The sequence below is a fragment of the Lolium perenne genome, chromosome 7, assembly GCF_019359855.2.
Source record: "Lolium perenne isolate Kyuss_39 chromosome 7, Kyuss_2.0, whole genome shotgun sequence".
Classification (NCBI taxonomy): domain Eukaryota; kingdom Viridiplantae; phylum Streptophyta; class Magnoliopsida; order Poales; family Poaceae; genus Lolium; species Lolium perenne.
In genome coordinates, this window is record NC_067250.2 from 326,841,248 (window position 1) to 326,913,336 (window position 72,089).

At 44.5% G+C, this 72,089-nt stretch overlaps 3 protein-coding genes, 1 long non-coding RNA gene and 1 pseudogene across 5 annotated transcripts; 4 read left to right on the top strand and 1 right to left on the bottom strand.

Annotated features, from left to right (window-relative positions):
- Window positions 1–25,018: 25,018 nt before the first annotated feature.
- On the bottom strand, window positions 25,019–28,342 carry LOC139834068 (uncharacterized; annotated as a pseudogene).
- A 1,136-nt stretch (window positions 28,343–29,478) lies between these two features.
- On the top strand, window positions 29,479–34,517 carry LOC127319189 (protein FD). 2 transcript variants are annotated; one of them, XM_051349417.2, is made up of 3 exons: window positions 29,518–30,036; window positions 34,096–34,173; window positions 34,290–34,517. In XM_051349417.2, the coding sequence occupies exons 1-3, from the start codon at window positions 29,722–29,724 to the stop codon at window positions 34,362–34,364; spliced, it is 468 nt and encodes a 155-aa protein (XP_051205377.1). In that variant the 5' UTR covers window positions 29,518–29,721; the 3' UTR covers window positions 34,365–34,517. The 2 variants fall into 2 exon arrangements, with proteins under 2 accessions (XP_051205378.1, XP_051205377.1); XM_051349418.2 differs by lacking the exons at window positions 34,096–34,173; window positions 34,290–34,517 and adding an exon at window positions 32,849–34,089 and having other exon boundaries at window positions 29,479–30,036.
- Window positions 34,518–34,671: 154 nt separating this feature from the next.
- On the top strand, window positions 34,672–41,354 carry LOC127319208 (uncharacterized). Its single transcript, XR_007862452.1, has 2 exons — window positions 34,672–35,049; window positions 40,933–41,354. It is a non-coding gene; the product is annotated as an uncharacterized lncRNA (long non-coding RNA).
- Window positions 41,355–50,854: 9,500 nt separating this feature from the next.
- On the top strand, window positions 50,855–51,471 carry LOC127319207 (alpha-amylase/trypsin inhibitor-like). Its single transcript, XM_071824583.1, has one exon. It carries the CDS (start codon window positions 50,871–50,873, stop codon window positions 51,285–51,287), a length of 417 nt encoding a protein of 138 aa, XP_071680684.1. The 5' UTR covers window positions 50,855–50,870; the 3' UTR covers window positions 51,288–51,471.
- Window positions 51,472–53,569: 2,098 nt separating this feature from the next.
- On the top strand, window positions 53,570–55,069 carry LOC127319217 (putative UPF0496 protein 2). Its single transcript, XM_051349449.2, has one exon. The coding sequence runs from the start codon at window positions 53,703–53,705 to the stop codon at window positions 54,945–54,947; it is 1,245 nt and encodes a 414-aa protein (XP_051205409.1). The 5' UTR covers window positions 53,570–53,702; the 3' UTR covers window positions 54,948–55,069.
- The last annotated feature ends 17,020 nt before the right edge of the window (window positions 55,070–72,089 follow it).

The following is a 72,089-nucleotide window of genomic DNA, read 5'->3' on the forward strand; positions in this document are numbered from 1 at the left end:
TTGATTCAAAGAGCAATGGTTTCAATTAGTACCTAAAGTCATCTTGTCTCCGTGAAACTTGAAGTTCAAATCCGTTTGAAAAGTAAGGAGCTGGAAATTTTGTTTTCAGAAATAAGCAAGGTATGAGATATATGTGATGTCTAAGACCTTATTGCAAGATGGTAGAATATAATCTAGTGAGACTACATAAACTCATAAGTTTTATGGGAATGTACGAAGGTTGAAGACGCCAGGCGTCCCAATCCTCCAACTAAGTTGGGCACTAACGATATTCGCATATCCATGAAGTGATCGTCCTTAGTATGCACCGTTGCTAAGACTCGTCGTTTCGAAGCATCGCGTGATGATCGGGTGTGATAGATTCTACGTGTGCATACAACGGGTGCAAGTCAGGTTTGCACATGCGAATACTGAGGTTAAACTTTACGAGCCTAGCATGTACAGACATGGTCTCGGAAAGTCGTCATGATTTGATGGATAAAATTATGAGTGAAATTGTTCATCACATTACAAAGTTACTAATAATGAAATCTGAAACACTTGTCATATGATGATCAACTTCAAATTAAGAACCTCAAGGTCATTGGTATTTGACCAATGGATCTAGAAGTTATTGAAAGGTGAAGTGTTTTCTGAGAATGAGGAAAACTAAAAGAGAAACTACAAAAGATTATGGCAGAAAGAAAGAAAAGACTAGAAAGTCTAGCTCAGGTGTATATAGATGATATACATGTTATGAATGTATTCCTTGATTGGTCACACAATGAAGTTCTTGGGTATTTGTACCAGATTGGTTGGTATGAGATGTCATACAACGCAATACAAGAATACGATGGCCTAAGTGACTGATAAGGAATATGGTAATAATGCACGTCTGGAACATAATAAAGTGTTATTATGTTTGTCGTTGGCATTCTACCTAGCCCTTAGGATTTATAATAAAGAACTTAATAATTGTTATTTTGCTCTGGTCAAATGAAAACAATGAGTTGTTCAAATTATGACCTTACTCCATGTACGATGGGATAAGTTATTATAAATCTTAATGGTGAAACACACATTCATAACACTGACGCTAAAATGCCGTAAGGCAAATGATTTGAATTCCACTTATTAGTGGAGCCGCCATTTAGGTCATGTTAGAAAGGAACGCATGAAGGAACTCCATGCAAATGGATTTTTGGAGTCATTTGATTTTTGAATCGTTTGGCGCTTGCAAATCTCTTCTAAAGAGAATGACTGAAATACCGTTCATAGGCCAAGAGTTGAACGGGCAACTAACTAGGTGGAAACATACATGATGATGTATATGGTTCACTAGGCATAGTTGTGTGCGGGAGATTCTTCTACTTCATGAAAACTTCCAACAATGAATTGAGTATATGTGGATATATTCGATAAGGAAGAAGTTTGAAACATTTGAATGGATTCAAATAAATTTCAGCATGAAGTGGAAATCATCGTAATAGAAAAGTCAAATATCTATGATTGGATCATGGTGGAAATATTTGAATTACGAGTTTTAGCGAACATCTAAGAGAGTTATGAAATTGTTCTACAACTCACGTTTCTTGGAGTATCATAGTGATGATGGAGTATCCGAGAGATGTATCCAAACCTTGTTGGATTAATGATGAGATAAAATAAGATGACACCATTATATTTTTGTGGATTATGCTTTAGAGACTACCGCTTTTACACTAAATAGAGCGTCATCATAAATCCGTTGAAATGACACCATACGAGTTATGGCATGGGTATAAACCCTAATAGTCCTTTCTTAAATTTTGGTATGCATAGCATAAGTAAATAAGTTTACAACCAAAATCGGATGAATGTCTTTGTTGGTTATCCCAGAGAATAAATTGGGAATTCTTTCCACTATGAAGACAAAGACAAAAGTGTTTGTCGATGTTTCTTATTTCCAAGAAATTATTTCTAGCGAAGTATTTGAGTGGGAGGACAATAGAACTTGATAAGGTTTATGAACCTGAGCATAATAATCAGAGTAGCGCAGCATCGGAAATGGTTCCGGAAGCGGCCACGAAGATCATAGCTCCCATGTCTACAAAGAGTTATAGTCATGGAGATCGAAGTACCTATTGAACCTTGTAGGTATGGTTTACTTTGTGATCAAATAAATGATTTGTGGACAAAGGATTGATTTTGAACAATGATAAACCATCTACATACAAAGAAGCTATGATGGGCCCTGACTCTGTTAAAATGGCTAAGAGCCATAAAATCCAAGATAGGTGAATACTTTTTGAAAGTAAATGTATCTATAAATTTGATGGACTTGGATGGAATATCCTTGAAGAAGCTCGACTTGTCAAAAAGTTGTTTATGACAAAGTTCAAAGAGTTGACTACGACAAGATTAGATCTTCCGTAGCGATGCTTATAGTCTATACGGATTGTTCTAGTAATCGCTACATATTTCTTTTATGAGATATGCTAGTAGGATAGCAAAATACATTCCTTATCAGAAGTGTGTATTAAAGGTGTATACAAGATACAGCTGAGAGTTTTGCTAAGTCCGTAGAATACTAGAAAGGTATACAAACTTCAACTGGATGAAGTGAGTATCACGGAGTTGGAATCTTCACCGGATGAAATGATCAAAGAGTTATGATTTCATAAGAAACGATGAAGATGCTTGCATTTGCAAGAAATTAAGTGGGAGCGCTGAGACATGTTTATAATACTTTATGTAGATGACATATCGTTGATTATAAATAATGTAATCATGTACTTGATGTGATTAAAAAAAAAGGTTTCATTGAGAATTAACTTCAATGAAAGGATATGAACTGAAACATATTTAGTGTCAAGATCTATGAAGATAGATTGAAACACATAATAAGTTTAAAGTTAAAAAGTACATAAAATGAATATTGAAGTAGTTCAATATAATAAATTAAGAATGTGTTCTTTTCATGTGAAGGTTTAACAAGACTTGAGTGTATATGACACTCAATGAGTAAAAACACATGAGTGATTTTAGATCACGAATAAAATGTACACAATCAGATGTCCTGTGCTCTAAAGAGTTAGGAGCATATACCAGAATGATTCATGTGATGATCATTGGACAACAGTAAGAATATCCCTGAGTGCTGTAGAAGAACCAAGGATATATATATAGTTTTGTATGGGTAATGACAAACAAATCGCTGTAAGGTGTTGCACCGATATTAGTTTGGTCACATATAAAAATAAAATTTCAATCTCAATTAGGCTAAGTGTTGTTTTAAAGGTAGCACAATGAGCTGGAAGAAGTCCATGCTGGATTTAGATGAGTTCTATATTTTGTGACGGATTCTACAAACAGAGGCAGAGTATGTCATTGTTTTGACAATGACTGAGGATGTTAAAGTCAAGAAGTGCTTTGAGAACTTGGTGTAGTTCCGATAGTGTCAGAACTTTGAAGCTATATTGTGTGTGACAATATTAGTGACATATTTCAGACCACGGAATTAAGGTTCCACCAGAAGACTAAACATATATGCCGACTCATTTGGAAAATGAGTGATGCGTTGAGACGCAAATGAATTGCAAAATACATACGTTTCTGAGCATGTCAGATCCGTTGACTGAAACCTCTCCCGTGAGCAAAACATGATAAGCACCAGAAGGCCAAGGTGTTATATCTTTACATATGTAAACTAGATTATTGACTCTAGTGCAAGTGGGATACTGTTGGAGATATGCCCGAGAGGCAATAATAAAACAGTTATTGTTATATCTTAATGTTCATGATAAATGTTTACACTCCATGCTATAATTGTATTAACCGGAAACAATGATACATGTGTGTTGTGTAAACAACCAGAGTCCCTAGTAAGCCTCTCATTTAACTAGCTTGTTGATTAATAGATGATCATGGTTTCCTGATCATGAACATCGGATGTTATTAATAACAAGATCATATCATTAGGTGAATGATGTGATGGACACACCCATAGTAAGCATAGCATAAGATCAAGTCATTAAGTTCAAATTGCTATAAGCTTTCGATACATAGTTACCTAGTCCTTCGACCATGAGATCATGTAAATCACTTATACCGGAAGGGTATTTTGATTACATCAAACACCACTGCGTAAATGGGTGGTTATAAAGGTGGGATTAAGTATTCGGAAAGTATGAGTTGAGGCATATGGATCAAGAGTGGGATTTGTCCATCCCGATGACGGATAGATATACTCTGGGCCCTCTCGGTGGAATGTCGTCTGATTGGCTTGCAAGCATATGAATGGTTCATAAGAGATGACATGCCACGGTACGAGTAAAGAGTACTTGTCGGAGACGAGGTTGAACAAGGTATGGAGATACCGATGATCAAACCTCGGACAAGTAAAATATCGCGTGACAAAGGGAATCGGTATCGTATGTAAATGGTTCAATCGATCACTAAGTTATCATTGAATATGTGGGAGCCATTATGGATCTCCAGATCCCACTATTGGTTATTGGTCGGAGAAGAGTCTCGACTATGTCTGCATAGTTCACGAACCGTAGGGTGACACACTTAAGGTTTGATGTCGTTTAAGTAGATATGGAATATGGAATGGAGTTCGAAGTTTTGTTCGGAGTCTCGGATGGGATCCAGGACATCACGAGGAGTTCCGGAATGGTCCGGAGAATAAGATTCATATATAGGAAGTCACTTTCCATGTTTGGAAATGATCCGGTGCATTTATGGAAGGTTCTAGAAGGTTCTAGAAAAGTCCGGAAGAAATCACCATGGAAAGTGGAGTCCCGGAGGGACTCCACCTTGCATGGCCGGCCAACCCTAAAGGGGAGGAGTCCCAGGTGGACTCCACCTGAGGTGGCCGGCCAACCCACCTAAAGGAAAGGTGGGAGTCCCACCTTGGGTAGGACTCCCCCCTTGAGTAGGTTTCCCACTTTTGGGAGGTTTTGTTGTTGTGGTCTTATTCGAAGACTTGGACTACAACTCTTGGGGATTTCCACCTATATAATGAGGGGAGGGGAGGGGCTGGCCGGCCACACCAATCCCACCTTGGCCGCACCCCCCAAGAGCCCCCTCTCCCAGAAACCCTAGCGGTTCCCTCCTCCCTCTCTCTCCCACACAGCTTAGGCGAAGCTCTGTCGGAGATCTCCACCACCACCGCCACCACGCCGTCGTGCTGCCGGGATTCCGAGGAGGATCTACTACTTCCGCTGCCCGCTGGGACGGGAAGGAGGACGTCGTCATCAACACCGAACGTGTGACCGAGTACGGGGGTGCTGCCCGTTCGTGGCACCGAAGATCTTCTACGCGCTTTTGCAAGCGGCAAGTGATCGTCTACATCCACCACGAGATCTGATCTCGTTAACGCTTTGTGATCTTCAAGGGTATGTTGATCTTCACCTCGTTGCTACCATCTTCTTGTTTGGATCTTGGCTTGTTCTTCGTTCTTGCGATAGGAATTTTTTTGTTTTCTATGCTACGAATCCCAACAGACTTTACCCTTTCTTGATTCTCTATAATTCATATATAATTCTATAAGCTCCATACAGGTTATGGGTTCTTCCATAACAACAGTTTTTAATTTTTAGGTTTTTCAAATTTTTATGGATTTTCGGGTATATAAGAAAAATAAAACAAGACAAAAACAAACTAGACAAAAGTAAACTAAGCAAAATAATACTAGACATAAATAAACTAAGCATAAATAAACTAGACAAAAGTAAACTAAGCAAAACAAAATAAAATAAAAACAGAGAGAGAGGTAGAGTGTACTCCCCAGGTGAACTTATGAGTAGAGCTATGCTCCCCGGCAACGGCGCCAGAAAATAGTCTTGATAACCCACAAGTATAGGGGATCGCAACAGTCTTCGAGGGAAGTAAAACCTAAATTTATTGATTCGACACTAGGGGAGACAAAGAATACTTATAAGCCTTAACAACTGAGTTGTCAATTCAGCTGCACCTGGAAAAGCACTAGTAACAGGGGTGATGTGAAAGCAGCAGTAATATGAGAGCAATAGTAACAAGATAACACGGTGATGCAAAGATAACACAGAGGCAATGGCACCAGAAAATAGTTGGTACTACTTCTAATGGCATATAGGACCGAGTGAGTATTTGATGATAAAAGATGGACCGGGGTTCCCAGCTATCTACACTAGTGGTAACTCTCCAATAACAAGTGTTGGGTGAACAAATTACAGTTGGCCAATTGACATAATTATTATAGCATTAAGACAGAACATCCAATTTATTAATCATGTAGGCATGTTTTCCATATATAGTCATACGTGCTCGCAATGAGAAACTTGCATAACATCTTTTGTCCTACCAACCGGTGGCAGCCGGGCCTCTAGGGAAACTACTGGTAATTAAGGTACTCCTTTTAATAGAGCACCGGAGCAAAGCATTAACACTTGGTGAAAACATGTGATCCTCATATCTAAGCCATCCCCTCCAGTTATCCCGATTCTTTGTCACTCTGGGGCCTCGGGTTCCGGACATAGACATGTGCAAACAACTTGTAGATACAATCTAAGCAATAATTATAGAGCTTAAATCTAAGATCATGCTACTCGTGCACTAGTGACAAGCATTAAACACAACAAGATTGCAGCAACAATAACTTCACAAACTTTATAGATAGACTGATCATAATGTAACAATTCATCGGATCCCAACAAACACAACACCGATTACATCAGATGGATCTCAATCATGTAAGGCAGCTCATGAGATCATTGTATTGAAGTACATGGGAGAGAGAGTGTTGATCGCCAAAACCCACCGGCGGGCAGCGGCCTGTCAACACGGTAGAGCCGGGAAGAGCCTAGAGCTGCGGCTGGCTGAGACCCCTCCGAGCGACGGCCCGCAATGCTCTTCTGGTCACACGCGGCGATGCGAAGTGCAAGGGCGTGCCACCTGACCTATACCTGGTCAGGAAGGTGATGGGGATGCCTCGCTTAGTTCCTGCATGGCATACACGTAAACATTAAATACGAGCCTCGATCGGCTCTCAGGTTATCCTGTGAATCGGCTCAAAGAGCCGATCCACCCATGATTCGTACGGGGTGCACGAATACTTGGTGATCCTGCTTGATCAAGATATAGCTAATTAGATCTACGACGATTTAGGGCTTTCACCGCATAATCGGATCATCCTACTCCAGGTTGGGCCTCGCGGCCACGCACGGTGCTCATAAGCCGATCCTAAACAAGGCCAAAAAACCAACAATGATGTTGATCCGCGGAACATCCTGTTTAGGACTTGCGAACGCCACCCTACGTGCCACTGGATCCTCCCCCCCTTTGTAAGGCCTAACTATTGCAGATATTAAACTAATCCTTGCAGAGCAAGGAGCAATCGTAACGGATCAGATCTACTAGATGATGAACAAGCAGGGTGCCGCCCCCACGCCTGAGATAGGCGTGAGGGCGGCTAGACATGCAAGGGTTGCACTACGTAAGCATGTTTATACGAAGAGCTATGCTAACCCTAACACATCTATGATAACTACGTTGCGCGCCATCAAAGACGCTTCAGTACGCGCAACGCATGAACAACGTGGAGCTTGTGCTGCCTAGATCGCAAGATGCGATCTAGGCAGCATGTCGCTTACCTGGTAGAAACCCTCGAGACGAAGGAGTTGGCGATGCGCCGAGATTGGTTTGTTTTGGGGTGAACGTTGTGTTGTTGTTTATTCCATAAACCCTAGATACATATTTATAGTCCAGCGGACTTTCTAACGTGGGAATATCCCACCGTGTGCGATACAAACTCTAAATCTTGATCTAAGATATAACCTACTATAATTAAAGATACACGGGCAAACTAGCCCAAATTCTCCGTGCAAGGCCGCTTCAGAGATCTTCCACGTGTAGTCCTCTAAGCCCATCTCTCTTACGGCCCACCTCTGGATTTGTCCAAAATCTGGTGATAACACATGCCCCCCTGGTTTTGGAAATAATTTTTCCAAAATCATTAAGCGTTCCTCCGTCGGGTCATGTCGTGGCAGAGCAGAGCTGTTGCAGTATCCGTTATCATTATACCCTGTCTTCTCAGCTTCTCTGCAAAATTCGATAGCTCTGGCGTCATCTCCTTGGAAACTGTAATGACAGTAAATTTCCACCAGGCTCCTCATTATTTAACTGTGCCGATCAATTAGCTTTCTTCATCCCCTTCCTCTGTTCCAGCCATCGGCACCCAAAAAACCCTCTTCTCCCTCAGCAATGTCTTCCTCTTCCTCCTCCTTTTCAAACCTCTTCCCCCCATTCTCGCCGAAAAAGAACGAGGACAAACCTTCTTCCGAAGTGAACCCCCTCCCCTCCGATGATGAGAAGAAAGAAGGAGAAGTAGCGAAGGCCAAGACCTTCCCCTCCGCCAAGCTCCCGCTGAAGAAGCGCTCCCGCATGTGGGCGGACAGCGAGGATGAAGATGACGACGAAGAAGAAGAAGAGGAGGAGGAAGATGAATCTTCCTCTTCCGCCGGGTACCCGCCAACCAAGCGCTTCCGCTCCTGGGCGGACAGCGAGGACGATGATGATGACGAGGAGGAAGAGGCTCCGGCCATGGGCTGGGGTAGCAGCGACGAGGAGCTCCCCGGGAGCAGCGCCGACGACATCGACGGCGGTGACGACGAGGACAGCGACGACTAGTAGAATAGGACTAGTAGTAGCAGTGCGCTAGGCACTAGATCCCTCTTTTGAGAGCCATCGGCTCTCTCTTGTAAAGCCGCTCCTCTGAATTAATGAAATTGTTCTTTTGATTCATCCTTCAATTGCCCCAATTTCATTCCTTCCGCTTGTCATATCAAGACTGATAGCAATGTATCGATTTTTTCTTCTTTTGGACGCCCATGAAGCTGGATTCTCATGTCGATTAGCTCGTAGGCCGAGAACTTCTCAATTTCAGGCTGCGATTTGGTATCTGACCAAATTTTCTTCGCAATCCCTTAGCCGATGACCACTCATCGGCTATTTTGAGAATCCAATCCCTTTGCAGCGACAGGACAGTCCAAAATCTGTAAAAGCCGACGGCCTCCCTTCCTGATTCCTCTCCATAGCTTCAGCAATCTTCTTTCGCGACCAGAACTGCTTCCAGAGAGGATCACGACGCAGGATCAACCGATGCAACTCCAATTGGTTTCTAAAGAACCAAATCTTAATTTAGTCCGTTGCCCCCCGAGTCTTCATCAAGGCGAGGACAATCGTGAGCCAACCACATGTGTCACCATCAGCCTCCGAATCGTAACGCAGAATCAGCCGATTCCATCACAATCGGCTCGTTGAAAAACTTCCAGGGCGAGCTGCCCCCCGAGCTTTCATCAAGGCAAGAATACCGGCGAGGATGCATAAGTCGTTGATCAGCTTTCTTTCTACTGAACATCGACGTTGATGTAAACCCTTGAGCACATAGCCAGTAGGTCTTGGTCCTGTGCAACTGTACTAAAGTCGATGGCTGCGCATCGGCTTTGCTTCTGAATTTTTTTTTTATTTGGCCGATTTTTCCTTAACCGGCCCCCAATGTTCCACTGCACGCATGTCTGCACGTGTTACCTGCACATGTTCATCTGACTATATGCCCCCCGAGCCGAATCTGCCAAATGACTGCAGATATCGGCTTTCATGGTTAGTCAGGGCACTGCACTTGTACGTCGGCTTCGCAAAGATTCATGCTGACTTTCATCTGCCGACGTGGCCGCTGCCCAGTAGATCGTTGCTGACCATAAACAGAATAGGTGCAGAAGATAAATTTTGGCCGATTGCTGAAATCGGCCTCCACATTGCTTGTTCGATGAAGGTTTTGTAATGTACCTTCATAAACCTTTTTGGGGCCGATCACAAGGATCAGCCTGACCCGGTTTGCTCATTGTTTTTGATCTTGCTACTCGGTTAGGCTGGATAGAACCAACCCAACCTCTGACTTGATGCGCCTACTGTCGTCCACCTTAAGTGCATCGTATAATCGTGGAGCACTAAGCTTTGTCGGCAAGACAAGCACCATGTTTGTGCCAGCCGATGTTTCATCATCGGCTTTCTTTTGCTTGGGACGCCACTCCATTCTCCGTGGACGATCCTCTTCATCCAGGGCTCGCTGCACCTTTGCGGCCAGATCAGGCCGTGCCTTCCTTAGCGTATGCAGGTATAACCTTTCGGCTTCCTCCAGGCCACGCAACCGCTGAACCCTGCGTTTCTGTGAACGGCTGAGTCCGTCAGGGCACCACCTTGGACGGTGGCACCTGTCTTCTTCTTCTTCTAGTCCTTCGTCTTCGGAATCCTCAAGATCTGCCCAACGAAGCGACTCAGCACGTTTGCTTGGTGGTGGGAGAGGCCCTAAGCGCTCAAACACAGACACGTTGGCTGCCTCCTTCTTCTTCTTGTTGCATTCTGGGCAATTGCCGATTGTGGGCAATCGGCTCATTCCTGAATCCCAGCAGTGTCTGAAGAAAGGGCAGTCCCAGTGTCTGGCGTTGTCATCTTGCTCCCTTGATTTGTCTGTGGCACGGCGCTCGTGCTCCTCCTCATAGCTATCCTGCCGACGATGTCTTCTGGCTTCTCTAGCCAGACGATCTTCTTCATCATCATAGTTGGACCGTCGGCGTTGGTCATACTGTCTCACATATTTGTTGAGGAGGTGATCAGAGAGAGGTCGTTGATATCTTATGTTCTTCACTTCTCCCTCTGTGACGTAGCGCTTGCCATCATGATGGAGCCGATCGTGTGGAGCGGCCTCCTCGGTATCCTTGCTATGAGAGCAGCTGCCCTCATCTCCATCTTTGCAAGAGTGGCTCCCAGGTCCTACCATGTTGATGCTGAACGTGGGACCTAGCTGGCAGCCCTCGGGGTAGATGACTTCTACCATGTTAACGGCGGGGAAGGGCTGGGTGTCTACCTTCATGGTGTATTGGTTGAAAATTAAACGCCCCTTCTCTATCGCCGCTTGGATGTGCTGACGCCACACCCTGCAGTCATTGGTGGCATGGGAAAGCGAGTTGTGGAATTTGCAGTACGGCTTTCCGTTTAGCTCTTGCGCCGTAGGGAACTTGAGACCTTCAGGAATCGTCAACTGTTTCTCCTTGAGCAGGAGGTCGAAGATTTGTTCAGTCTTGGTCACGTCAAAATCAAATCCCCTGGGCGGCCCTGGTGGCTTTACCCATTTGCAGGACACGGGGGTTCCTCCCCGAGTCCACTCAGCCACTGCTACTTCTTGGTCTCCCGCAGGCACTTCACCTTCCTCTGTATCGACCATGACTACTGCACGCTTGAACTTGTCTTGGTACAGGTCTGGGTGGCGCTGTTCGTATGCTGATAGTTTCTGAACCATGTGCGCCAACGAGGGATAATCTGCTTGGGAGGCCACGTCCTTGAGCTGTGTTGCAAGGCCAGCTACTGCCAACTCGACTGCTTCCTTTTCAGTTATACGAACCGAATAACATCGGTTCCTAAGATTCCTGAAGCGCTGGATGTACTCTGTCACCGTTTCTCCGCGCTTCTGACGTAGTTGTGCTAGATCGGCAATGCTAGACTCGGAAGGTTCTGAATGATATTGCATATGGAACTGTTCTTCCAATTGCTTCCAAGACTGGATGGAGTTTGCTGGCAAAGAGGTGTACCATCCAAAAGCCGATCCTGTGAGGGACTGTGAAAAGAGCCTCACGCGTAGCTGATCCGACACTGAAGCCGGTCCTAGTTGCGCCAAATATCGGCCGATGTGCTCGATGGAGCTGGAGCCATCTGATCCACTGAATTTAGAGAAGTCAGGGAGCCGATATTTAGGTGGCAGCGGGATCATCTCGTACTCGTCGGGGTACGGCTTGGAATAGCCGATTGCCCTCCTTTTCGGCATAATGCCGAACTGGTCTCTCAGTATGGTACTGATCTGATCCGCCGTGCTGGCTGCAGGAGATGCGCTCTGAAGATTCGCCGGGGTGGTGTACTTAGCCAGCCATGTTTGCTTTTCCAGCTCTGAGCCAACTGCAGGAGCTGGGCTCGGGAGTTTCGTCGGGGTGGCGTACTTAGTTAGCCATGTCTGCTTCTCAAGCTCTGTCGCTGACGTTCCTCCTGCTTGCGCCGGAGTCCCTGACGTTGTGGCCTGGTTCGAGAGTGGCCAGTTGCCACAATCTGGCACATACGTGCACGCGTATCCTTGAGGGATCTCCTTGGGCGCCTCAGCCAAGAACTGGTAGTCACTAGGGTCACCACCGATCTTGTAGACGACGAATGCCGGTGTAGCCGGCACTTCAGGTGGTGCTGCCAACGCATATGGCAGCGGTGGACGGGACTGGAGTGGCAACTCTCCTTGGTGCGTCCCGAGAGCTGGTCCTGACGGCGAGTACTGGTGGCTCATGATCTCCTGGATCACGCGCAGAGCGAGACGCTCCAACACGTTAACCAAGTTTTCAGAGTGGCGGTGTAGCGAGTGAGCCACCAAGTAGTTGATCTCCTGCCGTAGGCCCCTGGTGCGTTCCTCCGACGGGGCAGAGAGATCTATCCCATCGAGTGCACCTTGCGGTGAGAATCCCTTCCATCTGATGCCATGGGAACGGGTTCTCTGAAAAGAGCCGATGAGGTCGGCTTCGAGGGTGACCTTGATCTCGTCATATCTCTTCTTGAGCTCAGCGGGCAGCTCCTCGTAGGTGACTGGCGTGCCGTCCGTCGCCATCTCAGATGTAGATGGCGATGTGGTTGATGTAGATGATTGTCCCACCGAGCGTGCCAGAATGTGTTGATCGCCAAAACCCACCGGCGGGCAGCGGCCTGTCAACACGGTAGAGCCGGGAAGAGCCTAGAGCTGCGGCTGGCTGAGACCCCTCCGAGCGACGGCCCGCAATGCTCTTCTGGTCACATGCGGCGATGCGAAGTGCAAGGGCGTGCCACCTGACCTATACCTGGTCAGGAAGGTGATGGGGATGCCTCGCTTAGTTCCTGCATGGCATACACGTAAACATTAAATACGAGCCTCGATCGGCTCTCAGGTTATCCTGTGAATCGGCTCAAAGAGCCGATCCACCCATGATTCGTACGGGGTGCACGAATACTTGGTGATCCTGCTTGATCAAGATATAGCTAATTAGATCTACGACGATTTAGGGCTTTCACCGCATAATCGGATCATCCTACTCCAGGTTGGGCCTCGCGGCCACGCACGGTGCTCATAAGCCGATCCTAAACAAGGCCAAAAAACCAACAATGATGTTGATCCGCGGAACATCCTGTTTAGGACTTGCGAACGCCACCCTACGTGCCACTGGATCCTCCCCCCCTTTGTAAGGCCTAACTATTGCAGATATTAAACTAATCCTTGCAGAGCAAGGAGCAATCGTAACGGATCAGATCTACTAGATGATGAACAAGCAGGGTGCCGCCCCCACGCCTGAGATAGGCGTGAGGGCGGCTAGACATGCAAGGGTTGCACTACGTAAGCATGTTTATACGAAGAGCTATGCTAACCCTAACACATCTATGATAACTACGTTGCGCGCCATCAAAGACGCTTCAGTACGCGCAACGCATGAACAACGTGGAGCTTGTGCTGCCTAGATCGCAAGATGCGATCTAGGCAGCATGTCGCTTACCTGGTAGAAACCCTCGAGACGAAGGAGTTGGCGATGCGCCGAGATTGGTTTGTTTTGGGGTGAACGTTGTGTTGTTGTTTATTCCATAAACCCTAGATACATATTTATAGTCCAGCGGACTTTCTAACGTGGGAATATCCCACCGTGTGCGATACAAACTCTAAATCTTGATCTAAGATATAACCTACTATAATTAAAGATACACGGGCAAACTAGCCCAAATTCTCCGTGCAAGGCCGCTTCAGAGATCTTCCACGTGTAGTCCTCTAAGCCCATCTCTCTTACGGCCCACCTCTGGATTTGTCCAAAATCTGGTGATAACAGAGAGTACCAACTAGCTACTACTAGAACCCGTAGTCCATGGGGGAACTACTCACGGAGCATGATGGAGGCGGTGGCGTCGATGGAGAAGGCTCCGGGGGTCGATCCCCGTCCCGGCATGGTGCCGAAACAGGAACTTCTGACCCCCGAAACTAGGTTTCGCGATGGCGGCGGCGCTCCGGGAGTCTTTCTGGAGTATGATCGATATATCTCGGGTTTTCGCGTCGTGGGGGAATAAATAGGCAAAGGGGCGATGTCGGTGGAGTCCCGAGGTGGGCTCCCCACACGCCGGCGCGCCTGTGGGCCCGGCCGCGCGGCTGCATGGGGAGGAGGCCGTGGGCCTCCCCCGGGCTTGCCCTTCTGGCTCCGTGTGTCCCTCGGAAAAATAGGAGGTTTGGCTTTTGTTTCGTCGAATTCCGAGAATATTGCCCGAACAGCTTTTCTGGAACCAAAAACAGCAGAAAACAGGAACTGGCACTGTGGCATCTTGTTAATAGGTTAGTCCCGGAAAATGTATAATAATGATATATAATGCATATAAAACATGTGACAATGATACATAAAACAAGCATGAAACATCAGAAATTATAGATACGTTGGAGATGTATCAAGTTGTGTGACTCAAATCATCCAGTGTTGCTCCTAAAGCATTCATATCGCTCTTGTGGAGCGTTAATTGTCTATACATCAGCCTTTGAAACTCATTTTGTTGATACCAGCAAGTTTTTATTTCAAATTCGGTATCATTCTCTACTACCATAGCATGTAGTTCATTAGTTTCACTTTCAATAGCTAACTTGGCTGGTATACCTTTCTCTTCCATAGACTTTTTAACCGCAGGCATAAGTTCAGGGGTTATAAAGAGCATACCTTTTTTGGTCTCAATCTCACCTAAAGGATTATATTGCTCATCATTATAGGCTCTATCAGCGAAAAGCTTCATTGCCTCCTTATAGGTTAATAGATTTAAAGTTCCTCCTGCACATGCATCAACCATCTGTTTAGATTCATCATTCAGACCATTATAAAAGTATTGTATAATAATGTTTTCCATGAAACCGTGGTTGGGAACCCTCATAAGTAATCCGGAGAATCTTCCCCAAGCTTGAGCAAAGCTTTCTCCAATATGCTGGAAGAAATTAGTAATCTCCCTTTTAACCTGCATAGTCTTATAGAAAGGATTAAATCTGTTCATAAACTCTTTTATGCAATCTTTCCAGCTAGCAACATATTACAACATACATGGTTAGGGTTTTTTGTGATGCACACTAGATAAACGTGAGGCTAACTACCAGATAAACACTTACATTAACATCGACCGCTTCCGCGGGAGAACGACGAAGGTACACCACCCAAGACCTTCAATGCTGCCGCGAGAAACTAGCCCACCCTCACACCGTCGATAGCCTGGGCTTTGCCCTGACGGTGACCTCCAATGGCAACCACGTGTGAGGAGGATTGGGGGGAGGGAGGAGCGGGAGGTGGTGCCTAGGGTTTGCCCTCAGCCGTGTGATGACCCACAAGTATAGGGGATCGCAACAGTCTTCGAGGGAAGTAAAACCCAAAGTTATTGATTCGACACAAGGGGAGGTAAAGAATACTTATAAGCCTTAACAGCGGAGTTGTCAATTCAGCTGCACCTAGAAAAGCACTAGTAACAGGGGTGATGTGAAAGAAGCAGTAATATGAGAGCAATAATAATAGTAACACAGCAGTAGTAGCACAGAGGAGATGGCACCAGAAAGTATTCCAATGCGGAGTTGACTGTAGAGCAATGATGATGACAGAAGGACCGGGGTTCCCAGCTATCTACACTAGTGGTAACTCTCCAAATAATTTGTGTTGGGTGAACAAATTACAGTTGGGCAATTGATAATTTTGAGGGCATGACAATGCATGCTATGATAAGATAAAGGTTACGGTAGTATTTAATTGGGCATTACAACATAATACATAGACCGTAATCCAACTGCATCTATGACTAATAATCCACCTTCAGGTTATCATCCGAACCCCTTTCAGTATTAAGTTGCAAGCAACGGACTATCGCATTAAGCAATGTGTGTAAAGTAAACAATAGAATTACCCTTGGATAAAACATTGTTGTTTTCTCCCTAGTAGCAACATCACATCTACAATCTTAGAAGTTATTGGTCACTCTTCCAGAAAACTAGAGGCATGAACCCACTATCGAGCATGAATACTCCCTCTTGGAGATACAAGCAACTACTTGATCAAGGTAACTACAAGTATCGGAGAGCATGCAAGATCTTAAGTAACAATAGTATGATAATATGATGAACAATCTAATCACAATTCGACAATTTATCGGATCCCAACAAACACAACACCGATTACATCATATTGATCTCAATCATGTAAGGCAGCTCATGAGATCATTGTATTGAAGTACATGGGAGAGAGAGTACCAACTAGCTACAGCCGAGAACCCGTAGTCCAGGGGGGAACTACTCACAAACCATCATAGAGTCGAAGTGGAGGTGGTGGAGTCGATGGAGATGGCTCCGGGGGTCAATCCCCGCCCCGGCAGGGTGCCGAAACAGGAACTTCTGACCCCCGAAACTTGTCTGGACGATGGCGGTGGCGACGGAACTTTTCGTGGATGGAGGCTTGTATATTCAGGGTTTTCTCATCGAAGGCTTTATATAGGCGGAAGATTTAGGTCGGTGGGGTGCCTAGTGGCCCCACACCTACCCTAAGCGTGGGCCAGGTCCAGGCCACGCCTAGGGGTGGTTTGGGCGCCCTGCTGCGCCTCTTCAACCCCCTTCGAACTTCGTTTTTGTTTCGGTAAAATATTGACTTCGGCTTTTGTTTCGTCCAATTCCGAGAATATTTCCTGTACAACTTTTCTAAAATACAAAAACAGCAAAAAACAGGGAATTGGCACTGTGGCATCTTGTTAATAGGTTAGTGCCGAAAATCATGTAAAAGTGCAACGAAGTGTAAGCAAAACATATATGAATTGGTGTAAAACAAGCCTGGAGCATCAAAAATTATAGATACATTTGAGACGTATCACCGTGCCGCCCTGGGTAGGGAGCGACACGGGGAGAAACAGACTTACTAGTAGTATTGATATATCTTGTATAGCGTTTGAACTCATTGCCACATTTTTTGTAATTGCTCATCCCATAGACATCGGTTGTAAGTACACTAGTTTAAGTTCGCACTAGGATTAAACTAAATTCTCAATTTTCTTAGACATCTTATTCACCCCTTTAAGCTACATCCAAGTCCTTTCAAGGGGAAGCGGGAGATGCTACCGAGCGATGGCTAGGGTTTGTGGCCCAAGGATAGCACGGGGAGTATTCTGCTCATTTATTTCCCTTGCTACTTGAGGTTGATGGCAAGATGCATAGATTTGCCATAGACGAGCAAGAATAATCAAGCGCATGCATGCAAATGCCCAAATATATGGTTGCCCTGCATCTTTTATCCTCTTGAATCTTAACCAATCATTTGCCTGAAAGTTAAAGCAAGTAGTAGTCACTAGTAGAAAAAGGGCCTCTAATCCCGATCCATAAGGGCCTTCAGTCCTGGTTTTTTAACCGGGACTGGACGTTCAGGACTAAAGGCTCAACCCTTTAGTCCCGGTTCAAATGTACACCGGGACCAAAAGCCACACCACGTGGTGCGGCCAGGGGGCTCGTGGTGGAGGACCTTTGGTCCCGGTTCGTGAGACAAACCAGGATTAGAGGGTCTCTGCCGCGGCAGAGAAAATGGCCGTTTCTCTGCCGCGGCAGAGGTTGAGGGTGGAGCAGCGTTTCTCTGCAGCGGCAGAGAAACTGGCCTTTTCTCTGCCGCGTCAGAGTTTCAGGGTTTTATATATTCATTCAATTCTGCAATGCATACATATATCATTCAAGAAACCACAAACATCGTCATGTATATATAGACATCGTCATGAAATACAGTACAAGTAATGCATGTTGACAATATATAAAGCCGGGACCAAAGGTACCATATCTATTCATATCCCTAAGTCATAGATATACAAACTCCCGATGGTATTCTCCAGTTCGAGCTATGACCTCGCTAAGAAAGAATCCCGCAAGTTCCTCTTGAATTGCTCGTATGCGATCCTCCGTTAGGAGAGAGTCCCGCAGGCGTTCCATCTAAATTTAAAAAAAGGAGTTCAATATATATGAATGGAACTCAATACAATTGATGGTAATAAAATAAGATTGTGAAATATTGTTCATGTACACGAACGGCTTGTATAGCCGCCTCCGGTTCCCTGTGACAGGTCATCTCGCGAATGAACTCGCAGACGTAGTATCCACATAAGTTATTCCCGGGTTCCTGTTTCAAACACTTTATGAAAAAATAGTTCGATCAAACTAATAATCAAGCATGGTATTGAAACAAAATATCAAAGAGATTCACGGACATAGCTATATAGTACTACTTACAGGGTGATCTTGAAATGTAAGCTCCGGTTTCCATCGACCCGGAGCAGTATTGATGAACCGTTTCCAAGCACTGCCCAGCAAATAAAAAATGAGTAAATGAGTTATTGATTAGTTGATGATATCATCAAATGAGAAAGATGAAGATGCCGATATGATATTGATTGAAATTACCTCTGGAGCAGGGCAGCCATGTTCGCCCATTCCCCATGGTGTTTACGTTTCGAGTCCATGACAAGTACTACTCCTTTGTTAAGCTGAATGGTTAGGAGAATATAGTGGAAGCTGCACACGCATAACTCGCCGGATTATTTAGACTACACATCGAGTATGCGAAATCGAATGTATGTAAGACAGTTATAACACTCACTTGAAGTTGTAAGGAAAGAATATTTCCTCTTTGTTTGCTTGCTTCAGTAAAAACCTTAGCAAGTTGTCCTTTATGTCCTTGGCATAATGTCAAACCGTAACTTCATGAACGGTGTTTGGGTCAATGAACCCAATGTCATAGAGCCCGCCTCTTTTGCATTCGAGCTTCCTCATTCTGCATAATATATAGCGTACAAAAAAAATATAGTGAGGATAATTGTTAGTGCAAATGAATGAGCTGAGCTACAGACTTAATTACATAAATAAATCACTTACATGCAGTAGCAACTGATGACAGATTTGTCGAGGGCGTGTTGATTGAATAACTGTAATAGTTCTTCAAACTCAATATTTATCTCCTCCTTCCCCCGGAAGTAATGCTCATCTCTAAGTCCCACCTTGAGGTAGAGATCCGAGTTCCGACAGGATTGCAGGTACCATTCATGCAACCTTCGCATCTGAGTCCCTAGATGCGCGAGCTGGCCAGGTCTGACGAGATCCTTCCCGTATTTGTATGTGTATTTGACTTCAGCAGTTGGAAAGTAACCTTTGTACTGAACATCTACTCCAAGACCTCTAGCCGCCCGTTCAATCAACGATTGCGTCTCCGGATCATCATAGGAGTGCACGACCAAGGGGGGTATCGATTGATTTTCCTGTTGTCCGAGCTGGGCAATTGTTTTTGCTTTTCTCGCTCTAGAGGCCTGTCCAGGGCGGTCATAATCACATGCCAACTCAGCTTTCTTTGCTCTCTTCTCGGTAAAGTGCTTCATTGTATTCGGTGCTATATACACCTTTGGCGGAGGCTTCTTCGGCGCATGAAACTCCTTCAGCTGATTGCATTGTTTTGCTCACCAGTCCGCTCATATGGTAACAAATCTGGAGTCTTAGACCTCTTCGGAGCTGATAATCTCTTCGGAGCTTTAGTACTTGCCGCGGTACTCTTCCTCTTTTGCTTAGGTTGTAGACTCGGCGGAGTATCCTGACGAGGAGGAGGCGACGGAGTATTCTCACACGGAGGAGACGGCGGAGGCGGAGGAGACTGCTCACGCAGAGGAGAATCATCACGCGGAGGAGACTGCGGAGGCGGCGGAGGTGGCGGAGAATGAGCTGGAGGTGGCCTGCTTGGCTTCGAACCTAGAAACACAATGAGCTCCTTCCGCCATTGAACAGTGGTTCTAAGGGCTTCTCCCAGTTCAGTGATTCCCCCATCTTCACCTGCAGGGTGGTCAAGCATCAATGGCTCATATCCTACCGTCACTTCATCCACCAGCACAACAGCATAGCCATCTTGGATCGGATGACAATGGTAAGTTCTTGTAGGTAAGACATAGCCGACCACCGCCTTCATGGATATCTTGACAAATTTTACATGCAGCTCACAAGGATGGCTCTCTGTGAGATCATCCATGGGGTAGCGAGGAGGCACCATCACCTGTTCATCATTATCGAGCTGAGTGGAAGCCACGCTGCTTTTTCGGTGTTGAGATTGCTGCGGGTCGATAGCATCGAATGCCGTATCTACATGTTGCCCCTGAGATCGCTGGGTTGTAAGTACTTGGTTAACGGTGGCTTGAAGGGCGCTCACAGAATTCTCTAAGGATGCTATGCGATATGCTTTCCTTGCCTTTATCCTCCCATGGCTTTTATCAGGAAATCTCTTCCTTTCCGCGGGAAAGCCATACTTCCACGGAACGGATCCTTCTGTGCCTCGTGTTCGTCCGGCGTGTTCTTTGTTCCCAAGGGCGCGTGTCAGCTCATCGTTCTCTCTTTCGGGATGGAACCTCCCCTGCCGCACGTCCCTATGTGCATCTATAAGGGCTTGACAAGGGTTCTTCAGATGTTCTTTATTATAAATACACTTCCCTGTTTCTGGGTCCAACCTTCCCCCAATCCCGTAGAACCACTCCTTCGATCGTTCGGTCCAATCGAATGTCCCTATTTGGATCCCTTTGTTGACCAGTTCCGCCTCGATTTCGACGATGTCGTACCTAACAGCGTCGGACAACTTTTTGGTCAGGCCTCGCTTCGACTTTACAGAAGAATTGTTCGATCCAGAGGGCTAAAAAAGAAATAATTCATCGTCAATATATATATACACAAATTAGTTAATGCATCTGGTCAGCATCGGCTTAATTTATATACCTCGGTGGACTTTGTAATAACTAAGGTTCCATCAGCGGAGCCATTATGATCTTCTTCCTCACTGGAGCCATCTTCTCTTTGCTCAATATCCTCCGCTCCCTCACCGGAGTCATTCAAATAACTTGCGGTGACATCGTCACCGCCATCATCTAGAATACCGCCGGCTATGAGGTTAGCCATGAATTATTCTTGGGCTTCGTTTCTGTCAGCGTCCATAGTTTCTGCAACGACTTGCAAGTTATAAGAAACAATCATATAATCACATATATAGATATTAATTAAGGATAATGCAGAAAACAAAAATTGGAGTTACATATATAGTTATTAATTAAGGATCGATAATGTGGTGCTGAAAGCAGATAGTGCGGTTACATGCATATATAGCTCGGGTCCATTTTTATTTAACCCTAATACATCACTAGAACCTCTCAACGGCGCCGACCGGGTCCTGAGCCGCGCCGGGTGAACACCCAAAGCCACGGAACAATCACAGGATCATAGCTCACGTGAGATCCCTGCAGAACTGACCATCCATTCCTATACATTGTGTCTAACACATGCAGGTAACGGAGAACGTGCTCATCCTCCTCTGTAATGTGCCGAGCTACCACCTCCTTGGGGGCCGGCTCCCTCTGAAATGAGCTTGGCCCACGCGACCTCCACCAGAGAAGATCCAGGTCGATGACGGGACCCGGATTCCGCACCAAGGTGCGCGCCCCGAAAGATAACACCTCCCAGTGCCACCCCGGCGGAGCCCAGTCCCGAACCTCCCCTATCAACAGCATCTGGTCCAGAACGGTCGCAGACCCTCCACGACGCGGCGGGCGCGGCATCGTAGCTATGAAAACTAAATCATATATGTACTAACATAATTAAACAAACATAATATTGTGCTAAATAAACTAACTATATATAATACTACTAATATAGTTCTATAACTAATATTTAGTAAGTAAATATTTCTAACTAATACTATTACTAATATTTAGTAAGTACATATTTCTAACAATTTTTTTAACTAATATTTCTATCTAAATATTTATACTACTAATATTTACTACTTATGAATATATATTACTAAATATTTATACTACTAATATATTTATCTAACAAATATTTGTAACATATAATTTTCACTACTTTTTTACTAACAAATATTTCTGACTAATAAATTTTTATCTAACAAATATTACTACTTTTTCACTACTTTTTTCTAACATATAAATTTCACTACTTTATAAATTTCACTAACATATAAATTTTTATATAAATTTCACTAACATGTAAATTTCACTATTTTATAAATTTCACTAACATATAAAATTTTCTAAATTTCACTAACATATAAATTTCACTACATATAAATTTATCTAATATTTCTCCATATAAATTTTTCTAACTAATTTGTCACTACTACTAATTTCACTACTACTAATCTAACAAAAAAAATGCATGGCCGGCCGGAGGAGAGGGAGAGGGGGGCTTACCGGAGGAGAGGCGCGACGGCCGGGGGCGTTAGCGGCGTGCGTGGACGGCGTGGAGGGCGGCGACGCGACGGGCGGCGCGGTGGAGGCGCGCGCGGAGGGCGGCAGGCGGCGCGGCGGGCGGCGCGGTGGGCGGTGACGCGATGGGCGTGCGAAATCGGCAGCTCCGGCGGCGTCGTGCACTTCGTCTCCGCGGGATTGATCTTCACGGAGACGAAGTGGCCGGAGGAGAGGAAGAGGGGGGCTTACCGGAGGAGAGGCGCGGCGGCCGGGGGCGTCGGCGGCGCACGTGGACAGCGTGGAGGGCGGCGACGCGGCGGACGGCGTGTGGCGTGGTAATGGGGAGGAGAGAGGCGACGCAGCGGTCGGCGACGCGGCGGGCGTGCGAAAAATCGGTAGCCTGGCGGCGTATGCGCTTTGTCTCCGCGGGATTGATCTCCGCTGAGACGAAGTATTGCATTTATAGGGTGCAGACCCTTTGGTCCCGGTCTGTGGCACGAACCGGGACCAAAGGCCCCCCTTTGGTCCCGGTTCGTGGAACCAACCGGGACCTAAGGCCTATTTTGGCTGCGCTGGTCACTGCGCGCGCAAAATAACCATTAGGTCCCGGTTCATCGCACGATTCGGGACCAAAGGCAAATTTGTATGTGCCTTTTCAAATAATTTCGTTTCCTGCCTTATTTCAAATCAAAAAATAACATATGATATATCAAAATGTTCAGAAAAGAAATCTCTATGTAATAAAAGTATAATTTATTCATTATGAATATTTAAATATTTACATTCCTTATGAATATGAATTCGAATAACTTTTGAATATGAATTTGAATAACTTATGAATATGAATTTGAATATGAAGTTGAATAACTTATGAATATGAATTTGAATAACTTATGAATATAAATTTGCATATGAATTTGAATAACTTATGAATATGAATTTGAATATGAATTTGAATATGAAGTTGAATAACTTATGATATGAATTTGAATAACTTATGAATATTAATATGAATGTGAAAAAACTTTCAACATGAAAAGTGTTTTAATTTACATAATTAATCTAAAACCATTTTATGTTTTCTTAAATAATTATTCTAACTATTCAAACTACTAACCATTTTGCCATTTTTAATTTAAAATGCATTAATTTATATCTTTTGCATAATTTCTATTACGATGATGATGTGGAGGAGGAACAAGAGGAAACTAGAGCTGGTGGTGAGCATATGGAGGAAGAAGAGAAACCCAGAGCTGGTGGTGAGCATATGGAGGAAGAAGAGGAACCTAGAGCTGGTGGTGAGCATATGGAGGAAGAAGAGGAACCCAGAGCTGGTGGTGAGCATATGGAGGAAGAAGAGGAAGCCTAAGCTGGTGGCTTCATCATGGCTGACGCCGATGATGATGAGGAGGAGGAAGAAGAGGAAGCTAGAGCTGGTGGTGAGCATATGGAGGAAGAAGAGGAACCCAGAGCTGGTGGCTTCATCATGGATGACGCCGATGATGATGAGGAGGAGGAAGAAGAAGAGGAACCCAGCGCTGGTGGTGAGCATATGGAGGAACAAGAGGGATCCAGAGCTGACCATCTAACCTTTAGTCCCGGCTGGTGGGTGCAACCGGGACTAAGGTGGTTTTAGAAGCCATATACCAAACTGTCGGCGGGATAAGTACGTGCGGGCAACCATTAGTCCCGGCTGGTGGGTACAACCGGGACTAAAGGTGGTTTTTGTGTCATCTAACAAAACTGTCAGTGGGATAAGGATGTGTGGGTAACCTTTAGTCCCGGCTGGTGGGTGCAACCGAGACTAAAGCTGTCGGCAGGATAAGGATGCGTGGGTGGACGCACTGCTCGATAAGATAAAGCTTGTAGCGCACGATGCCCTGTCGGAGGAACAAGACGAAGTAGACGCGGCGCCGTGCCTATAAAAGGAGCATCGATACGCCATGGCAAGCAGCTCAACAAGCCAACCTAGAAGGTAGGGAGAGTTTCATCCCCATGGATGGAGGAAAGGATTGGGAAATCTCCCGTGGTGGAACTTCTCGAAGATGTCATTGGTGCACACGCCCTACGGCATCTTCGGAAGCTCCGCCTCAATTTTTTTTCCTGTAAGCCCGTGAAAGACTCCATCTCCTCTAACAGTGTTGGGGAAAGGGTTGGAAAATCTTCCGTGGCGGAGCTTCTCGAAGATGTCGTTGGTGCACCTCGGAAGCTCCGCCTCGGATTTTTTTTCCTGCAAGCCCGTGAAAGACTCCATCTCCTCTAACAATGTTGGGGAAAGGGTTGGGAAATCTCCCATGGTGGAGCTTCTCGAAGATGTCGTTGGTGCACACGCCCTACGGCATCTTCGGAAGCTCCGTCTCGGAATTTTTTTCCTGCAAGCCCGTGAAAGACTCCATCTCCTCTAACAGTGTTGGGGAAAGGGTTGGGAAATCTCCCGTGGCGGAGCTTCTTGAAGATGTCATTGGTGCACACGCCCTACGGCATTTTTGGAAGCTCCGCCTCGGAAAAATTCTCCTGCAAGCCCGTGAAAGACTCCATCTCCTCTAACAGTGTTGGAGAATCTCCCTATATATATGGTACAAAAAGCCAACCATCTCCACTATTAATATCTTACATACAGTTACATGATTACACAAAAATAAATGGGAAATTGATTGCCATGTTGAGATACTCATTTGTGCCATGAACCTTTTTCAATTAACTTGATCATGGAGCATCTTCACCATTGAACCTTCTTCGGCCGTAACCATGGAGCATCTTCATCATTTAACTTGATGCTTGGGTCAATGTTCACTGTGAAGGGTGGAATTTCATCAAACTTATTATAATCTTCTGACATGTCTGTCGTGTCCTCCACTCCCACGATGTTTCTTTTTCTAGAAATAACTATGTGGCGCTTTGGCTCATCGTATGATGTATTCGTTTCCATATTTTTCCTTTTTCTTGGTTTGGTAGACATGTTCTTCACATAGAAAACCTGGGCCACATCCTTGGCTAGGACGAATGGTTCGTCTCTATACCCAAGATTGTTGAGATCCACTGTTGTCATTCCATACAACTTGTCTACCTGAACCCCACCTCCTGTTATCTTGACCCATTTGCACCTAAACAAAGGGACCTTAAAAGAAGGTCCATAGTCAAGTTCCGATATCTCCTCTATGTAACCATAATATGTGTCATTTTGGCCTTTGTTGTTTATTGCATCAAAGCGGACACCACTGTTTTGGTTGGTGCTCTTTTTATCTTGGGCGATCGTGTAAAATGTATTCTCATTTATCTCGTACCCTTGGAAAGTCAATACAGTCGAAGATGGTGTCTAGGCTAACAAGTACAGCTGATCTCCAACAGTGGTGTCATTCATGAGATGTTTTTGCAACCAACCGCCAAAAGTCGACATGTGTTCACGTATAATCCAATCATCCGACTGCCCTGGGTTCTGGGAGCATACAAAATTCTTGTGTACATTGATATACGGAGCCACCAAGGTAGAACTTTGTAGAACTGTGTAGTGTGCTTGAGTGAAAGAATGCCCGTCCCTACATATCATTGCTTTCTTTCCTAGCGCGCCTTTTCCACTCATTCTCCCCTCATGCCGCGATTCAGGAACACCAATCGGCTTAAGGTCAGGAATAAAGTCAACACATAACTCAATGACCTCCTCTGTTCCATAGCCCTTGGAGATGCTTCCTTCTGGCCTAGCACAGTTATGAACATATTTCTTTAAGACTCCCATGAACCTCTCAAAGGGGAACATATTGTGTAGAAACACAGGACCGAGAATGGAAATCTCATCGACCAGGTGAACGAGGAGATGCGTCATAATATTGAAGAAGGATAGTGGGAACACCAGCTCAAAACTAACAAGACATTGGACCACATCATTCTGCAACCTCTGTAGAATTTCTGGATTGATTACATTCTGAGAAATTGCATTGAGGAATGCACGTAGCTTCACAATGGGCACTCGAACATTTTACGGTAGAAGCCCCCTCAATGCAATCGGAAGCAACTGCGTCATTATCACGTGGCAGTCATGAGACTTCAGGTTCTGGAATTTTTTCTCTGCCATATTTATTATTCCCTTTATATTGGAGGAGAAGCTAGATGGGACCTTGATACTGCTCAGGCATTCAAAAAAGATTTCTTTCTCTGCTTTTGTAAGAGCGTAGCTGGAGTAATGACGTCATTTATCTGTCTCATGCAGTTTTTCTGGGTCTTTCATACGTTGCTGATCCTCCCGTGCTTCTGGTGTATCTTTTGTCTTCCCGTACACGCCCAGGAAGCCTAGCAGGTTCACGCAAAGATTCTTCGTCACGTGCATCACATCGATTGAAGAGTGGACCTCTAGGACTTTCCAATAGGGTAGCTCCCAAAATATAGATTTCTTCTTCCACATGGCCGCGTGTCCGGCATCATCATTCGGAACAGACCGTCCACCAGGACCCTTTCCAAATATTACTTCTAGATCCTTGACCATACAAAATATAGCAGCACCCTTACGGTGGGCAGGCTTCTTCCGGTGATCTGCCTCACCGTTGTAATGCTTGCCTTTCTTTCTTACGGGATGGGTACGCGTAAGAAATCGACGATGCCCCAGGTACACGACCTTCTTACATTTATCCAAATATTCACCTTCGAGCTAATCTAAACAGTGCGTGCATGCATTGTATCCCTTGTTTGACTGTCCCGAAATGTTACCAAGAGCAGGCCAATCATTGATTGTTACGAAAAGCAGCGCTCGTAGGTCAAATTCCTCCCGCTTGTGCTCGTCACACACAGGTACACCTGTTATGGACCACAGCTGTAGAAGTTCTTCAACTAATGGCTTCAGGTGCACATCAATGTCGTTGTCGGGTTGCTTCGGGCCTTGGATGAGCACTGGCATCATAATGAACTTCCGCTTCATGCATAACCAAGGAGGAAGGTTATAGATACAAAGAGTCACATGCCAGGTGCTATGGCTGCAGCTCTGCTCTCCAAAAGGATTCATGCCTTCTGTACTTAGACCAAACCTTAAGTTCCTTGCATCCTCTGCAATGTACGGGAACTCTCTATCAATTTTTCTCCACTGGGACCCATCAGCAGGGTGTCTCAACATCTCGTCTTTCTTACGGTCTTCTTTGTGCCATCGCAATAACCTAGCGTGCTCTTTATTTCTGAACAAACGTTTCAGCCGTGGTATTATAGGAGCATACCACATAACCTTGGCAGGAACCCTCTTCCTGGGGCGCTCGCCCTCAACATCACCGGGGTTATCTCGTCTGATCTTATACCGCAATGCAGTGCACACCGGGCATGCATCCAAATTCTCGTACTCACCGCGGTAGAGGATGCAGTCATTAATGCATGCATATATCTTTTGCACGTCTAATCCTAGAGGGCAGACAACCTTCTTCGCTTCGTATGTACTGGCGGGCAATTCGTTACCCCTTGGAAGCTGCTTCTTAATTATTTTCAGCAACTTTTCAAATCCTGAGTCAGTGATACCATTCTCTGCATTCCATTGCAACAATTCCAGTGTACTACCTAGCTTTTTCTGGCCATCTTCACAAGTTGGGTACACCAATTTGTTGTGATCTTCTAACATCTGGTCGAAGTTCAACCTTTCCTTTTCAGTTTCACATTCTCTCCTTGCATCAGCAATGGCCCGACCAAGATCATCAGCAGGCTCATCTGGTGCCTCTTGATCTTCCGCTTCATTGTCTTCATTGCCTTCTGATGGAAAACAACCCCCCTTTGCACTATCACCGTATTCAACGAACATGGGATAGTTGTCATCATCCTCTTCTTCTTCATTGTCTTCCATCATAACCTCTCTTTCTCCGTGCTTGGTCCAACAATTGTAGTGGGGCATGAAATCGAACCGCAGCAGGTGGCTGTGAATGTTACTCGAGGAAGAGTAATTTATGACATTCTTACAGTCAACACATGGACAATACATAAAACCCCCATGTTTGTTTGCCTCAGCCAGGTCGATAAAATTTCTCAGGCTCGAAGTGAACTCGTCAAAGCGTCGATCAATGTACATCCATTGCCGATTCATCTGCATGATGTAATTAAGCTTATAAAAAACCATTACCGAACATCATGATTAGTGAAACAATGTATATATATACACATGTATTTTATCAATGACAGATGAAAGGATAAAGTTGTTAACCTCGATGGAGAAGAAAAAAGACAGTTAAGTATGGCTTGTTTTGTGTGAACTCAAGTGGCAAAAGCTCTTAGGCATTTCATCGAACACCTCTTGTGCATATGAAGTGGGCAAAGCAACATACACCTCTCTTGTGCTAAGAAGTGGAAAATGGCTAAGTGTGGCTCACACTTGGGCAGGGGCAAGGTATATGTATGCAGATGGGCACTTGGTCCCGGTTGGTAAGACAAACCGGGATTAGAGGATTTCTATGCCTGACACGGCCTGCCACGCCCTGCTGCAGCCCTTTTAGACCAAAGACCCCAAACGAACCAGGACTAGAGGGTGGCGTCGTTCCGCGCCGGTGGAACCAGGACCAATGTCCCCCCACTGTTCCCGGCTCATTTTAAAACCGGAACTAATGCTTACATGGGTGCTGGACGAAAGACTTGCTTTCTACCAGTGAGTACTATACATACGCTCTCTGGCGATCGATCTAGATTTGGTAGCTAGCTTTAGCTTCCCACAAATAGCTCTATCCTCCGTGAGATCGATCACATGTTTCATACATGCCATTGTGTCCGCGTGTAAAGCTGCTGCTGATCCGCCTCGTCGCCGTCACACACAGATCGAACGATCACACCGTCGCCGCCGCGTTGCACCCAGGTCGCACCATATGGTTTGTTATCCTAAACGTTCCATCGGGACCGTCTGCATCATGCTGATCGACGTGGTACCTAACTCGTGGTAAGAGCCCCCAACATAATTGGCACGCCAAATTAGGACACTTAATGACCCTTGAATCCTTGATACTACTAACTTGATTGAGGTGGTTTTGTCAACTGTAGCCACACAGACCAATAATTAACCACACATCTCTTTCACGCAGGTTTTTCCATGTAAGATAAACTGTAAAAAGTCATTTATTTACGTGGAGAGACCTAGCTTACCATGCAGGCACTCGGCAGCTCAACTAACCAGCTGCATCAGCTACACATATACAATCCCAAGATAATACACCTGTAGTACCCATCAAGCAGTCTCACATCCAACTATCTAAGATACATAGCTTATGCTCAAAAAATAAAAACTAAGAGGTTTAGCTAGTGGAGTATTGGTCCCTGAAAGGCGAGCTAGCTATATATATGCCGTACCAAAAGCTAAGATAGATTTGCAGATAGCTGCTCTGCTCACAAGCCCTGAATTAGTTTAGCTTAACCCAGCAGGGCCTAACTAAAGGAACACCACTTGGCTGGCAATTAATTAGTTCCATCGACCGATCAGCCATGGCTAACTACCACGGCGGTGGGCGGTACGGGATGGCGGCGGCGGCCATGTGGAGGGAGCCGGAGAGCCCGCAGCTGAGCCTGATGAGCGGGTGCAGCTCACTCTTCTCCATCTCCGCCCTGCGGGACGACGACGAGCTCCTAGCCGGGGCACGGTCACTGCCAGCGACGCCGGTGTCGCTTGCGGGGTTCGCCGGCGGCGACGAGGTGTATATGGAGCTGCAGCAGGGTGGTGGCAGCGGCGGCGATGACCGGAGGACCGTCCGGATGATGCGCAATAGGGAGTCCGCGCTGCGCTCCAGGGCCAGGAAGAGGGTATGTATGCATATCCGTATACTATAAGGCCTTTTAGCTGATTGCGTAGTACATAATTAAGAGTAAAATGCAACAATGGTACTGGAACTTGGAGAGGCAAATCAATATGGTCATCGACCTTAGAAATACGGCACGTACGATCATTAAATACGGCACAACATTCATCTAGGTCACTATCTCAGCGTAGATGACCGTCTTTGGTGACATGGCACTACATTGACTAGTCTCCTGCAGTGATCTTTTTTGCAAAAACGCCCCCCTAAACGTGCTTTACTGTATGCTTCCAAAGACTAACCGGTAGGCCTCGGTTGACTAGTCTTGGGTTCTGGCCGTGGCGAGCGCCGGGGAGTGCTGGGCTGGCCATTCCAGAGCGCGGCGCCGGCGAGTTCTCGGGTGGAAGTTCCTCGCGGAGGGGCCGATGTTAGCTGCGCCACCTCGCCCGCTGATCCACGGCAGCAGTCGGATGCGGGAGTAGCTACCATCGGGGAGAGGGCCACCGCTGAGCCACGTCGTGGAGGAGCCAAGGCCGCCGCACGAGCAGGCGCAGGCCGGAGCAGCGACCAGAAACCCGATAAACCGCGGCCGACGAGCACATGCTGCCGCGCATCTTGATGCACTTGCAGCAGCTGCTGTCGGCCGACTCCTGTCTAAGCCCGCCCGCGGACGCCCACGCCTGAGCCCGCTCACCTCTTGCCGGATCTCGCCGGCGGCGACCGCACGTGGCCGGCGTTGCCGGGTCCTCCATTGCCGCATCCCCGATGGGTCAATGCCAGAGAAAAAAAAAAACGGAGAAATTAAATAGAGAGAGGAGAGGAGAGTGGCTGGGTGAGTTTAACCTGTGGGCCCCATGGGCAAGTCTCTAGGCTTTGAAAATATAATTAAATTTTGAGGGGTCTTTTGCAAAAAAATGGCACAGTTTAGATCGGTCAACTCCCGCCACATCAGCAAATACGCAAATACAGAGTTGTATCGTATCCTAGTGACCTAAATAAACATTGTGCCGTATTTAGTGACCGTACGTGCCGTACTTCTAAGGTCGGTGACCGTATCGATTTGGGTCTTCAAGTTTAGGTACTACCGATGCATTTTACTCCATAATTAATCGTATATACGGCGAACGTTATGTACGTCTACTTATATACCCTTGTTTACCATTGGCTGCATCGTAGAATTTCTACCTGTGAAAGTTTTCAGTTTTTGTTGTTCCTTTTTGTAATCGAGAAATGACCATTTGTAAGTAAACAAGGCTAATAGTCATTTCTCTTTTGCATTTCGAAGTTTTAAATTCAAATTGACATACAAAATTTTGGATCTTCATATTAATATTTTCAAACGCCCATTGAAACTTTATTGACTAGAAGACTGACTAGTTAGGAATGCACACTAACTACAGCTGGATTCTTTAGTTGAAAGCTCATCTTCAGGGTCAAAAAGTTGAATCGGTAATGAAAGTTAAAAGACTATTATCTCGAGAAAATAAGTGTTTAGAAAATATTCATGGTGAAAGAGAAGTATCTCTCGAGGGACTCTCAACTAGTGACTGCGTTTGGTCAATGTGTTATAGAAGGCATCCGAAAAGACAAACGGAATAATATGGCGCTGGTATCTCTTTCTGTTTTGCATCATGGCTGAGTACACCCCAATAATTTTTCTCAACTTTGGCTAAACATATATATCTCATTCTCTTCTATGATTAGTGCTCTCCCCTTCACCTAACACACACTCTTGATTTCAAATTTTCAGTACAACTCACATAGGAACTAGAAAATAGTGCTATAAAATTAAGAGTGAGCTCATCGATCTAATCCAACCCTCTAGGACAAGCAAAAGGGCAGCAGAAGGAACAAAGTGCGTCTTCCTGAACGACATCTCGGAAGTTTGTGGTCAGCTGGACATAGAACCAATACATAAATATACCCAAAGTTGTTATATGATATTCCCTGGCAATTGGAACTCCTGACTCCCGTGTCGCCTCTCTCTGGCGGCCCGGGAGACCCAAACCCTAGCCGCCGCCGGGCGGCCGCCCTCGTCTCCCCTACCGCCGCTGCCGCTGGCTGGGTCCGCGGTGGCGTCGGACCTCGTTCCCAAAGGGGATGGGGGCCTCCGGCTGTCCCTCGCGGTGGCGGAGTACTGGATCCCGGGGCGGCGACCTCGATCGGTGGTGGCGGGTGAGGCTCGGGACTCCCTCGGCTACGCGGCGCGGAGAAGATCAAGCCAAGGTGGCGCTGCTCCGGCGGTCTGGTGGCTTCGGCCTGGACGACTGCATGGTGCTGCGGCGGCTTGGTGGTGGCGGCTCTCCTCCCTTGGTGGTGGCGCGCTTCGGCAATGGCTGGTGCGCCGGACTCCCGAGGTGCTACGCGGCCGTGGGTGGTGGGCTGATCTGGGTGGTGTGCCCTGCCGGCGGCGGAGGGAGGGATGGGGGCGGGCTGCAGGGGGAAACCCTAGGTCCTCTTCTCCTCGCCTCTCGGCAGCCGGCGGTGGAGGTATGGCTCTCGGCTGTGGCGAGGCCCAGGCGTGTGCGGTGTCTCCGGACTACGCGATCTACGCTTGGTGTCTCCGGCGGCAACCTTGGCCGGCCTGGGATGGTCGCCGGCGTGGGGGCGCGACCTGAATAAAGGAGGCGGTCCTAGGATTCCAATTTGTGTCAAGATGATGATCAGCCAGAGCTGTGTCCCCATTGATCTGGCTAGAGTGACGGGTTCCGGGAGGCGCCGCCGGCGATCTTCCATGGGCGATTCACGCCAGGAGACTGCTGGATCGGGTGGGACTTGGTCGTGCGCACCCATGTTTTACTCTGGCTGTTTGGTTTCAGAGGGAGCGCTTCGAAGCTCTGCTGGCTGTTAATATCATGGGGCATGTTCTCGTTCCATGGTGCTGGCAGAGAATGTCATGAAGGCCGAGATCTGAGGACTAGCAATGGAGGATCCGTTCTTTAGGGCGAGGAGGAGTTGGCTTGGTGTTTCATGACTTGGAGCAGCGGCATGCAAGTGGGGGCGACTGCACAGGAGAAGACCAAAGTCTTATCTTTCAGGGTGAACATCCAAGGTCTGGCCTTAATTGGTTGTGCATGGCAATGGCCTTGTTGAAGGCATTGTTTTGAGAGTGAGGACCTTCTTCAGGGTGAAAAACCAGATCTTTGATCGGGCGACGACAGCGCTTGTGCACTGTTCCCTTCTTTGAGGCACCGCTTTTGAAGAAGTTGGACTTATGGTGCTGTCTTGGTGGTGTTAGTGCTGTTGTTTCAATGATTAAACTACCGTAGCGGGACTTTTTCTTTTTTTCTGTAATTCTTCTTTCTTTTTTTGGCTGTGTGCATCCGTAAGGCCGCTAGGGCAATGCGTTGTTGCAGAGGCTGGGTGTAATTGGTATCTCCGATATTAATATATGCTCTTTGTCGAAAAAAATATGATATTCCCTGAAAAAAATTGTTGAAAGATATAAGAAACTAAATTTTAATGTAATGCTAGTTATTTGGGGTTTGTGAGCAGCTGGATATATGCATCAATGTATAAATATCTAAGTTATTACAAGAAAAAGGCAAATAATTTTTTAAGTAATGCTAATTATTTGGAGTCTTTGATCAACCGAACATATCGGCTTTGTTAGCCATTCTAATGGCAAAACTACTTATTTGTTTCTTTTAAATATAATTGTTAGTTGAAAGCATATTTGATTAAGATGTAACAACCCACATCTTTAGTAAAGTTGAATTATGTAACAACTTGATTCCGCTGCATAATTCAGCACGTCACCATACCTCAGGTCAGCTTACATCAAAACTAACTGCTTCAAATAAACTTTGTCTTCATATGCTCATGATGTTTTGATAGATCTTTACAGAAGATAAATACTTCCAATGTAATAATACCGATCTAGCTATGGATTTAAAACATGTTCTTATCTGAAGTGCTAGTACAGACCAGACTACGCCTGAAAATAAACCACATTTGCTGCCCTAGTATCCTGCGATATTTTAGTTTTACAGAAAACAGTATTCTGAGAAGTGCAAGTTATTAGAAGCCCAATCAGTACATATTAGTAAGAAACTTTTATTTACAGGCATACGTAGAAGAACTCGAGAAGGAGGTTCGTCGTCTTGTGGACGACAACCTCAAGCTAAAGAAGCAATGCAAACAGGTACTCCCATGGCTTTATAATTTAATCACTTGCCAATGACCCTCTCCGCTTCACCAAATTTATCTTCGTTTTCATATCTGATCACTCCTGACTCATCTTAATGCATGGATTGACAGTTGAAGCAGGAAGTGGCCGCTCTAGTCCTGCCTACCAAGAGCCTGTTGCGACGAACCTCATCCACTCAATTCTGAAGGCATGATGGATGATGCAGAGCCGATATGATGCACATTTCGGCAGTACAAATTTAGGATACAAGTTAAGGTTTCAAGTTGTGAACATTTACACAGTGTGTATGATGGATCTGTATGAACATTTGTCTTTGAAAAAAATAGAATTATATTTTTTATGTGAGCTGTGTTACGGTGATTGGGTAGTACTACCGAGTGCTACCAAGTACTACCATTCTGATTAATTCTGTCCGTCCGATCAGGCCAGTTAATTTTGTATTTTAAGTTAATGTACTAGGGCTATTATAGTAAATTCGTAGGTAACCGCCCACCAGCACGACCGCATCGCGAGCTCGTCCCGATCTGAATTCCCCGCTCCCCAATCCTCTGCCTCCTGTGAGGCTGTGAGCCTGTGACCCCGCCTTGTGACGTGGCCGCTGCCGCTGTGGCGCCTTCGCCGGAGCTTGCTGATCCGCTCTGCAGTTCCTTCCCGTCTACAGCTCTCCTCTCCCGCGTGCTGAGCCCCGTTGACGGTGACGGCGGCGGTTCGTCGGTGTGGGAGTAAGTGTAGGTGCTGTCAGGGCGACTCTGCGCGGACGGTGCCGGCGCCGTCGGTGTCGGAAGATCGGAGTGCAGCCGTCGCTGATCGCCGGACGCACATTTCTACACCTCACCCGTCTCGGCCGCCATTCTGATTACTTAGATTCTGGTATGATTAATGCCGTTACTCTAATTTTCGCAAAAAAACGTTCACCGTTCTGATTACTCTCTTCAACAAAAAAATATCCATATGTTGATTAGCCTTGGAGAGTTGCAGTATCATCTGCTGGAGTCTGTATATGAGCATACACTGGACTCCTTCACTTCTAGATCATAAAGACCACCGAATCACACAGCTCTTCTGAGTAGTTTATTTATCAAGATGTGATTTCAGCATAAGATTCCCCACAAAGGCCCATGCTATTTATCTAGGAATTGTTTTGTATGCACTTCTAAACACATTACGGTGCAGACTGTCTCACACGGCAATACTAAAGCAATTTTTCCTTTATACTCGTTATTGGACCCTGGCAACAGTTTCACCTTTCTTATGCTTGCAGACCGTGGTACACCAAAATATACAAAGAACAACTAATAGCATAATTTGTACCTTGATTCATGCTAGTACTAATATCTTCAGCTAACTTTAATTGTTACCTTACCTGAATTAGACCAAGAGACCCATCATTTATCGCTAGCATAGGCACTGGACTGATGCTTTGTTACTGAAGTGCAATTATTCCACTTTTAACTTTAGTGCTGTTCCTCATTGCAGTATATTTCTTTAGTTAATAAGCCTACACTGAAGAACTCCACCCAAATGCCATTAAGCATGTGGATTCTAGCTTGGTTGTTACAGATTGGTTATTTATTTCGAAGTCAGTGTGCTAGCTAATTTGCTTGAGCTGCTACCTCACCGCCCAGCTTGATTTCGTGTAGCATAAATCTGTAATCTTATGGTGGCTCTTGATCTTGTATACATCATGTTAAGATGTCCTTCGTTACTCATTCAAAAAAGAAAAAGATGTCCTTCGTTACTTCCAGATTTATATATGTTTTGTAATGTTCCCTCATTACTGGTCTACACTTTATTATGTTTATACTGCTGTAGTTGAATCTCTAGTGATAAATAATAATATATGGTCCAAGTATGTGTGTCTACTTGTGGTTAGTAAATTTGGGGGGCATTTGAAAGTTTATTTGACACAAGTTGTTTTCCAATTTTTTTATTTGACTTGATAAAACCTGTAATTATTCATTTGTATGTGATATAGGCACTAGTAGGAAAAGCCTCATCAGTGGCGCACCAAAAATGGATTCTGTGGCGCATGGGAGCTGCGCCACAGAAACGTCGCCACAAAACGCCACAGAATTAAGGTTTCTGTGGCGCACTTGTTCTTAGGTGCGCCACAGAAACGCGTGCGCCACAGAATTGGTTTTTAGTGCGCCACAGAATTTGCTTGTATTATACACGATTTTGTTCTGCCTGCTATACACATGCAGTTTATAGACAGCAATACAGATACACAGGTTATATACAGCAACATTCAGATATAATATAAATATCATGTACATTGCACAGATATAACATAGACATCATCATCACATTACTTAGAACCCGATCGAGATACATATATAGTGGCAAGTGTCAAATGTTTTGCATACAACTCTTAATTCATACAAAATTCACAATTTCAAGATACAAAGTAGTCTTCATCCGGTTCCTCCTTTGCTCCGTCATCTCTACCCACCAGGCTCGCTTGCATCGGGGTCCTTCATCCAGTTCCTACTATGATGAAAATGGAAGAAAGTGAGACCAACAAGTCCGATGCACAAGAGAAATGGAATAAATGCCTCATACATTGTTGGTCAACACAAATATTAACATTCAGGGACGGTGTAAGTGAGACCAAGTCCGATGCACAAGAGATTGATATTTGTGCTATCTTACCAGGCTCACTTACGCCGCCCCCGAGTGTACGGTGACCAAACATTTTAATCATCGGCATTTTGAAAATCTCAAAGCAAATGGAATGACAAAATGGAATAAGTGCCTCATACATTGTTGGTCAACACAAATATTAACATTTAGAGATGGCGTTAGTGAGACCAAGTCCGATGCACAAGAGATTGATATTTGTGCTATCTTACCAGGCTCACTTACGCCACCCCCAAGTGTACGGTGACCAAACATTTTAATCATCGGCATTTTGAAAATCTCAAAGCAAATGGAATGACAAAATGGAATAAGTGCCTCATACATTGTTGGTCAACACAAATATTAACATTTAGGGATGGGGTAAGCGAGGCGGGTAGGATGCACAAGAGATTGATATTTGTGCTATCTTACCAGGCTCACTTACGCCACCCCCAAGTGTACGGTGACCAAACATTTTAATCATCGGCATTTTGAAAATCTCAAAGCAAATGGAATGACCAAATGGAATAAGTGCCTCATACATTGTTGGTCAACACAAATACTATGGTCAGAAACCATAGTTGCAGTATACACCGCCGTATACTTTGCAGAAGGGCCCCCTTTCCCCGGTTGGCGTTCCGTCAACGGGTGCTTGACGACACAACAACGCCGATCTGCATCTCCGGCGCAGAACCACGCCAGTCCCTCGCTGTCCAGTACGTGAACGAGTCCTTGATGCAAAGACCGTGCCGGCCTGCCCAGCATTATGCCGGGCCGTGTTGCCGCGCTTCAAACCGTGTGTCCACCGATCGACACGGCACGAAGCACGACAACAGGGGTCGGCATGATGCTAGGGAGGCTGGCACCGTCTTCGCATTAAGGACTCGTTCACGCATCGACGGCGAGAAGAAAAGTGGTGCTGCGCCGGAGAGGCATGTCGGCGTTGTTGTCTCGTCAAGGACTCGTTCACGGAACGGCGGCTAGGGAAAGGGGAGCTCGTCTACAAAGTATATTGCGGCGTATAGGTGACCAAACATTCTAATCATCGGCACTAAAATGGAAGAAAGAGCCAAGTGGTATCTCAACTAGATATCATATGCCTCATACTTTGTTAGTCGAAAGAAATATTAACATTCCGGGATGGGGTCAGTGAGGCCAGGTAGGATGCACAAGAGATTGATATTTGTGCCATCGCACCAGGCACAAAGTCCCCACCCCACAGTTTACAAGTTGCCAAACAAATAAATCAACGGCACTATCTAGAATGGAAGAAAGGCCAATGCAATTAAGAAGTAGCTAGTATGAACTAAATGGAATGCCTCATACTTTGTTGGTCGAAACAAATATGAACATCCGGGATGGCGTTAGTGAGGCCAGGTAGGATGCACAAGAGATTGATATTTGTGCCATCACACCAGGCTCACTAGCGACACCCGAGTGTCTGATTGACCGAACATTCTAATCATCGGCACTAAAATGGAAGAAAGAGCCAAGTGGTATCAACTAAATGGAATGCCTCATACTTTGTTGGTCGAAACAAATATTAACATCCAGGGATGGAGTAAGTGAGGCCAGGTAGGATGCACAAGATATTGATATTTGTGCCATCACACCAAGCCTCACTTGCTCCACCCCCGAGTGTACGAGTGATCGACCAACCATCTAATCATCGACAAGTAAATCACTTGGGGTAATGTTAAAATGTTTGTCTCCATATTTGGGAGACATTTTTAATATTGGAGTCTAGCTAATGGAAATCAAGAACTAGTCTTGATCTCCAAATGGTGATTAGAGGGAATTTATTCATCTTAAGCAACATTAGGGACAAATGGGATCATGCAAGGGACTTGGGTCATTTGGATCATAAGGCATCAATTAAGGAGGCAACCAGGGACAAAGGGAAACATTTGATGATCCATTATCATAGGCAACAAAGCAGCAACTTTTTCCCCTCTAATCTAGCTAGAGTCCTTAAAAGAAATCCATCATAAGCATGGTCAAATACACATATATAGCATGGGGCAGATGCTCCAAAGGGATTATATATTCATCACTTGGTAATTTGGAGAGCAAACAAGCAAGAGCCATATCACTCAATCCAATAATATAGTAATTTGGATCATAAGGCATCAATTAAGGAGGCAACCAGGGGACAAAGGGAAACATTTTATGATCCATTATCATAGGCAACAAAGCAGCAACTTTTTCCCCTCTAATCTAGCTAGAGTCCTTAAAAGAAATCCATCATAAGCATGGTCAAATACACATATATAGCATGGGGCAGATGCAGCCAAACAGCTCACCAGGCAGTGTGCATGCCCAACAGCACACACAGGCGGTGAGTCACCACATGCTTGCCAGGCCAAAATGGGTAGAATACCCGGTTTGTATCATCATCTGGCTACTAAGCCATTTGGTGGAAGCAAACTGAAGATCAGCCAGAAGGAAATCACCAAGGGAACATTGGTATGTCAGTATGGTGACACTACCAGAGAAATCCAACATGGATTAATCCCTAACTAGCCATCCAAACTCACCTAGCACCACACAGCTAGTTATACCATCAGAATATAGACATTTAAATGTCTATTTTGTTTTCAACAGCAAAAGCTACTGGTAATCTAGTCATGGATCAACCAGATAGCATGAGAGAGTCACAACAACAGCCACAGTAAAGGGGAGCCACCCTTGGACAACATAAAGGCTGTCAGGGCTACCTCAAACCCATAGGAACATTCACTAAGCCACTGCATCATAACCCAATAGGGCTCAGCATGAGCTAGGGTACCCAATCAATGATTGGCAACCCTCTAGCTACATCCAGTCCATCCATGAGATCATTACTGCTCAGCAGTTCATCTCATTTATCTAATCAATCAAGTTAAACTAACCAGATAAATGAAATGCATAATTAACAGTGCACCAGACTATTGCAAATGATCCAGAGGATACCACAGTAGCATACCATAGTAGCATTTCATGCATTTAAATGAACCAAAGCATCAAAACCAACCAAATGTCCAACTAGCAAGCAATACCAAGTGAGCAAGTCTTCATTACCTTGTACAGGTTCAGACAAGGATTTATAGAACAAGTACAGAGAGGCAGAGGCAGAGGCATAGACAATTTCTATAAGCATATAGAACACTCCAATTTCTATAAGCATAGACAATTTCATTGTCACATCTTTCTATAAGCATCACTAGCAGCAGCAGCAATGCATATGAACACCATATACAGGTACGGTTCAGAACAATTTCATTGTCACATTGTACAGGTTCAGAACAACATATAGAACACTCCAATAAGCATCACTAGCAGCAGCAGCAATGCATATGAACACCATATGAAGCAAAACGATTAGGGGCAATGCATCCAGAGCAACAGCAGCAATACATCCAGAGCGAGCATTTCGTCGAGCACGTTGTGGTGGCGGGGGGTAGGAAGAGGGAGGGGAGGGGAGGAAGAGGGAGGGAGCTCACCGACGACAACAACAGTTGTGGAGGAGCTCACCGACGACGACGGCAAGGGTGGAGGTCGCGGCGGCTCCTCCACCTTGACGCGACGGCGGCCCCTCCTCGCGGCGGCCCCTCCTCGCCGTAGCGGCAGCTTGTGCTGCAGGTGGCGGGGATGGGAGGAGCGTGGCGGCAGGCGGCCCTCGCGTAGGAAGGCGGCGGCGACGGCGACGGCGATGGCGACGACCATGGCGGCGCGCGGTGAGGAGAGGGGAGAGGGGAGAGGCGCGCGGTACGGATCAGAGGTGAACAGGCGTGGGCGGGGGAGGGCACGGGATGATATAGCTAAGTTCCCTTAGTTCTGTGGCGCACCAGAACAAGTGCGCCACAGAATCAAATACTTCTGTGGCGCACCAAAGAAAGTGCGCCACAGAAACAGTAATTTCTGTGGCGCAGCGCACCGCGTGCGCCACAGAAATACGTACACTGATAATTGGGGGTGACAGGTTGTGGGGCCCGCCAAGTTTTTGTGGCGCATGGTCGGCTGCTGCGCCACAAAATTAAGCTATTTCTGTGGCGCACCTTGCTTGGTGCGCCACAAAAACAGTTTCTGTGGCGCATTTTTAGTGGTGCGCCACAGAACTAAGCTTTTGCCTATAAGGGTTTTCCTACTAGTGAGGACGACATGGGTGCTGAGTCTGGTCCGTAGAAAAGCTATGTTAAGTGGGATGAAGCCAACCAAGATATAATTCTGGGGAAACTGGTCTGTAGTCGAGAAGAGAAGCACATGAAGAGAGAAGATAGGAAGAGGAGGCCATAGAATCTCACTCTTGCTGGGTGTCGAGCCAAATTTGTCGTTGCAAGAGTCAAGAAAATGGGTCTGTGGTCTGTGAAGGATTTCGTCGATGAACACACCCATCCTTTTCAATAATACATAAAGTAGATTGCAAAGCTGACTAGTAATACACATTTTATGTTCTGCAAGAACAAAGAAAGAGTTAATTTGACAACCTGGATATATTGACGTACATGTAATATTATGCTGAATTTTGTCTTTTGCAAGAATGTCACATTCAATCCGATAGCGTACGGGTTCTTTTACCTCAGCTGTCATCAACAGGGTGATGATATAATCCTGTTGTTTGAAATGCCTAATGATGTTACTGTTAGAGATTAATTGCACATATATACCAGCTACATGTATCCTTGAAGCTATGCTGGAACAATGATTTCCCTAGGCTGCCCTCTAAGGTACCAATGCCTTTGCTGTTGAACTACACTTAATTGTTGCAGGTGGGTTAATGGTATAATTGGAGAGCATGGTAAGGATTTGTTGCTGTTGATGCACTCAACCGCAGATACCTCTTCCCCATTTCTGTCATTCTCACCCTTCTTTTAGGAGAACGATGTCATTTAGGTGGTACATTGCTTGACAGTAAGATTTCTGAATGCCAATGCACTTACGTGGAAAAAAGATCTCTCTCTACTTTTCTGTGTCATTTTCACAATTTCACCTTCTTTTATTAGGAGGAAAACTTTGTCATTTGAAACAAGAGTAGAAACTATGTGCTCGTCGCCGCTGCTAAAAGTCAACGACACTCGGTTTAGGTTGATTCTTTCTTTGTATGGTTGCACTTCCACGTGGAACACGTGCAATTTCCTTGTCACATTCTATTCGTTAAGTGTATTGCAGATGGGTCTATTTTCAATAACTAGTGAACTGGCCATGTTTTTCTGAAGTCCAAGGCTACTTGATCTTCCTACAAAATGAACTGTTTTAAGCTGATCCATCAGTTGGCTTCACTGTTTAATTTCTTTTGGTTCCAAAGGATCTCTAGATCTGAACTGAATATTCAGCCAATTAGTGCAATTCTGCGGTTTATCAGCCAGTCAGAGCAATTCTTAAAACATAAGAATAAGAAAACGCAGGCCACATCAGTGCAGTTGAGAGACATGCCAAATTGCCATCAATTCTTCCATTCTATCACACACAGTACTAGCAGTATTGGACTAGTCCTTGGGCGGCAGCATCGCTGATAACCATGTGCATCATACTTTGGCTCACCCTTGACCCTCCGTCCGTCCACTGAGCGCTGCTGCGCTGCTGGCCGGCACCGCCACACGTAGATGACGATGGAACCCAGCCAGGTACCCCGCGGCGCCCTCTCCCATCGTCACGACTGGCTTGAGAGGATGGACTGCATCGGCGCCAATCAAAAAGGTGCCCACCCGTTGACGACGCTCTCCCTCATTGACGGAGCTTGAGAGGACACCCCTCCGCGCCCTCACCCATTGTCGGGTCTAGAGAGGATGGACTTTGCCGTTTGTAGGGGCAATGGGGTGATGGTGGTGAGCGCGCGCGGACGGACGGCGAGGCGTAGGCAGGAGGCCGGCGAGGAAGGGGTGGCGGTGGGAGAGGACAAGAGGGCGGCGATGCGCGGAGGGGACAGGGCGTCGACCGCCTCCATGACTCGACTGGCGGTTCTGATGCAGACTGAAGGCAGAGAGAGACGATGGACGCGAAGTTACCTAAATACCCCTTTAGTAATAAAAATAAAAAAGTATTTCCAGTACTTTCCACTACTTATTTTCCAGTACTACTTAGTACTAATATTTTCTTCACCGTTGGATTGACTAGCTTGGAGGGCTCCTAAAATCCCCAATCATGGTAAAACTTGTATTTTAATGTAGTTTTGGCTCCTAGGAGGACATACTGCCGGTTGAATAAAATAAAAAGAAACAAAATTCAAAAAAACTGTACTTGTTTTTTTACTATGATCCGTCTTTGTGCAATTTTTTTATGCTAAAATAACCATCTACGTTGCCCCAAAGATAAAATTCCAACTTCGGTGTTCTACATAAGTAAAAAAAATGGACAGTCAGCATGTCTTTTTAGCACAGGTCGCAATATTTGTGTTTTCTCCATCAAAATTTGCAAAATATCAACTGACATAGACATGTACATATCTACTTTTTATCATTTTTTCGCAGACATAATATTATTTTTTCCGCATGCAAGAGCATATGCTCTTGTGAGCAAATTGCATTTCCGCATATTTTCTTGAGCGGTGAATATTAATTATGCTCGATATCGTGATGTTGTCCAACTCAGCCATATATAGCTTCCTGCTTTTCAATAGTTGCTTTGCTGATGTTTGTTATCTTCAGGGGAAAGGTGGGTTTGTCTTATGTCAGCAATCACCATTTTGCTTTTGCTTTAACCAATTGTTTTTCTCTTAATGACCATGACTGTTGCCATAACTGCTTTGCTTTACTTAGTTGTTGTGTTCATCTTGCTACAACTATCATCTTTGCTTCATAAGCTATTGACTTGGTTCATTGTTTTAACGCTGTTAGCCCCCAAACTATCGTATCTATATATAAGCTGTTTACCCTCTCCCCACACCCCAGAAGGTACAATGAGAAAATAATTCCTGAATCTTTCAGATTCTATTTTTCTTTGCTCTCATCTCACTCTTTCCGATGGACACGGACTGTCGGCGAGTACACAGACAGCTAAAACAGATTACATTTGGCTTTGGGAGCCTTCCTTTTCTTCTGAATATTCAGAGCTGTGTTGCTACACTCTCGAATCTGCTCATTTACATGTTCTGTTGTCCGACAGCACTACACCCACGTCGTGTTTCTACAGTGCACCGACTATACACACTATTGATGTGTAGGCACGCCCGCCCATTGAGAGAATTGATTGAAAGGAATGGATTCAAATACAATGGTTTTAACACATATATTCCCAAGTGCGAACCACGATCTGATAATAATATGTCGTCTTACTCATGCAACTCTTGTGGTGCAGAAAAAAAACACCAACAAAAGCGTAACCAAAGCTGCAGTAGGTACAAAATTCATCGACTAAAATTTGAAATAAATGCTTCTAGTTTCGTTGCTGCAGCATTTATTTTCATTGCTTCTAGTTTCGTTGCTTCTAGATTGAGAAATAGAAAGTACAAAAATAACGGTTGTGACATACACTCTTGGTGATAAACTTTGTGTTCGCGTGGAGTTCAAAAATAAAAACTTTGTGTTTGCGTGTGTTTGTCTAATTTGATGTGATCTATCTTGGACGAATCCCAACAATTAGTATCAGAGCAAGGTTCGAGATTTGAAGCCGCGCTTGCCCCGGGAAGGCGACCCGTACTAGCGCCTCGGGGCGGGCGATCGTCGCTCGGCGCAGTGACATGGAAGGGACGGCAGTGTGTTGTCGGCGGCGAGGCGGTGGCGTTAATGATCGTTGATGGGAGAGGTGTTGCCGAGATGCGGTACAAGAAGTCTCGTCAAGATCGTCATCCGCGAGTTCGGTACCAGAAGTCTTGTCAAGATCGTCTTTGGAGGAGTCCGATGAGTCTAGAGTCAAGCGTGTGCACGTCTACACGTGCGGTCGCCGTCGAGTCCGTAAGTCGCCGTTGTGTCCATGTACTCGTTTTTGTGAGGATCTGTTGCAATTGAAGCATGTCACGTTGAAGTGTTGTTCGGGGCGTGTCATTGAGGGCTAGTACGTGTACGAAGAAGTGTGTCTCAGTGCAGATGCTCAAGCGTATAGTGGGACAAGGATCAATGAAGAGGAATCTCTTTTATGAGGACCTGACTCTACATGAGGTGGTGTGATCCGTTGGCATGTATGCGTTAGGGGTGGCCGATGGTGTCACCTGGCAGCGTGACTGGTAGTCTCGATCATATGTTGAGTTGAGTCTGTAAGTCGGCAAGTCGAAATTAGGGAGAGATTGTGAGAAGAAATCTAACCTAGCAATTAGACTTGTTGTGGAGCGAGACATGAACAAGATTTGAAGATTTGCATGGAGTCAAGACCGGAAGAAATACGAGGAAACAACATGTTAAGATTGGGAAAAAATTGTTACCAATAATCTTTCCTTGATCATGTTAGTCGGATCGTTCTAGAAACTTTCAAGAGTTTCCTAGTGGTAAGGGGCTAGCGTGCCTATGTCTTGGAGTCACAGAGGGAGTCCATCTCGTATTAGTTCTCCGTGTTAGAGTCTGGTTAGTTTAGGCCAGGTTGAGTGTCCCCCACTAATTGATTAGCTAGTACTTAGTGTTCGTCATGTAACGTGGTGAGTTAAGAGTCAGTTCTGTTAGAATATTAGGCAATTTTTGAGTGAGTTTAATTATCGAAAACAATATTATAGATGCACTAGAATATTTAATCACACACATCAGACTAAGCACATGCATCAGTCTGAATATAGAACAAGTAGCAGTACAAGGTAGGAGAGGAAAAACACGTACATCGCGACCGGGAAGGTCGCACCAGCAGCAGCACCACCACCAGGCCGGAAGTTGATGTCGTCCATGGTGTAGTCGGATTTGTCGAGGAAGTAGTCGAACCGGTGAAGAAGAACATGAACAGCAGCGAGCAGTCGCGCCGAGACGCTCCCCAAAAACCTTATCGCCTGCCTCCCGGTGCAGGATCTCGACGGACGGGGTTTCGGAGGCCTGCTTTCCCGGACGGCTGTGCACGCAGTCGCCGGGATGGGGAAGACTAGAGAGTAGCACAACAAAAGGAACTTTTTCGTGAGAGAGAGATGGACTAGAGACTTCTGAGATAGAGAGTCCAGGTCTGTTCTGTCTCCTGGAATAGCCTGGGAGGAGAGCCGTGACATGGGCATACCCTTCGGGTACCCATTATTAGTATACCTGGCTCGGCCCAATATGGAGAAGACTCAATATGGAGAAGGCCCAACAAGGCAACCCGAAGAAGTAGTCGACTAGGACTCTTGTAAAACCCTAGGCTGGTTGCATATATAAAGCTGGCCAGGGCACCCGAAATAGAGAGATCAACAGATAGACAGGAAATAGACAACATAGCTCCGCCTACGGCGGCACCCGGTAAACACATCTATGATCATATACTGGATTGCTAGCAGCACGTAGGGATCCTCCACCGAGGGGACCCGAAGCTGGGTACGTCGTGTGCCTAATCTCGCTCCCGGAATCTCCATCGTCGCTCCTCCCGAAACCCTAGTCTACAATACGTAGGCATTGCCGAGGTATTCCCTCGTCAATTGGCGCCGTCTGTGGGGATCGCGACGACTGGATTTTGTAATCCGGGCGGGATCCTTCAAACATCAACATCGACAAGATCATTACCAATCAGATCACATCAGATCAGTCGCGTTCGGTTTCGTCATCACCCTATGGATCTTATTTCAGTCAGAAAAATCAGTGCAATCTACATCGCCGCCGATCGTCGGAATCTGTAGGCAGTATTCATCATCGAATCGGTTAGCTCGCCCATCACGGTTGCAGCAGAAGACAATACAGTTTCCTTATTTGTTTTATTGAGTCGATCGGAACCTGGGCATTGTGCACGCAAGAGCAACAGTGATCGAAGCTGCGGAAAGCCAAGGAAAAAAAGAGACCCTCCTATTCCCGTGTTCCAAAGTCTGATCAGTTTGCAACTTCCAAAAAAAAAAAAAAAAAAAAAAAAAAGAGAGATATGTTCACCGACCGCTGCACGTCCGCGTGAGTTTCCAAGCCAACAAAAAGAGGTCAACTCATGTTTGTCACTCACGGGAGTTTCCAAACCAAAGATTGTCATATACAAACAAATATGGACATTGGCACAGTTACACCCACCTATTTTCCGACTGGTGACGAGGCAAAATCAACTCGACGGAGGAAGGCTCTAGCACTACTACATCCTCCGGCCGGCCCGCCGATCGCGGATTCACCATCAATTATCAGGCGCCGAGTAATTACAGATTGCGTCTAAAGGCACGACTGGCGTCCATATCGGCTTCACTGCACCCGATAAAAAGCTAAGTTTTCCTCTTCCTTCAAGATTTAATTATTTATTTACTTTCGCCACACCCGAATACTCGGGGCCTGCAACATTGCATCATCACAACAAATTTACCCGATATTTGGGGCTGCGCCATTACTTCGTTATCATAAATATATTCGGTTACTTGGTGAATTTCTTTTCTTCAGCTTAGTGGAATTATTTTCTTCGGCACAGTGGAATTATTTATTTCGGCTTAATGGATTTATATTCTTCGGCTACGGGGATTTATTTTCTTCGACTTAGTGGATTGTTTCTCTTCGGTTTATTATTGGTTCACTCTTATACAATATCACCCGATGCGTTTTCGGGTCAATGGATTCATCTTCTAGGGTTATTACTGGAACTATTTTTTCCGGGTCAATGGATTCATCCTCTATGCTATCAATGAATTCATCCTCTATGCTATCAGCGGATTCATCTTCTATGCTTATTACGGGATTCTTCGGGTCAATGGATTCATCCTCTATGATATCGACGGATTTATCTTCAATATATGATCTATATTTAATGGCGTAATCTTCAACATGGATTCATCTCAAATACTTCATCTTGGATTCATCTTCATGGGCTCATATTATATTATGGACAAATGGCTTCATCCTAAATGGCTTTACCCTATATGACGCCGCGACTCCATCTTTCGATATCATAGCAAATACTCGGGGGCTCGACCATGATTTCGCCTCGGTCGCAACTGCGACACATCATCTAAGCAATAATCATCATATCACCCCAGCAGCGCTCGGGGGCTCGGCTATTTCTTCATCAACAATATGGCGGCATTTACTTTCGGTATTTGGAGGTTTTTACTTCAGCTCGACTTCTTCTCGGCACTCGAAGATTTCATCGCATCGACTCCGTCGTGTCCAATAAGCTAAGTGTTCTTTTATTTTGCACAAAGTTGATTATCGTTTACTTTTGCCGCACCCGATGCTCGGGGGCTGCGCGGCATATATTCACTTTACATATCATCGAATCTGAGCATCTGACACCGCATGCGAAAAAGAGAGTCGAGGAAAAGATAGAAAAAGTTTGTTTATTTGTGCAGGAGAAAGCAAAATTCAAAGTATGTAAGAGAGAACTCGATGGAATTGTCTTCAAGAAAGAACAGGACCCGAAGAATTATCTTCAAGGAGGTCCCGAAGAATTATCTTCAAGGAGGTCCCGAAAAATTATCTTCAAGGAGGTCCCGAAAAATTATCCTCAAGGTGGACCCAAAAAATTATCTTCAAAGAGGACCCGAAGAATTGTCCTCGGGGAGGACCCGAAGAAATTTTCCTGAAGGAGGAACTCGACGAAATTTTCATCAAGGAGGAACCAAAAAAAAAAAAAAGTGGACAAATCTTCGGGTCCATTGACTCATCATATTGTTCCGAGCAAGAGCATCGGTGATGTACCCGACAATATAGAAGAACCAATATATCCGGCTGTCTCATCAAGCCCGAGAAAAATATAGAAGAACCCGCAAAATGGGTCATTGCATCAGCCGAACAAGGCACTCGACAATATATTCTCAGAACGCCAAAGTTGCGAACAATTTCTGAATGCCGCAAAACTTTGCGAAGGTAAGACCCCAGATCCGTTCTGCTGGGCGTGGCATCGCCGAAGACTGCGCTCTGCTACTTTTATCCGTATCAACAGATACGAAGAAAAATCCTAACGGACGCGTTAGGTACCCGATAAATATGACTGGGACTCGACAGAATGGTAAGACCTTAAGCGGCACCTGTCGAGTTAACACCAGTATCCCGAGATCATGTCCAGGGACGTGATCTTGAAGTAGGTTTTTGCGGATTGCCACTAGAGCAGTTAACTAGTACCTGATCCGTCAGATGAACTAGCCCCAACTACCATTATCCCTGTACAATATAGATATGGATGTCAAATAAAAATAGCAACGGCCTGGAGTCGATAAAAAGAGGGGCTGCGCCAAGTTCTTTATCGAGTAGTACAACTTGAGCCTATGCCTAGGTGCAAGCACCTGCTCATAGGCTCGGGGGCTACTCCTATCGAGAGTATTGTTCACCCTCCCGATAAGAAAGAGTAAAAATTGTGGAGTCAATTACAAGCAAGTTGAGCCTACACCCAAGTACAAACACTTGGCTGTAGCCTCGGGGGCTACTCCCATCGGGAGCGCTGGTCGCGCACCCGATAGAAAAATAACTTCGACAACATCTATGACAATCAAGGTTTGTAGACTCAACTCGATTTTACGACTCGAGTGGAGCCTACTCCCATCGGGAGCACATGGATTTCATCAAATCCTCCAGAAATATAGTTAAGTTCTTTATCGAGTAGTACAACTTGAGTCTATGCCCAAGTGCAAGCACTTGCCCATAGACTCGGGGGCTACTCCCATCGGGAGCGCTGCCGCGCACCCGATAATTTCTGGAATCGTCGACATCATCTACGCTACACATGATCTACGACATGGACCTCGCCTTGTATTTCTTCGACTCCGGAAATGATAATGCTTGGAGTTTCTACGCAAGTCTTCGACTTCCCTATAAACTCGGGGGCTACTGACATGGGCATACCCTTCGGGTACCCATTATTAGTATACCTGGCTCGGCCCAATATGGAGAAGACTCAATATGGAGAAGGCCCAACAAGGCAACCCGAAGAAGTAGTCGACTAGGACTCTTGTAAAACTCTAGGCTGGTTGCATATATAAAGCTAGCCAGGGCACCCGAAATAGAGAGATCAACAGATAGACAGGAAATAGACAACATAGCTCCGCCTACGGCGGCACCCGGTAAACACATCTATGATCATATACTGGATTGCTAGCAGCACGTAGGGATCCTCCACCGAGGGGACCCGAAGCTGGGTACGTCGTGTGCCTAATCTCGCTCCCGGAATCTCCATCGTCGCTCCTCCCGAAACCCTAGTCTACAATACGTAGGCATTGCCGAGGTATTCCCTCGTCAAGCCGATCCGACCGCGTTGCCATGCGTAGGAAGCCAGGGCCACGCGACGAGCATGCACATGCATGGTCGACACGTACCCAACTCAGTTGGTGCATCAAGCAAAAATTTAGGCTTCCTCGAAGGTGTCTCGAACTCGAGTCACGAAACGCGACGCGCATGCGTGACGAGGCGAGGCGGGCGGCGGAGGAGGAGGAGTGCGCGAAGGCTCCTTCTCTTCTCGCTCACTTGGAAGGGCTAGAAGAGCAGCCTTATATACCACTCCAACTACATCCCAACAAACAATATGGAACTAAACTTTGTCCCACAAGGCTGTCCCCAAGCTGCTAACGTGATGAATATTGAGATTTCAGAAATTGTAAACTACATGGGCTGCCTTACTGGGCTGCAGCTTGTTAGGACTAATCTATTTTGGAGTCTGTGGTAATGCGTATATACATACGCGTGAGGCTACAATTTGTAATTAACGTCCTGAGATTGAGAAGTAGAAAATACAAAAATAACGGTGTGACATACGCTCTTGGCGATAAACTTTGTGTTCGCGTATGTTTCTCTAATTTGATATGATCGATGTGTGGGTGAATCCCAACATAACAAACAACACCCTTGTTGGTCAGGAAAATACGTTACAGAACGAGACAGAAAGGAAATTAAACTCCATGCGATGCGTCCAAGCAAAAGCAGAGCTTGCCCGATCTTTCCAAAATCAGTTGCAAGAAGGTCCAAATTAGAGGCGACGGGAAAGAAATGAATATTGCTTGCGCGTTTTGCGCTCTTATCTCTTGCATCCGTTGATCCATATACATCTGCGCTTGGCTGTGACTCGTAGATATTGTTCTCGTCCATATATTAGGCCAAGAAGTTGAACCAATGGCACCCAATGATCACTTCCACTTACTCCTCCTCTCCGGCTCCATTCTGCTCTCCGTCCTCGCCGTCTCCGCTGCCGTGGACTACAAGTGCCGGCCGGGGGTGGCCTTCCCGCACAACCCGCTCGCTACATGCCGCCCCTATGTGCTGAACCGGGCCTGCGGCCGTGGGCTCGGCCTCCCCATGCTGGTGAAGGAGTGGTGCTGCCGGGAGCTGGCGGTAGTCTCGGGGCGGTGCCGGTGCGAGGCGCTGCGCGTCTTCATGGACGGGGTGCGCGCGGAGGGGGGACGCGTGGTGGAGGGCCAACTCGGTGGCCTGCGCGGCTGCCCGACGGAGGTGCAGAGGGGCTTCGCCGCCACGCTCGTCACGCCGGCGGAGTGCAACCTGCGCACCATATCGGGGGGCACTTGGTGCTAGTACTAGCTGATGGATCCTCAACTGCCAGAGTACTCAAGTTGTCGATCTAGTAATTACTTACTACTATTACCGTGTACTACATAAAAGTACTCCTCAAGTGAAGGCCATGAAAGCAATGCTTGAGTTGTATGCCTATATGAACAATGGCGAGTGGGCTGTTGATGAATAAAGGGTTTTCATGACCCATTGTCAATGGATCACTCCTAACCATCATCACACCATCGAACTATGTCACAACAAACTATTCTCTCATACACAAATACACAATCTTAAGTATTAAGAAGAAACTGCGCGGGGGCTCAAACATGGGTCGCTGCCAGCATGAGCAGCATATCCGCACGCCGCTAGCCATCTGGTCGACACCAAGAATTCATGCAATTGCAAATGCTATTGTCTCGTCCTTGGTTATGTAATTGATGGAGATTTTTTGGGCGATCAATATTATTCCTTCCATCTATAAAAGTATATTGGAGATTCAAAATTTAAATTTAGATATATCTATACACAAAAAATGTCTCGATACATTTAAATTTAAATAAATTAGAAACATCCTTTCAAACACGGGTCGCTGGCAACACGGGCAGCATATCGGCACGCCGCTAGCCATATGGTCGACACCAAGAATTCATGCAATTGCAAATGCTATTGTCTCGTCCTTGGTTATGTAAGTGACGGCGATTAATATTATTCCTTCCATCTATAAAAGCATATCAAAGATTTAAATTTAGATGTATCTATACACTAAAATATATCTTGATACATTTAAATTTAGATAAATTTGAAATATCCTTTCGTAGACAGAGCTACTCCCTCCAGTCTCTTTTAATTGACTCGGATTTAATTAGTACACTTTGTACTAAATTCGATTCAATAAAAAGAAGAAGAAAGGAGTAGTATTTACAAATATCTTTTGTAGGTAATACTGATCCAAAACACATGTGGGTAATAGTAACTGTGCTGAAGCTTAGAGTCGAAATTAGGTGAATTGTCTAAGCCAGCTGGACTGGTTTCAACCATTTGCATCGTCGTTTGGCAACATCCCACATGACCTTTACAACAAAGAGGACCTACGAGCTGAGCTACGTATACAGCCGGCCGCCAAGCTAGCTGGGCGGAAACACCTGAAGTACATGATCGTGCCAACTGCCAAGCTTAACTTGACCGTAGTAGCAACAACAATCTTGTGGTGTCGGTCGGTCGGCCGGTAGCGGTACTCTATCTACTCGATGTTTCGATCGATTGACACCTTCATTGGCATTCATGCAAGTGTGCACGCTATATACTTCCTTCTACAAAAACTAGCGGCTCACCTTTGGCCTACACGTCGGCACTCTCTTCTATCTAATCGGACGACGTAATATATAACCTCTTTTTTTTTTACCTCAAACAAAAATATATCGTATACTTCGACCTGCCAAAACTATGCATATATAGTAGTATGTTACTCCACAGAAGTCCAATGATAACCAGCCAAGTTGGCATAGGCACAACCACATGTCGATCTGAAGGGAATGTTGTGTGTGCTTTCTTGATCCGTTGTGCCGCGTGGCATTAACTTCTTTCCTTTTGTGTGTAACCAACAAAGAAGCTGCACTTCCATTTCTGTCTTAATTCTTGGCTAGCTTCTAGTCCTTCTGTTCCTTGCCTTGCAAGACCTCCAAAATCCTCCTTTTATTCATGTGTCCATCGTTTCCACTACATGACAATCATAGATAAAGATGATCGATATCCCTCTCTCTCTATATATATATACGTGGGAGGACAGGCATTTTCATAGAATATTTCCACAAACACTCACATCAGCAATCTTGAGATAGTAAAATAGAGAAGATTTGTCTAAGCGGAACCATTCATGAAATGAAGCCTTCTTCATCCCCTTCGTTGGCTAAATCCATGTTCAGGATCGACACAAGTAAGTTATGATTCTACCTCTGATTCGACAACATCAGCGTTTCATCAGAAAATTAAACTTCTGCAAGTGATAAGTAGATTTCGTATCAACAGAAAACTGATCTCTGTTTTTCTTCTTGAGAGAACTTTCTTTTCAGTAACTGGTATTCTCATGTCACTTTGAATTAGTGACCAATTGCTAATCAAGAAGCACATCATTTACAGCCATAATTGCCACAGATAGGCAAGGTTGAATTGCTTGATCAATGCGTTTTCCGAGTGGGTTTAACTTGTTAATGCTGCACACTAATATAACACTATTAATTGCAAATACTAGTAGCCCTTCACTTGCATCTCAAGCAACACCAAGCTGTACGTGCATGCTCCACAAGTCTCACCACCATTTCTTGACGCTTCCTCTTTTCCTTTCTTGCTTGCTTTCTTGCTACGCGTTATCATGCTCTAAATGTAGCTTATTTTGCTTCAATTCCTTACTGAATCCGGCTGTGCATTGCAGCAGACACGATGATGGATGGGAGTCACGGCTCATCGTCGTCAATCTCGCCGGTGCGGCCATGGCCGCCACGGCAGCGCAGCGCGCAGGACGTCGACGAGGAGTACGGGCGCGCCTTCAAGTCGAGATCCTTCCTGGACCTCTGGTCGCACGCCCACCGCAGCCTAAAGCACAATCTCTCCTCCTACAAGCTGTCCTCCAGGCTCAGCTCTAGCTTCAGTGACGATCAAGTGCCAGCCAATGAGGAGCCGTCGTCGTGCTCGTACGCCGTGCTCAACGACTTTGTGCTTGAGCCGAGCCCGGAGACGCTCACTCGTCCCGGACACCGGCGGAGTAGACGCTGCCACGGACGACGCCGGGTGGAGGCCCTCCTGCTCGAGTACTTCGACGTCACGAGGGAGGCCTGCGAGGCGTGCTCCGCGCTGCTAGCTGCCGCCGGAGCCGCGCAGCGGCACCACCTCGTGCTCCGGCGCCTCCTCCTCCGGCTCGCCGCCGAAGGAGATGATCGTGCCGCAGCCGCAAGGGACGCGCTGGCGCGGCACATTGGCAGCGACAATCCGCTCTCGCCGGCGGGACGCCGACTCACCGGGTTCAACGACGCGCATGCGCGCTGCGCCCCGCTCTCCAGGCGCCTCGTGGCGACGCGGCGCCGGCTGCGGAGGCTCGCCCGGGCTGCCCGGATCGCACGGTGTGCGGCCGCCACGGCCATTGTCGGGGCGTCTGCCGCGGCCGTCGTGGCCGCGGTCGTCCTTGCCGCGCACGCCGTCGTCGGCGTCGGCGCGGCCGCCGTCCTCACCTTCTGCGCCACCAGCACCACCAGGCCCTCGGCGCGCCGGTCATTCTCCATCAATAAGTTGGCTCGCCGCTGCCACCGTGGACGGCGGAGGCGACATGCCCGCGCGGGGGAGGCAGCGGTGGACGCGGCGGCGCGGGGCGCGTACATCTTGGGTCGCGACCTGGACACTGTGAGCCGCATGGTGCGTCGCGCGCACGACGAGCTGGAGCACGGGCGCGACATGGCGCGCATCGCGGTGGCGGCAGGTGCGGACGGCGGCGAGCGGCCGCCGCTGCTGCTGCAAGAGGTGGCGAGGGAGGAGGAGGAGTGCGGGGAGGATCTGCGGTGCCAGCTCGAGGAGCTGGAGGAGCACGCATGCCTCTGCCTCCTCACCATCAACCGGAGCAGGAGGATAGTGACGCAGGAGATGACTACGCCTGATGATGGGTCGCCGTCGACGGAGACGACGTCCAAATATTAGCTCTTTTTCTTACTTCAGATTAGATACTAGCTAGCTGTTGCTTTATGATTAGTTGACTTGTTTATGAGTATTCTTTTCTTGTGATTCAAGGGATAAATAGTGTGACATGGAGAATAAGAGTGTTTCATTTCTTTGTACATCACCACACGATTTTTCGTGGATAGGCCATATCACATATCTTCACATTGCTTGTTCCCTTTGGTCATTTTTCACTTTCTTTTCATGTTTTGATGCTTTCGTGCACTCTGCTCTTTATTGGATGAATTGTGACTCTTACTCTTTAATCGTTGTTTTCACTTAAATTATTAGTGTTTGGAAGACCGGACTTGCTAAGTCGACCCCTCGATAATTGCGGTGACACAGCATACCACTGCATGGTGTAGTACACACGTCGTTGATATAACACAAGTGAAACACCGTTCCACTCATATTACATCTCTCAGAGTGGTACAACAGAAACATATGCGAGTCCAAGGCATGTCTATCGAAGGATACACGAACTGTTTACAGAAGATTAACACAGACTCCTACTTTACAGTGAGGTAAAACTTCAAATAAATCTCCAAAAGAACGACTCGTGATCTAACTTATGGCTAACTCTAGCTTTAGAGATGCTTGGCTTGCTATAGAACTCTAGCTACTTAGGTGCTAGGATTAGGGAAAGGTTCCCTTCTATTACTAGTCTAGGTTTCCACTCTAGCTGATGCAGAAGTTGACTCCATTGACTTCTTTGATTGGATTCTTTATCTTGTTGCAGTAGACTCCTTTGTCTCGAGTTCCACGGTAGTTTCTCCTCCGGTGCCTCCATAACTAAGCACGGGATTCAAAGAGGGATGAGTACGAGCGTACTCAACAAGTTCATTATAGGAAATAGGTGTATCATGCACTAGCTACAGCCATAGACCAGAAAGTCATAGGCCAATGCAAGTTTTCGTAAACATTTCTTCAAAAGGTTTATTTTATTCTGAAAACTATGCCCGTCAGTCTTCACAGGTTGACCAGAACTTCATGGAGTTCCTTTCGTGCCGCGTTCGTAGTTCCCTTCCCGGAACAGGGAGTGACAAGCCACAATTTGATACACTCTGCAGAGGTGCGTTACTTTTCCCATAAGAGAACTTATCCTTGTTGCCAACCAAGCGTATACTTTCCCGTCCACACTTCCTTGGTGTGAGGCCAGATATAAGATCCAAGCCAATCACTGTCTTCTCCGCGACCCCGCAGACCCACCCTATTGTAAGTCTGTCCTGCTCTTTATCTATAGGTAGACCGACCCAGACATTTGTTCTCACCTATACCATTAAGGTAGACCGTTCCGAACAATTGTTATGCCCTGTCCTATACACTATAGATAGACCAACCCGGACAACCCTTACAATCCATCATAGACCTTTAATAAGTCTGCCCTCTCCTGTATCTATTGGTAGACCATTCTGGACCAATGTCCTCACCTTTACCAAATAGATAGACCGATATAGGCAACCCTTATCACTAGTCCGTTGATATGAGAGAGGGAAAAGATACAGCTGACTTCCCCAGAGCCATTATAGATTTTATGGTTAACGCGAAATGTACGGCGCTAGAATCACTAGACGGCATTGGTGATCAGTCCTAGATGAATAGAACCCTTGCAATGGAACCTCCACCATATCAACACATACCATGGTTCCATTCCCAGCCACATAGTCATATTCATAATTGTAAAATAATATTTTGCTTTTCAATGCAGGAGTGATAAGTATAGTACTTTGCACATAGTTTGATAAAAATAATCAAATGACATGAGCAAGTGATGAACTTGCCTTTCTTGACTGCAAGATTATGCAGGCAAAAACTTCGATACGTGATAACTCCAAATTCTGAAATACCATCATTGTCCAGTAAGGACAATGTTTAAAGAATTGGTAAAGATGCTATAATGCATAGTATGAGATGCAATCGTCCCGAGCGTAACCTAACACCGATGATTTATGATTGGTGAGTTGTAAAGATTTCTTTAGGATGTGTTGCACTTTTAGAATAGTTCTCAAACAAGATTCTTATTAGGGTTTGGTGATATGAATAACATAAACAAGTGATATAATGCATCATAATAAGCATATACAGAAAGAATAGTGGTTGCATACATGTAAAGAGTAGTTGTTAGTTTTAGATCTTATAGTGCAGGGTTGATGATTACTTGTTATATTTCAAAAGAATAACTTTTGAAGAACAGGTTAATGAAGAAATAATAAGTAGTTCAAATAAGAACTATGGGCTTCTATGGTTTGATTGACATTTACTTCAAAAGAATAACTTTTGAAGAACATGTTTAATAAAAAACAAGGGCTACTACAAATAGGAGCTATGTGTTTCTAGGGTTTATTATTGGATTCAGTTAGTTTACTAATAGAGACTAGTTGGTTCTTAGTTAGAATGGGTCTATATGCAGCAAATATGGGCAGGTTTATTACTATGATTGATTATAGGTATCATATCAAAGAATGGTTATCAAAGTGGTGCTATGAGTTAAGCATTAGGGTTTACTACGACTTCTCATTTGCTTTACTATGTAATCACTTAATGGTTTCTAAGCTAGGTGGTTTATTATGCCACAAGTAGGGTTTAGTTGAATAAGAGCATGTGATGTGAATTACTACCCAAGATGGATATTATTGTTGATCACCCTGGTTCTACAAGAGTATGATGGTTGAGGTTGATTTCAATGAGGTGATATTTAAGAATGGTGATCAATGGTGCTAATATGAGGGTAGCAAGCTAGGGTTTGCCCCTAAGTGGCACTAGTGGATCATATAAGATTTATTCAAAAATAAAGACATGCAATGATGACTTCATGTGAAGTGGTTTTGTTTTATTTTAGTAGATCATGAACATGCATTCATTTGTTGCTTATTAAGGTTCTATAGGTAAAGTGAAATTCATATGATCACATGTGATAAACCCCTAGGGTTTTAGATTTGAAACAATTTGGGATGATCACATAAAATAATGAGATCAAGATTCTTGTTTATATTAGAACTAGGGTTTCTAAATTGTGATATAATTCTTGAAATGATAATTGGCAATAGAGGTGTGATCACTAATTACTTTGAAACAAAATTAATAATGGTATTAGCATTTTACTAATTAAAATAAATACTATTTTGGGTTTAATTAGAAATTAGGGTTTTATAGTTATTATTAGGTTTTAAAAGTAATATCTTGTTAATTAAAATGTTTAAGTACACAATTTTTAACTACCAAAATAATATTAGCTTTTAGTATTTTCTTGCTTTATTAATATTTAAAGAAAATGGTAAATGGTAATTTTCACTTTAGGTTTTTTAAAATACTACAAATATTTTAGTTAATGAAATATGATAAAGAAAACTAATCTTAATATTTTATTTACTTACTGATTAGATATTATTTATTTTTGAAACTAAACTAATTAACTAATTTTATTTGAATTAAGGATAAAATAGAAGGCATAAACAATAAAGGTTAAAATAATTAAATTTTCATTTTGACAAACATTTTCATATTATATTTTTATTGAATAGAGTTTATTTTTGTGAGCATTTTGATATCTTATTTATATTTTTCTGAGCTAAAATGAATTTTATTTATTTCTGCAAAGTTTCAGTTATTTTCTGGTTTTTGAATTAAATGGAAAATTCTAAACGTACCAGTTCATATCCTAACTAAAGACACTGACTAGTGGGGCCTAGTCCACGTGGAATGCCACACGGATGAAGACTGGTCAACGACCATGAGAGGGACCTACTGGCCAGGACAGTTTCGCCGGTGGCTTGATGCCGGCGACCAGTTGGGAGCGGCGCCGCCGATTCAGGGCCTCCCGGGATGAGCTACGAGGTTTTTCCGACTCCTCTCGATCTACTGAACACGATGGTGCTAACGCCCTTCTCGGTGGACCACCAGAACAACGACGGTGGCCATGTGTGGCGGCAGTGAACTCCGGCCAACTACGAATCCGAGCTATGAGGCACGCGAGGATGGATGAATGGGTTCCATAGATGCGTATTCTCACCATGATGTCGAAGGTTTGCTCGATGGCGATGATTGGTGACGGCGAGCCACCGTGAAAGGGAACGAGTTGAATCGCTCGATTAAGAGCTCCTCTTCTCAATTCCTTCCGCCAGGATGCTTCTTGAGGTGACGCGCGTCTGCTGGACTACTCCACCGACGCTAGGGTGACCCCAGGCGACGGTTTCTTGCTCGACGCCGGCGAGATGCTCCGAGGTGCTGTGAGAGATTGAGAGGGTTAGGGAGAACAAGGATGGATGTCTAGGGTTTCTAGGGTAACTACGATCTCTCTAGCCCTTTTATAGTCCTTGGCAAGGTACGTAGCGACGGCGAGGTCCAGCAGTGAGCGACCAGGATGCGGTGGTGCTCCAGGTTAGGGTTTCTGTGCGGGAATCTTGATGCTCCAACTGGCAGCGGATGCAGATGGAATTCCCCTCAGCTCTGGAGTGGTGGTTGGCGTCCGGCGGTGTCCTTATCCTCGACAAGGACGTGGCGGAGCCACGCCATCGCGCTGTCGATCGTGGAGAGGAAGAAGAAGACGACGACTTACCTCGCATGAATTTTAAAGCGGAATGAAACGGTATCTGGGCTGGATCCTGGGCTCCTTGGGTTGATTCAGTGGGCGAGCGCTGGCTGGTTGCTGGGCTACGGTGTTGGGCTCGGCCTAGCAAGGTAAGCGCCTTTCTCTCTTCCCTTTTCTATTTTATTTTCTGTTTTTATTTCCTGGTTTCTATTTTAGTGTTTGGATTCAAATTTGAATTCTGGTTTATTCTTGCAGGTTTTAAATATTTACATTTCAATGGAATTGATCCTTATACATACTGCATAATTGTGTTGTTCAAATAAGTATTTAATATTTGATTAAATTTGTGTTCTTGTGGGGTGCATTCTAAATTTAAAATAGATATAGTTTAAGTGTTTATCTCAATTACTTTTTATTTAGGAACCAAATCTGTTTAAATGGTTTGAAAATTTATAACATGTGCATGGTGAACACATTATTAGGTTTTGCTATTACTTAACAATATGGATTGTTCACATATATTATAATTATGGCTAGAGTTTAAAATAAATAGTAATGGGGATGGGGTTGATTCATTATTTTATGTGGATAACTATTTCTAAGGATTTAATAAAAGTGGTGAGCTAAACTCTATATTCACCAATCTTCACTAGCAGACTTAAGCTTAAATTATTTAGGATAGATCCTATATTCATCATGGTTAATTCAATTGCTTATATGGGATTCTATTTTATAGAACACTACTTCATTTGGTCCACTAGACAAGTTATTTGGAAAGCAAAGTATAATTGGATATTGGTTTCACTCTACTCACTTAAATAGCATTTAAGCTTAAGTATAACTAGCTTGGTTTATACTTGTGATCTATGATACACAAGTTAGGACATAATATTTTATGTGGAGTGGATTCTATGTGAAAGGGTTTAGGGTTTTGGTGATTCTTCACTAAATTGAAGTATAAATAGGCATGAGGTATGGCAAGGTTCTACTTATAATCCCAAGTGGTACTTGGATTGAAATTCAACTGTGGTCTAGGGTTTTAGTTGTGATCACCTAAGTGATACACAACCTAGAATTAGGATATGAGCATAAGCTTTGTTCATGTTTTATTGGCTAGGTTATTCTCCTCACTTTGTTAGGATTCATATATCAAAACAATGTTAGGGTTGTCTCTAGTGTTTGGATAAGCAAGGTTTAGGGTATTGCCATAACTCCTCCACTCAAGGCATGAGGAATGATCTAGGTTTAATTGCTAGGGATCTATCATTTTATGTGGTGGATGATCTCTAATTATCTCATAAGTTTGTCTTATCATCTAAATCTACAAAGCATGGTCATGCATTGGACATGATCAACTTATTCCTCACTAATCTCTCTTTATTATTCCTCTCATCACACTCATCTAGATCCTTAGGGTTTATGATCATTACTCAATTTGTAATGATCAAAGCATTGGCCTTATAATGATTCATTAGTGAAACATGGTTCTCCTCTCCAAGATCAAGTATTAGTCAATATACTTGAGTATACACATGTAGCTTGAGCTCTCTAGGATAGGTAGGGTTCCTCTAGGGTTTATGATCATTACTCAATTTGTAATGATCACAACACTTGCTTCTCATGGATTAGTAATAAAACAGGTTCTTACTTACAATCAAGTGTTGGCTAGGTCAAGTAGGGTTTAGTACTTGACTTGTACTTCTTATAACATTAGTTAGTATCAATAACTTACCTCACTTAGATAGGGTTTGAATATTAATCTATGGTTCTACTCAATGAATGGTGTAAACATATATAGATGATCCTCTCCTTTCTCTGAGGTTTAATGGAAATGAGTTTGGAGAAACAAGATTGGAATGGTCAAGGTTTAATAAGGAACTAGTATGAATGTCCTTGACATGGATTCAAGTATTGTAGTTGAAAAGATATACCATGTGAATCATGGTAGAATATTTATTTAGTAAAGGACATGGAAAAGATGAGTAAAGAATAGTTTCTTAATTAATTGTGTTCTTTGATTTATAGTTGGACAATTATTCATATGTTGTTGTAAGGAATGTCATGTTGAGATCTTTTATAAGATCTTGTAGTTGACCCTTACTTAAGGTGTTGTTTGTTGTAAAGCTAATTCCATTTGATCTATTCCATAGATCAAATCATCTCTTCCCAAACAAGGTTTTAGCAAAGATCACAGTGAAGTTTATAGCGCTTGACTTGATGATCTACTTCAATTCCAGCAAGTCAAGTGAAACTTCAGTTACTGTGACAGGTTTTATTTGAAAGCGCAAAAATTCCCCGGATTTTCTATGCATGAATGCAATGCACACTCTGGTGTTCTCTCATTTTGTTGCCTCTAAACCTAGGATATTACAATAATCGACCACCAGAGGAGGTAGATATATAAAGAATATTCAGAATCTGGATCCATTTTTCAATAAAGAGAATCCGGATCCATATGAACTCACTATTTGAAACACTTTTTATTGCATAGTCCTGAAGATAAATTACATAAGTAGGTCTAGCCTAGACCTGAAATATAAACAGAAACCAAAATTCGTGTCTGTGAGAATTTGAACTCAGGTGTTGAGTTTGTAAATCCACTCCCCCAAACAGTTGAGCTAAGCTCACTGGACTTGTTGAGTCCCTTCGATAATCAACCACCAGATGAGGTAGCTATATAGAGAATATTCAGAATTTGGATCCATTTTTCGACAAATAGAATCCGGATCCATATATGAACCTTCTATTTGAAACTTAACAACAATCATATATTAAGGGAATATACGAAAATCAATTCACAAAGTTATATTGGGGCTGAAATTAATTATGTAAAAACTTATAACCATTTTCGGATGCAAGAACATTTGAAAATCAAAAAGTACAATATATCTTTTATGAATGAGTAAGTTATACTCAGATGTATAACTTTTTAACATAACTCTCTAAAACTTACCCTAGTAGAGAATAGTTTAGCGGGGTCATGTGATATTGGTGTGGCAAAAGATAAAAACACGGCATGGCACAGTGCGCCACCGGTATGGGCAGCAGATCCTCTAACGCGGAGGGGAGAAGTCAGGTAAAATTTACCCGTTGCAATTTTTTAATACCACGACACTATCTTTTGCGAAATTTATAGAACCTCTCTTATTTATTTTTTTAAATTATTTTCAAAGAAAATAGAAATGGGGGTGAGGTTTCGCCCAGCGGCCAGGCCGCTATTAGCGTGGCAATATGGGCCACGCCGGCGACCTTCGGCCCACCGGTCGCGCAGCGCCCACGCAGGCCGGTAGTGGCGTGCCGAAATTGAAAGGACACGGATGTCGCCTAGAGGGGGGTGAATAGGCAGTTTAAAACTTTTACGAGATGGGCTTAACAAATGCAGAATAAAACTAGCGTTTACTTTGTCAAGCCCAAAGCCTATATACTATGGTTCACCTATGTGCACCAACAACTTATGCTAAGCAATACAAGTAACTATGTGATAGCAAGATATATAACTTCAAGCACGATGGCTATCACAAAGTAAAGTGCATAAATAAAGAGCTCGGGTATAGAGATAACCGAGGCACGCAGGAGACGATGATTTATCCCGAAGTTCACACTCTTGCGAGTGCTAATCTCCGTTGGAGAGGTGCGGTGGCTTAGTGCTCCCGAACGCCACAAATGACCTCACCTTGAGGTGTGGTTGCTCGATGAACACCAACGCCACAAAGGCCTCACCCCAAGATGCGGTAGTCACACCACACACCAAGCGCCATGAAGGCGCCTCACCTTATTCTCCGGTGAGCCTCGCCACAAAGGCCTAGGTCACGGTTCCACTAAGGGATTTCCTTCGAGGCGGGGAAATCGGGCCTTACACAAAGCTTGGGGCACACATCCACAACTTAATTGGAGGCTCCCAAGAAATCACCACAAAGGCCTCAAAACCGTCTAGGGTTCCAAGAACCCAAGAGTAACAACCTTCTTGCTTTCACCATCATGAATCACCGTGGAGAACTCAAACTGATGCACCAAATGCAATGGCAAGAACACCACTAAGATGCTCAAGTCCTTCTCTCTCAAATTCCAACAAAGCTACAAAAGCTATTGGGGGAATAAGAGAGGAAGAACAAATAAGAGGAGGAACACCAAATTTCTCCAAGATCTAGATCTAGTGGTTTCCCCTCACAAAGGGAGGGATTTGATTGGTCAAGATGTAGATCTAGATCTTCTCTCTCTTTTACCTCAAATAGGTGCAAGAATCATGGAGGGATTAGAGGGAGAGAAAGCTTCTCAAGGGCAGCAATGGAGTAGAGAGAGTAGAAGAAGACACCAGCCCAAGGAGGAAGAAGGGGGTCTTATATACCCCCTCCCAATGGAATATGACCGTTTGGACCTCCCGAGCCGGATTATCTGCCCCCGGGCTTTGAAAAACGGCTAAGGACTAGAAAAAGATGCCCCTGGATGGGGGCCGGATATTTGGCCGGATTATTTGTTTGGGCCGGATTATCCGCCCCCCGAAAACTGCATAAACACCAAAACGAGAATGGTCATAACTTGAGCATCCGGACTCCGATTTTGATGATCTTGTGCTCGCTTCGAAGCTAGTAACAAGCTCTACAAGATCATGCAGGGAACCATCATAATCCAGCAAGGTCGGATAGAAACAAATGATGAAAGTTTTGACCTATCTAAAAAAGACATACCGGTAAAACCTCCAACCTCGAAAGCAACAACTTGCCCGTGCAAAAACCATTCTCGATGAACTAGAGCTTGTCATGAAAATAAGCACAAGCTCTAAAACATCATATGGATAAGATCCAAATAACAACCAAGAGAGATGATGCAGGATGCAATGGTTTGAGCTCTCAGAAGGATACGATCGAGTTACTCACTCGAGAGCCCTCTTGATAGTACGTCAACTAAACTATAAACCGGTCTCGAACTACACCATGAGACCGGTGAGAAAGAAACCCTATCAAGAGCAAACCTTAATCTTGCGCATTCCACTTGAGCTCGATGATGACGGTCTTGATCGCAACAAGATGGAACGCCTTTCTTGATTGTGCTTGCTTGATGAAGTCATGCGAATTGCTCCCCCATACTCCACTATGGGAGAGCTTATTCTTCGGTGCATCTTCACATATCCATGATCACCATATGGATGACAAGATTCAAGCAAATGATCTCTTGGAGATGGCTCATCTTGAACTTGCACTTCATTTCTTCATTCTTCATCGTAGATGTCTTGAAGTTAAACTTGAGGGCTCACTTCATCTTCATCTTCAAGACATACTTGACACTTGATCTTCTTCCTTTGCTTCTTATTGAAATCTTGAAGCCAACATATGGTTCAAGCATTGCCTATGGACAAGTCCTACAAATATAACTCAATGCAAACATTAGTCCATAGGGATTATCATCAATTACCAAAACCACACATGGGGGCTCCATGCACTTTCAATCTCCCCCATTTTGGAAATTGATGACAATCTCTTTGAGAGGGTTTATATAAGGAGTTTAAGTAACAAACAAGTTGAATACATAGAGCAAACTCCCCCATAATATATGCATGTGTGAATGAACTTGAATTTCATTGCATACATTGGCATTCAAAGCCTAGTGGAGTTTCCTCTAAATATTCAACTATGCAAAGCAACAAGATGCAATGCAAGAAAGGTACATGCTTAAGCACAAAGCAAAAACAAAACCAAATTCCCTTAAACCCTCCAAACTTCTCCCACATTGGCACCAGTTGCCGAAATGGGTGAAAAATTTAGAAGACCAATATAGTGAGAGTTCCTCCATACCGTGCATTTCTCATAATTTGAGTGGAATCAAATGCACGTATCTAATGACGAATATTCGGAAGGAATCACACTATAGAGAGGATCAAAGATTGCAAAAAGATAACAAAGTCAAGAAGCTTCAACAAATGAAGCAAGCAACCAAATGAACCACAAGGAAGATACCAAAAGAAAGATTTATTAAGATAAGACCAAGAAGATTTCTCTAACTAATATGAGGAAGCTCCCAAGGTTTGTGCACAAAACTGGACAATTTGCATTGGAGTATAAAGTGCACAAACATGGAATCGTCACTCCCATAATATCATTCAAAACAAAGGATACCAAGTGAATTAAACTCTAATGATCACTACAAAATAGTGCTTTAAATAAAATGAGGAAGCTCCCCAAGGTACATGCATAAATTAAAAAGTTACATTTGAATACAAAATGCATAACATGGAATCCTCACTCCCTTATTACCATTTAAAAGCACAAACATTTGCAATAGATCATAGATAGAAAATTAAGCTTAACACTTGCAACAAACAAATGCTTGAGCAACAAGTAAGAGGCACCATAATAAAAGGCTCAACCAAGAGGATATGTGAAAGGCATGAAAAATCATATTATAAGACTATTGCAAGGATGAGCAAAAAACATCATCATAGTCTTCAATGAATTATATTGCTTAGCATGACCAATCAACACACAACAAATAAATAAGATATCAAATGGAGATGTATCATCTCTTATGTGTATAAGTTTCTCTAAGTGGGCAATATCATGAAGATGTTTATCCACAAAGAAACATGTACACACAAAATAGATACACAAAAAATATAGCATGATATCCAAGACGAAGTCATGAAATATACCAATAAGAATTTTTGCTTAATAGCATGGCCAAAGGCTCAATTTTATCTTATTGTATATTCATGAACTTCAACCACAAACACATAAAATACATCACAAATATCAACAAGGGATAGAAGATAGTTGGGATGCTTTGAGAAAGGCAACAAGTATCACAAACGAGGATACCAAAACAAATGACTCAATTTGCACTTTCGTTGATATTGCACATGTGAGAGGCTTGATGAATTTATATGCAATAAAATTTCTAGATAGGCATAGTTGGGATGGATGAATCATGAGCATGATTTTATATACTTCCCAACATATGTGCTCATCTCAATTTACTCACATTTGCAATAAAGAGGTTTCATTAAAACATTTGCAAGAAGCATAATATTTGCAAATCAAGATATTCATGCCAAGATGCAACCACATGGTTGGATGCTAGAAAAATATGCATGAGAAGATACTTGTTACCGAGATAGCATTGGTGTGGATGTATTAGATGGGAGTTCGTTGATCATCCTAGCTTGCCTCAAATTACCATTGAGTCACCATTTCTTCCTAAGTGTGAGACAAGCATCCAATGTATCTCCTTGTACCTAAAACAAAATTAAGCACAAAATGGTTCCCAAACTAATTGGGTCCAAAGTAGTTAGGTACACTACAACATATAGGACAAACTCCACAAAACTATGTGCATATAGATATGAAATGGAATTTCATGCACATCAATCAAATTAGGATTTGATGGAGTTTACCCTATATATTGGATCAAAGAAAGTAACACATGCCATAAGATATACATATATTAAATATGTATGCACAAGACTTTCAAGAACCAAAGGAAGATACAATTTGGACAAAACACCAAATAAATCATGAGACAATGGTTGTCCAAATTATATCAAAGAATCAAATCAATAAAAGATTGACTCAAAAGATTTATCTCATTATAAGAAGCTAATTAAATCCAAAAAAATAAGGAATGAGATAACCAACTCCCAATAGATCAAGGTTCCAACAAATAAACCAAACCCTCAACACTTTTTATGATGGCACAAAGTACCAAAAAGAAAAGTTTTGTCTCCCAAAACCAAATTCTTGATAATGATCAAGAGATGTTAAGCATTCTAACAAATATAGGAGAGCTCCCACAAGATTAGTGCATTATCTAGGATTTTGCATATGAATACAAAATGCACAAAACTAGGATCATCACGCTACCTATATCTACTAAAAATGCTAAGAAAGTTTGAATAGACAAATTAGATCCGTAAGATGCAAGGAAGACACATGGGAGTCAAAGCACAACAAATTCATGGCATTAAATAAGGCAATTAAACACAAGAGCCAATGTAAATATGATCAATAAATATCTACCTCATAATAGATTGCCAATTGTCCTAGGACAAGAGGTATTAGGAAATATTTCCCGGTGGTAGTTTATAAGTATACGTAAGATCATATTTACAACAAATAAAGCATATGGTAAAAGATAATATTTAACCATCATGCAAAGAGAGTTTCTTGATAGCTTCAATTAGTCATACCAACATGCAAAACAATTAATAGTATTCATACCAACATGCAAAGCAATTAATAGTATGACTTGAAGCACATGGTTTTCCAAAAATGTATTGAGGGACATGTTGTGAAAAACTATGCCAAGAAAAACTTTCACAAATAAGATCCACAAATATATTAGCAATGAAGCCATTTAAGCAAATTGGAGCTTGTTTGAGCAAACATGCCACATAGGAGAGAGATAATTTACAATATCAATTCTATGTGATACAACCTCAAATGTTCACATTTTCTAGGCTTGTAATATGCATAAGGCTTATTACTCCCCCATTATGTGACAAGGAATTTATTTTCACAAGAGGCAAATAAGATCCAACTAGAGATATTAATGGACATTAGAATTTGAATTTCTCATGAAGATGGCATACCACATAGAGACTAGATAATCTTGCAATATCAATTCTAAGTGATATTCCTCATGTACACACATTGTTAGGATTGTGAAATTCCCAAAGGAATATTACTCCCCCAAAATGGGATAGTCCATTAATCGCTCATAAGAGCCATATAAGATACAACAAGATGCAAAGAGGCTCCAACACAAACACAAATACATGGTGTGAAACCCAATATGCATAGACTTGATTTCTCAAGAAAAGCAAGTAGGAAGCACAACATATACAAACACATGCTAGGAACAAAACTAGCACATGCAAAGGGGCGAGTAACTTTCAATATAAATGAGTTGAGCACATGTTACCGCAAGGAGGAACATTGGATATATGATAGAAGCAAGATAACCAAAAGGCTTGGCTTGATATAATATAAATAATGAAGATCCCTTAATTCTTCATGGTGTAGCCAAGTCACCAATTCCCTCCAACAAGCACCTATTGATCAAGTTTTGGATTATTGGTCCCCAACTAAGTTGGGTCCTAAGAGGTTAGTCACAATAGGCTTGGCAACCCAAATGGTTCTTTTCTTGACACCACTTTGAGCACCAACATATTTGGCAAACACATTGCCACCATTATCCTTACGAAGAGAATAAACATGATCAATGATGATAGGGTTGGATGAGGTACCAATAGTGCACAAGGAGGAGATGTGGCCCTTGTCACGGCATATGTAGCTGATACGTCTCAAACGTATCTATAATTTTTGATGCTCCATGCTTGTTTTACACCAATTCATATGTGTTTTGTTTATACTTCGTTGCACTTTTACATGATTTCTGGTACTAACCTATTAACAAGATGCCACAGTGCCAGTTCCCTATTTTCTGCTCTTTTTTGTATTTCAGAAAAGTTGTACAGGAAATATTCTCGGAATTAGACGAAACAAAAGCCGAAGTCAATATTTTACCGAAACGAAGATGAAGTCCAGAGGGGGTACGAAGTGGTGCCACATGTCGGCCACACCTGCCCTTAGCGCGGCCTAGGGCTGGCCCGCGCCAAGGCATGGTGTGGGCCCCCTGGGCACCCCACCGACCTGAATCCTCCGCCTATTTATACATCTTCTCAGGAAAACCCTGGATACCTGAGCCAAAATCCACGAAAAGTTCTGTCGCAGCCGCCATCGATGAACCCATCTCGGGGGGTTCTGAAGCTCTTCCTGGCACCCCGTCGGAGGGGGAAATCATCGCCGGAGGCATCTACATCGCCATGCCCGCCTCCGAAGTGATGCGTTAGTAGTTCATCCCTGGACTATGGGTCCATAGCAGTAGCTAGATGGCTGTTTTCTCCACCATGTGCTTCATGTATCGATCTTGTGAGCTGCCCTACATGATCAAGATCATCTTTATGTAATCCTCTATGTTTGGTTTGCTGGGATCCGATGAATATTGTGTACTATGTTAAGATTGATTATACATTCATGTCATATGTTATTTGTGATCTTGCATGCTCTCCGTTGCTAGTAGAAACTCTGGCCAAGTGGACACTTGTGACTCCAAGAGGGGGTATTTATGCTCGATAGTAGGTTCATGCCTCTAGTAATCTGGGAGAGTGACTTTATAACTTCTAAGGTTGTAGATGTGCTGTTGCTACTAGTGATAACCCAATAATGTTTTATCCGAGGGTAACTCTATTGTTTACTTTACACACATTGCTTAATGCGATAGTATGTTGCTTCCAACTTTATACTGGAAGGGGTGCGGATGCTAACTTGAAGGTGGATTATTAGTCATAGACGCAGTTGGATTACAGTCTATGTATTATGTTGTAATGCCCAATATCAAATTATCATAGTAATCATCTTGTCATGTATCGATCGATATTCTGCCAATTTCCCAGCTGTAATTTGTTTACCCAACATGCTATTTCTTTATGGAGAGACACCTCTAGTGACCTGTGGACCCCGGTCCTTTTTTTTGAGGAATTACAGCAGGAGAAACTCCTACTGTTTAATATATTTAGAAGGTGTAAACAGGCACCAGGAGTGCCTAGAGGTCATTACATAGTTCAAGGCAAGAAAAAGAAATAGAAGATTACATATAGGTGAAGCAGAAACCCCCCCCCCCCCCCTTGCAAAGAAGCAAGAGCAAAAGGCACACACAGGAGGAAGCTAAGAAAAATTACGAACTTTTTCTAGGATAGAACTGTGATGAGATTCTGGATCGCTGTCTTGAGTTCTTCCTTCACCCTGCACTCTAGGATCAAAAGGTCTTGAGTAAGCTGTCTCTTCCATGTTTGCACCTCGGGCACGGCTTGGTCGAAGAGCGCACGGTTGCGTATTTTCCAAATGTTCCAGGACCCGAGGATTAAAATCTCTGTGAAGAGAGGCCTTGCCCACGTTTGTTTTCCCTCTGCTAACATGGGGCCGAGGTGCATGTCAGTGCACCATGCCAACCCAAGTTCAGCCCAGCAGCTTGAGCTAAACTGACAGCAGAAAAACATGTGATTTCTGGTTTCATCTTGCCCTATGTCACACAGCATGCATGAGAACACCGATCCAATGTTCATATTTCTTCTCCTCAACATGTCTCTGGTGTTAATCCTGTCCACTAGCATCAGCCATGCAAACACTTTGTGCTTCATCATACACTTGGATTTCCAAATCAGTTGCAGATACTCGGGGGCAACCACATCACGGAAGCAGTATTGATAGAAGTCCTTTGATTTATACGCAGATTTCCCCCAAGCGAACTCCCACTTGTCTGGAATGTACCTGTTAATCGTGTCCTCATTGATGTCTAGTTGCAATTGGAGCAGCTCTGTATGTGCCTCAATGGAGAGCGGCAGTTGGAAGAGGTTTCCCATGTTTTGCTCATTCACAAAATCAGTAATCGAGATGTCTTCGTTGAGCGAGTAGGAGAACAATCTAGGGGAGGCTTCGGAGAGCTGTGGGTTGCACCATGCATCCTTCCAAAGGAGGATGGTGTCGCCTGCTCCTATGCTGCATTTGGATACCCCTCTGAAGATAGGCATGAGGTTCGCCACGTCCTTCCACCAAAAGGAGCCGCATTTGGGTATCGCATGTGGTATCCCAGTGTCATAGTAAGCAGACCATATCAACTGCACCCAAGGCAGGTCATGTTTGTTGTAGAATTTGTCTAGGAATTTCAGCAGCAGCGCTTGGTTCTGCAGTTTGAGGTTGACAACACCCAGACCTCCCTTGTTTTTCGGCTGGCAAACTCTTTCCCAAGATGCTAGGGACTGACATTTTTCCTCTCCATCCACAAATTTTCTCCAGATACAATGCCTACGAGCTCTGTCACAAAATTCAAAGATTTTCATTGGAACTTTGAGTGTACACATGGCACATGTAACGAGTGGGGTAATTGCAGAGTTAACGTATGTGAGTCTCCCTCCGTACGTAAGCCAATGAGCAGACCTTGATAACCTCCTCTCTACTGCGCATACCAGTGGCATCAAGTCCTCCACAGTTGGGCGAGTGGTGCCCATTGGTAACCCGAGGTAGGTGAAGGGCATCGTACCCACTCTACAGCCAACTGTGTCAGCTAGCGCCTGTGCCCTTTCGTCAGAGATATTGATCGGATAGAGTTGTGTCTTACTGAAATTGATTTTCAAACCGGTACTTTGTGCGAAGGCTTGGAGGATGCTCTGAATGGTTTGTAGCTGCTCCGGGCAGGCTGGCAGGACGACAATGGTGTCGTCCGCGTACTGAATGATCGGGTAATCTTCAGATGCTTTGTGGGATGGGTAGGTGGAGAAGACCTTCCTCACATGCGGTATTGATGACCGATTGGAGCACATCGCCCATTGCCACAAATAATAGTGGGGACAGGGGGTCACCCTGCCGTACCCCCCGCTTGCATTTGAACTCTGTACCTGGTACTCCATTGAGGAGTATTGCTGAGCAGCCAGAATCCAGGATTTTACTGACCATGTTCAGCCAACGCTCATCAAACCCCATGCATCTAAGGATTTCCAGGATCAAGTGGTGTTCCACGGTGTCAAACGCCTTTTCGAAATCGATCTTGAG

Bases quoted from the DNA above. Each gene is read 5' to 3' on its own strand.
- LOC127319189 (XM_051349417.2), top strand. From the start codon at position 29,722: ATGGCTAACTACCACGGCGGTGGGCGGTACGGGATGGCGGCGGCGGCC. The intron at 30,037-34,095 runs GTATGTATGCAT...TTTTATTTACAG, and splicing joins GCTCCAGGGCCAGGAAGAGG to GCATACGTAGAAGAACTCGA. The intron at 34,174-34,289 runs GTACTCCCATGG...ATGGATTGACAG, and splicing joins TAAAGAAGCAATGCAAACAG to TTGAAGCAGGAAGTGGCCGC.
- LOC127319217 (XM_051349449.2), top strand. From the start codon at position 53,703: ATGATGGATGGGAGTCACGGCTCATCGTCGTCAATCTCGCCGGTGCGG.
- LOC127319207 (XM_071824583.1), top strand. From the start codon at position 50,871: ATGGCACCCAATGATCACTTCCACTTACTCCTCCTCTCCGGCTCCATT.